Below are 71,634 nucleotides of genomic sequence, written 5' to 3' on the forward strand. Positions count from 1 at the left end.
AAGAGCGTCCTGAGCTGAAGTTGGTGTCGCACGGGAGGAAGGTGGCGTTAATTGGGAGGCCAGTGCCTACGATTGAAGGGCTGGTTGTCGCCACAAGATTAAGTCCATTGATCGAGTGTTCAGTTGTAACCGGCGATCCTGGACTTATATCCGCATTTGTGGAGAGGTGGCACAGGGAGACCAACACCTTCCACCTTCCAGTAGGAGAGTTGACGATCACACTAGATGATGTGTCATCACTCCTCCATCTCCCTATAAGTGGCGCCTTCCACAGCTTCAAGGCTCTTTCCGTGGACAAGGCGGTATTTTTGTTGATGGAGTTGCTCGAGGTGTCTGGTGAGGAGGCTAGAGCCGAGACAGTACGAGCGCGCGGGGCATATGTACGCCTCTCATGGGTTCGGGAGATCTATGAGATGAGATGCCGGACACGACGATGGATTGTAGCAGCTCGTGCTTATCTCCTGCACCTGGTCGGTTGGACTCTTTTTTCTAACAAGAGTGCAACAAATGTTCATGTGGTGCATCTAGAGGCTTTTCGCGACCTGGGTCAGAGTGGGGGCTATGCCTGGGGAGCTGCGGCCCTGGTTTATATGTATGACCAGGTAGATGAAGCTTCTAGGATCACGACACGACAGATTGGGGGGTACCTTACTTTATTACAGGTAAATTTATTTTTGTTAATATGTTACATTGGATTATGATGTAAACATGTTTTTATGTTATGTTAACCTAATTTTTTTTGTAGTGTTGGACCTATGAGCATTTTCCGAGTGTGCATTAGTGTGTCACCGATGATGCGTATAAGGAGACGTCCCCTCGTGCCTCCCAGTGGCTGATAACAAAGGCTCATATGAAGGGAATTATAGGAGCGTCGTACCGGGCACGTTTTGATGATTTGACGGTCATAGACGTGTGCTGGTTTCCTTACAGTGACCATCGAGGGGTTAGGGGGTTTGAGATGATTTCATCGTTCCAGGGTCATTTGAGATGGGGTCCTACGTTGGTCACAGTTCGACCGGAGAGGGTGCTACGCCAGTTTGGGTACATTCAAAGCATCTCTCCGCTGCCTGTTAGTGCTTCATTGTCATATGATGATATAGATGACAGGTGGATGCATTTCTCGGACCACGTAGTAGCTGCGGGTAACCTTTGTGTAGTGCTTGGGTAGATATCTGCGGATTACATGGAGTGGTTTTTCCAGATATCTCACCCATTCATGATACCGACCTAGGCATGTGACCAGCCCAGACATGCACCTGCCCCAGACCATGAGGACTACATGCAGCCGGACATCCCACAGGTTCCGGTGGCATTTGACCCCCCTCGGCATGTAGTGGTAAGATTGTTTGCATGTTTAATGTTTGATGAATTGTTATTTATTTTAAATTTTGTAATAAATATTTTTTTATGACTGTCACAGGATGATTACGAAGGCTATGAGGCGATTGCAGAAAGGTTGGAGCATGTGCTTAACCTTAGTATGGTCACTACAGGGACAAAGTTACATGATATCACGCAAGATTGCGATCGCCAGGGGGGGTGCCAGCGCAAATGGAAGTGTTAGGGCTCGACAAAGACGGCGCACAGAGCATTGATGATGTTTTTTATGTTTTGATGTTGACATCATTTTTTGTATTTGTTACACTTTTTTGTTTAATATAGTTTACTTTTTTTGCACTCTATATGACACACCGATTCTGATTCTGATTCCGGTTCCGATTTCGATTCCGATTCTGATTCCAAAAATGATGACTTTCCTTCATAAGAATGAGATTAAAATTATAAATTTTTAAAAATAAGATAGCTAAATGTTTATGTTTTAAAGTAACATAGCTAAATTTTTTTAAAAATAGGATTTGGAGCCTTCACACATGTTCAAGTATCCATGTTCGGGGTTTTTTTAAAATTATGCGCGAGTCTCCTAAGACATTCGAGGGGCACTATTTCTCATGTTTGGACGTCAAAGAGTCCAAAAATAATAATATCGTCAGTCGGTTCCACCAAATAACACCTCAAAAACCAAGCACGAAATTAAAAAAAAAAAGGATTTGGAGCCTTCACACATGTTCAAGTACCCATGTTTGGGGTTTTTTTAAAATTATTCTCGAGTCGCCTAAGACATTCGAGGGGTGCTATTTCTCATGTTTGGACGTCAAAGAAGCCAAAAAAAATAATATTGTCAGCCAGTTCCACTGAATAACACCTTAAAAAACAAGCATGAAATTAAAAAAAAAAAGGATTTGGAGCGTTCACACATGTTCAAGTACCCATGTTTGGGGTTTTTTAAAATTATGCGCGAGTCGCCTAAGACATTCGAGGGGCACTATTTATCATGTTTGGACATCAAAGAAGCAAAAAAAAATAATATCGTCAGTCGGTTCCACCGAATAACACCTCAAAAAACAAGCACGAAATTATTAAAAATAGGATTTCCACCCTTCAATTTTATTATGGAATTTATACACGCTGTAAACAAACAGATAAAAGTTACATTAAAAACAAAAAAAGCAATGTTGCATTCATTCGTTTTGTGACGTGGCATCCACACCGTCTTCGAATTCCATACCATGTTTAGTAAAAATAGCTAAAATTTCTATTGGCCCATATTTTTTCCAGTAGTTAGACTGTACTAACACCTTCAGCACTTCATCATTGGTTTTCAGCTCATTAATTTCATATTTTATAACTTTATCTGAATACTCAAAATATCCTGGTTGTCGAAAAAACAATCGTCTTACTGCTTGTGATTCGTGAATTCCGTGAGGGGGAATCCCTTTAGATGCAACTTGCTTTATCAAATCCTTCAGTTCATCGAGGGTACATTCTGAAGGAATTTCAAATTTCTTTGGATTTTTTCCTGTGAACGCGCATCCTACAAATTTATTCTGGGGTGGCATGTTCCATCTCCCATTGTAATACAAGAGCGCTTCATGAGTAGGGGTCGTAGTGCATTCAAGTAAGTTTATTACTTCATCTGGTGTTCTTCCAACGGTGCATAATAACTCAATCGGACCAACACATGAAAATTGATCATTACACATTAACATTGTGTTGACATCGTCATCATTTATCAATTGCATACATTGAAAGCGAATTTGGTTACCTGTATGGGTGAATGGCTGACAGTAGTGAATTTCATCCAAAAATTGTCTGTCAGTTAGCAGAAGAGTATTGTGTATTCTAGTTTTTAGGCTTGCAAAATCACAACTGTTTGGTACTCGAATGGGCACCGGAGTGGAAGTTTGGAAGTAAACCCCACTATCATTGTGAATAATCGATCCATTTGGAAAAATGAAACCTAACCTTGAGTTGACAATCGTCTGACTGTTAGTTTCTCCTAAAAATGCCATACTTTGTGTATCAATTGGGAGAGTATGTGAAAGCAAGATAATGTGTGATTTATTAGCGTTTGTCGTGTCTCATATATATGCATGGTTCTCATCGACAGATTGCTTCACTTTTTTTTACAAAAGAACACGCGTGAACATGTTTCGTGTTTATGTTTCCTACTAAGTCAACGTCGTGTCACGCTCAAACTTTAATACGCATGCATATCATTATGTGTTGTCAATTATGACAACGATGTACCGTACATGCGTAATTGATTTTGGTTGCACCAACTAATTTTTTTCTTAACGCAACGAGTACTTAATAATTATCCTTTAATGGCTTACAACAAATTATATCGCATAATGAATACAATTAGATAAACAATGCATGTTCAGTCTTCATTTAGGTCGACATAGTCTCTTTTGAATGACATCAAGCTTGTGTACTGCTGCATTCTACTAATATATGGAGTTGGCCACTACTTTGCCTGAGAATAACAATTGGTTGACCACAACAACGCTAGAGGCGGTAAAGGACAACGGTATTTCAAATAAACATGTTGTGCGTGAACAAACATTATTAACTCAAATGAACCAGAGAAGTGATTGCATAATTCTTAGACTAACTACCTTCAATGTACCTGAACAAAATGATTTCCAAACACGTGACCGACACATATCATGCGGTGCACAGAAGAATCGGGTGGTGGTTGACTTCTAAGAGAAAAAAATGTCATGTTTTGTTTTCGGGACAACGACTCAAGGATTACGTTATACCGTGATGCAATGACATATCTCATTTCCGTTATATCCATCCACTTGTCCACACTAACCTGAATCAAGCAAACATACACATCTAAGTTATTTAAAGTTTGTTCTTAAAAAAAAAACCTAAAAACATACCTTGGAAAACCCATCAACAAGTATGGACAACCTTAATTGTTCAAATCTCTCTGTGCCACCGAAGAGGTTGGTGTAGTCATGCGACCATCTGCCAAGTTCTTTAATCAATTCGTTGCGCACCAATGGCCAAGAATCTTCCCCCATACCTAATAAACCGGCAATGGACCAATATCCACAGTTACCGTTCGCTTTCACATCCATAACATTGTGAATGAAATCCTGTATAAATGGCGCAAATTGATCCAACATCGGGATGATCCTTGTTGGCTTTGGCGATTTAGAAGATGATGCACTACGTTTCACTGAAGAGTTGCTGCTTTGAACAGAATGAAAAACATCAACATACTCTTAGTAAGACGGATCACGTTTTGTGGATCTTTGACTTCTTTTCATCGGTTTCTTCGATGCACCTTTAGTATTGACCTTTGAAGGAGGAGGGCACATAAAGTTATGATCAGGGTATGCAATATCTCGAAGTTTACTCTTGAGAGTTAGTTTGCCACACACATCAAGTTCCTCAAATCTTTTAGATATGGTTTCAATCTCTTCCTTGATGTTGACTTCGGCCTCACATAACCCTTGGTTTGAAAAGTAAAGTCTCCTCCAGAACATATGGACTGAATCCACTGGGATGCTGCCAACAGTATACCTAGAAAGCTCACATGCACAAGGAAGACCGAGCGTGCTTCTCATCACACAACCACAAGAAGAGGGATCGTTGTCGAGATAAGGTAGACGCTCAACCTCGCCAACAATCTCATTTAAAGCATTCCTTTAAACCATTCCAACAAGCATCTTGTATAAGGTTTTTTTAAATACATGTCCAGTCACATGCATACTGGTTTCAAAGGATGCTTTAATTTCAACGTGTTGTAGCGTGACCATGTTGTTCATAGCATCCCAAACACTACACAAGTCTCCAAGGCTATTTTGTAATACTTTTTTTAGAGCCCAATGAACTGATTCAACCCTACATTTAAAATACACAACAAACATGAAAAATATACAACAATTAAATACCATTTATTAATAATCCTTACTAGAAAAAAATAAGATTTTAATACCTGTTTGTTGTTGTGTTGCCTAGGTGCATGACCTTATTCGTCCAGGCTGTAATAAATTTTTCCTTGTGGGGGATAATCCATGTGTCGTTAACATAGTCAACGAACATTGGCCAAGGTGAACAAGCAATTTGAAACTTCTGAAGGGACTCATCGAATTCTTGTTTGGACGGATAATCAACCAAAGTACCCCAGTTATCCATCACATAGTCCCAGACATTTTTTTGACCGATTAAAGATTTGCACTTCGCCTTGACATTCTTATCAATGTGAAACCTACACAACAAGTTTTTACACTCTGGGAACACAATTTTCACTGCATTCATCAGTTCTAGGTCTCTGTCAATGACAATAACAACATGGAGACGATCGTTTCTTAAAAATAGACCTCGAAACCGTTCCAAAGCCCATACAATATTATTAACACGCTCACCCTTCAGAGATGCAAACCCAACAGAGAATGTCATCGCCGTTGGTGTCACCCCAACAAAGTCAAGTAGTGGGAGTTTGTACCTGTTGTTTTTGTAGGTACTATCTATAAAAAAAACACCAGATGACATGCATTGCATAACTTTACTGCATTTGGGTGACACCAAATCAGATCATGCACCACAAATTCATCCTTCAATCTATGCCAATGAATGTATTGATCACGTTCGAGAAACTTTATCAGATGTTGCATTTCAGTATCAACTCGTCTTATTGAAGAACGATATGCACTTCTTGCATTGTAAATTTGCTTGATCGTGGTGCAACTGTTGGCATTGTGTTCCTTCAACGTTAGCAAGATGTTTTTTGGTTTCACCATCGACTTTGTCATATCAACAATAATTTTCTTTTCATCCTTAGTCAATCGCCCAGCGTATGGATGTACAACTAAGGACTTGGCCAATTCATGATTATGAATCCCACATATCAACTTCACCATCCAACCTTCCCCTCCATGCACTGGTTTCCCACGAAGCCTGAAAGGACAACCACATTTTCTACTCTCAGTGTCTCTTCTAACGAATTCTTTATTCCTACACTTGTACAGACCACTCCTTTCACACCCAATTAACACAAATGAACTTCTTCCTCTGCTACCAGTATCTATGTCAGACCTCATAATCACTGCAACAAATCCGTTTTCATGGGCAACTGTTCGAGCCCACTGCAAAACATCATCTCAAGTACCAAAGACCTACAATGCAACTCCGACATATTAATTTTTATACGAAACATACATTCAACCAAATGACTCAAACTAATGAACATGATTACCTGACAGGTATTAAAAACATTGGAACAATCAACATGTGGTTCATTCACACCACATTCTTCTTCATTATCATAATTCATATGAACTTTTTGTGACATCGTATAATCATACGTCCATTGATCTTCGTCCATCTTAACGACATATTATTAAATTATGCATCATACACAAGTAATACAAAAGTTAAAACTAAATTATTTACTTAAACTAAAGTTAACACTATAACTAACAACTAATAAAATATTTCACTACTACAACAAAATACAATTATTTTATCTAAATCATTTAACAATATACCTAAATTATTATACCTAATTAAACCAATTATCCATAATTTAAAAATATCAAATACAAATATTATAAATTATAATATTCATATATATTAATTTTTTCACAAATTTAAAAACACAATTCCAAAAAAATTAAAAAAATATAGTTTTCGGAAGAACTTCTTCCGGAAGAAACAGTGTGAACTACCGGAAGAAGTTCGTCCGGAGACTTCTTTCGGAAGAAGCTCTTCTGGAAGTTGACACATCTTATTATGAAAGACTTTCTTCCGGAATAAGTAACATCAACTTCCGGAAGTGCTTCTTCCGGTAGAACGAACTTCTTTCGGAAAAAGTTTTTACTAAATAACCTTCCTCGCCATTTTACTGCTTATTCTGTAACATATGAACACAAAAAAAAACCATAAAATCCGTACCTCCAAGGGAATAAGAAGAGCAACTATGATAGAAACCACCAATATTTAACCTTCACCGAACAACTACTTCCAACAAACTTGCAAAAAGCACCAAAACTTGTAAAAACCACCCAGCACACAGGACGAGAGTGAAAGTGAAACACAAAGAAAGCATAAAACCGGAAGGCACAGTAAATTTAAAGAAAAACAAGATAGGGGCAAAATTATCATTAAAATTTTAAGAAAAGCAACGCTTGCATTAAATATTTTTTTAATTCGAATTATTATTATAAAATTTAATGCATATTTAATTCACGTTGTTATAAAATAAATAATATTTATTTAATATATATTAAATTTTGTAATACAAATAAAATGTTGTCATAAAAAATATTTTTTATTTTTAAAAAATATACAAATTACATAAGTAAATATTTATTATTCAAATTTACATGTGCATTAAATATGCATTAGAAATGTTAGTGATAATTATGAATAGTAATAATTTATGTATACTAATATTATTGATTTTATAATGTAATTGATTCATTAGTTTAGTTGGTTAGAGCATTGTCATAATAACCCCAGAATCTTGGGTTCGAGTCTTGGTCATTAATTTTTTTTAAAAGTATTTTCCAATAAAAACCTTCTTCTGAAAGAAAAACTTTGTATTCCATTGCCACAAGGGCATTTTTGTCCATTCAAAAAATTGCTGGTGCACCAGCAGTGTTGCTGGGTGCACCTAGCATGTCCCATTGTTGTTTCACGAAGCAGGAGACAAACTTTCATGACGAAGCCCATTAAGAAAGTATCCAAAGACCAATTATTCTCAACATTATTAGTTATCGAGTTTTTGTGTTCTCATTTTATTTAGGTCTTGTGAGTTGTGTCCTTCATAAAGTTTAATAAATGTTGTTAACGTTCGTTAATTCACGGAGTCTACGGTGTGAAAACGGAACTCTACTTTCGCTACCTGTATCGGCCCACTATTATAAGATAGAAGCGAGAATGAATTTCACATCGTAGACTTGGTCTTGTTAAATAACTAACGATCATGTTCTTCTAAAAAAATGTCATGTTTTGATTTTGTTAAATATTTTTTTATGGTCAACCGTGCATATAAATAGGTTTTCTAAAACTTAAATTATGTTTATTATTTGCCATCTTCATTCTAAATTTTATACTTTATAAATCTTAAATAATATAAAGTAAATAAAAACTAAAATAAAAATTTCACATATTTAAAACATAATATAATCAAATGTACGTGGACAATAGTAGAAATGTAGTACATGTACAATACTACTCCGTATCTGTTAAATATAAGAAAAAATATTACCCTAATTAAAAAAATGTTAATTATATTTAATTACATCAATTTTAATTAAAAATATATATTTTTTAATTTATTCTTAATTAGAATTTGATATAAAAATAAAAAATATTAAAACTGATACTTCAATTAAATTGAATAAAATATATTTTAAAGATAGAAACATTAAATATGATAAAATTAATAATATTTTTTTATATTTGGGAAAAAATGTATTTTTTTCTTCTTATATACAAAATTAGTCAGTGACCCATGCATTCGTACGGATAAGCTGAAAAATACAATTTACAATACAGATGTGGACTATATCGTTACAATATTATACAATATTGTAATTTTCCTTTTTAGCTCACATATCAATGATTTCATATACGATATGGAACAATACTCTAATTTCCCTCAGCGGACACCTTTCGAAGTTCACATTTAGAGTTATACAAAAAGGCAAGGTTTCAATCCAAATATCGGATTGTGCCATACCAACTTCAGGATAAGATTGATCAGTAGATTTGATTGAAGATGCATCCTGTTCTTGGAATTGAAAACTAAATGTCTAGCTCTTGTGGCATTGTTGTGGAAGAACATCCACTTTCAAGCTTAAACTTCTGGACATAGATGATCGTTAGACTTCAAATTCAAAAGTCGCCCATGATGGGCATCTAAGAACATAGGGAGCCGTTGAATGAGAAGAAAATAGACAAGAGTCTTTCTCGCATAAGCAATTCTTTGTTTCCCACTTTGGCTCAATATTATTGAAAATAGAAAAAAGTATAGCCGACCTTGAGTGTTTGTATGCAAAGTAAAGAAAAAGATAAAAGTATTTGGTTGTAAATTTGTAACATTGTGAGATCTTGATTTCTTGACTTAGTATCAACTTATTGTTTCTTGATTGTTTGGTTTCAACCTCAAGAAAAATTCAGCATTTGTGATTTAAGCAAATGAGAGAGTCAACAAATCAAAATGTTTTAATACTAGGATAGTGAACAAATACATTTCTTGGATATTAACACACTATCCATTGATTCTTTAATTTTTTTTTTCAAGTTCTTTTCTAGTTGTTATTTAATTTATTATAGAAAGCTAGGCAACCCAGTAGTTCAACATAGCATATAAGACATGATGTTGATTAAGATTTACCCAATAAGAAAACTGACATGCAACAATTTCTTATTCCTAAAATTAAATTTGTCTCAAAGTGAAAAATATAAATTAAGAGTTAATAATATGAAGAACTTAAAAAAGCAACAACAACGACAACGATTTTGAATACAATACTGTTGAAAAGAATATTAATATAGCAATCAAACAGAAAAGAAAAGTAATAGTTACATTGGTAGCAAAAACAAAGTATAAAAACAAAAATATTACCTCTCATTGTGTGACTTCTTCCTAAAGAAGAAACATTCTTTTGAGCTCATATTATTTGCCACATGAAAAAAAAAGGTGAACATGGAGGAGAATCATAAAATGATGGAGATATTTAATAATCCCAGAGCTTCAGACAATAAGCCATGCTGTGCTGAGGAACTCTGATCTCAACTCATTTGTAGTGGTTTCCTGATGGAAGTTCGAACAACATGAACAACAATCCAATCATGTCCATTATTTTTTCCTCGCCAGGCAGTGTTGCCTTTGCCACAAATTCCTAGATGGTAAAAAACATAAAGTACAATAAATGAAATAACATGTGCTCAAGAGAATTTCATATACACAAACTATCACAACTTTATAAATAAAATTGAAGAAAACAGGCATGCACCAAGAATTAATGTCCAGCCAAAAAATTTTAAAAATCTCAAAGAACTACAAAACTAATCAATACAAACAAACATGGATTTAGACCCTTCACTCTATCCTCAAAGCACATCCTTTACTTTCCTGCATCTTTCATTGTTTGTTGGCTGTGCAAAAGAAATAACGTGCTCGAGAGAATTTCATATACAAAAACTACCACAACTTTATAAAATAAAATTGAAGAAAATAGGTATGCATCAAGAATTAATGTCCAACCAAAAAAATGCAATGCGGCAGATATATCAAGAATCAACTACTACCTTATCAAAAGCTTAATTGTAGTTGTTTCATCCAATACATCATTTGTTGTCACTTAGAAAAGCATGAAACTTTTTAATAATTGATTGGTCCTTTCAACTGCTATTCTTCGATGCAGAGTCATCTTCCAAGAGCATTCGATTTATCCAAAAGATCTAGATAGGAAACCCAATTTAATTTGCATGCAAAAAATATTTATAAACTCATATGGATCTTCATTGACAATCTTATTAACTTTTAAGTAGTCAAACATGCTCAAGAGAATTTCATATGCACAAACTACCATAACTTTATAAGTAAATTGAAGAAAGCAGTTATGCACCAAGAATTAATGTCCAACCAAAAAACATGCAGGAAGCATATCAAGAATCAACTACTACCTTTCTAAAAGCTTCATGACAGTCGTTTCATCCAATACATCCTTGTTGTCAATGAGAAAATAATGAAACTCTTTATTAATTGATTGGTACTCAAAATTTCTATTCTTTGATGAAGAGTCATCATCCAAGAGTGGTTGAATTATCTAAAAGACCAAGATAAGAAATCCAAATTAATTTGCATGCAAAAAATATCTATAAACTCACATGAATATACATTGACAATCTTTATTGACTTTTAAGTAATCAAATGTGCTTGAGAGAATTTCATATACACAAACGACCAGGAAGAACTTTATAAATAAAATTGAAGAAAACATGTATGTAGCAACAATTAATGTCTAACAAAAAAACATGCATTAGTCATATCAAGAATCAACTACTACCTTTCAAAAAACTTCATTGTAGTCATTTCATCCAATACATTCTTGTTGTCACTAAGGAAAACACGAAAAACTAAAGATTAAGAATACAACTGAAGTAGTGATTTAATTGCCTAAAGCCATAGAAGAGTATCAGAAATTACTCCCAAGCTCTAGATGAGTATCAACATTATTGATTTGATTTACTATCGTGTGTTTGGTTGGATTAACATTTGTTAGACAAGTGGCCTCAGATATCTTAAGAAGGGGGGGTTGAATTAAGATATTCCAAACTATTTCCCCTAATTAAAAATCTATTTCACTTTTTACTCAAGTTATGAATTCCCTTAATGACAATCTTCTTAAATATTAATTCAAATGAAACAATTTGAATATGAATATAAAGCAATAATAAATAAAGGAGATTGAGGGAAGAGAAAATGCAAACTCAGTTTTATACTGGTTCGGCCACACCCTTGTGCCTACGTCCAGTCCCCAAGCAACCCGCTTGAGAGTTCCACTATCTTGTAAATTCCTTTTACAAGTTCTAAACACACAAGGACAATCCTTCCTTTGTGTTTAGAGATCCTTTACAACAAGAGACTCACAGTCTCTTAATCCCTTAGAGAATGAGAAGAAGAAGAAGAACAAATCTCTCTAGAAAGAGATGGATTTTACAGATTGAGCACTCAAATAATTTCTTAATGAATTTCAATTGAATTGGCCAAGGAATTCTTAAGAGGATAAAATTAATTTGCTCTTTGAGAGGATAAACACTTGTTGTTCTGAAAATCTCTCAGCAATTTCGTGTTTAAGTCACATATATATAGACCATTGGTGGTCATGAATAAAGCCTTTGAAAAGTTGTGACTCTTAGAAATATTTTCTGAAAATCCTGTCTGGTAATCGATTACAGGAATTGTGTAATCGATTACAGCTTTTAAAATTTTGAATTAAAACGTTTATTAACTGCTGGTAATCGATTACCAAAATTGTGTAATCGATTACACAGTCTAAAATTTCGAATTCAAATTTTTGTAGCTGTTATAAAACGTATTTGGCCACTGGTAATCGATTACATCCTCTGGTAATCGATTACCAGAGAGTAAAACCTTTGAGAAACACTTTTTTTTTAATTTAAATCACTTGGCCAAACCTTTGCTAATTCAATTAGGAATTCCCTTCCTAATATTCTAGTGATCATCTTGATGTTGTGACTTGTAATCTTGAAGTATTGTCTTGAATTTAATCTTGAAAAGCCCATTTGCATCAATTGCAACACATCATCATGATCATCATCAAAACATCAAAGACAATTGCATCTACAATCTCCCCCTTTTTGATGATGACAATACAATACCTGAAATCAAGATTCAAGCAAGCAACAAACAATTGTATATAGATAAAATGTGCATGCGTTTACTCCCCCTATGTTTCGGAATTCATGATCACTTGATTTCTAAGTTTGTTAAGCTTTTTCTTAAGCTTTTTCTACAACCTTTTCTCCCCCTTTGGCAACATCAAAAAGCCAAAGAACTCGGAAATCAACATAGATATAACAATGGAGTAGAAAGATATAGATATCAGAGTATAAAACACAATAAGCCAAACTCACAAAGAAGAAGTAATCAAACCAGAATCCAAATAACTTAAAATGTCAACAACCACAAAACATCCAAGACTAAAATTTAAACAAACCACAAGATAAATAAGCAAAGTACTTAGCAAAATAGTGTAAATTCTAAGAAACTAAAAGCCAAAATACACGGCTTATAAAAGACATATAATCAGAAACTAAAATCTAAGAAGACGGAGGTGGTGGTGGAAGATCGAAACTCTGACGAATGTATCCGACATCCTCTTCAAGCTGTGTAAGGCGAATGTCCATACCGGCAAAGCGTGAATCTAACGAGTCGAAGCGGTCACCAACATAAGAACGAAGACCCTGTAATTCGGAGAGGACTTCATTCATGAGTGCGAAATCTTCACGTTGAGGGGGAGGTGAAGGAGTACGTTCATCTTGAGGAGGGAGTGCATCCTTCTTCAGCCATTGTCCATTCTGATCTTTACGATACCCAAAGGAGGTCACTGCACCAGCACCAATTGCAAAAGAACACTTGACTTGAACAAAGGGTTCATCATCAAGCGGAATTTGAAAATGACGCAAAAACAGAGTAATCAATTGTGGATAAGGAAGAGGTGCATTGGCCCGTAATGCCTTATGCATTCGGTACCGAACCAAATGGGCCCAGTCGATCTAACGACCGGTAAGAAAAGCCCACATAAGAATCAAATCCTCCTCAGAGGCTTGTGCTAAATTTAAAGACCGAGGAAGCAAAATTCTAACAATGATATAATGCATGATGCGATTATCAAATGTTAATGACCTGGCCAGCAATCTACCGGTCATTTGAGCTTGATCATTGCAGACCATGCGACGAGCATCATGACTCGAATAATCGAATTTCCAGTCATCAACAATGGTGCCCTCAAAAGGTGCACCTTGACTGGGTAAATGAGTCAAAGAAAAGAATAGTGACTGATCAATGACCATAGAAGTACCATGCACCTCAGACATAATGATACCATCCTGAATTTTTAAATTGCAGTAGAAGACTTTTACAAGTTCAGGATAATATGGCAATTTTAATGACATGAAATCAACAAGACCAGAATTTTGAAACACTTGATAGCAATCAAACGTTTCATCATTAAAGAACTCTACGTCTAGGTACTTAGGGTCTAAGATTATTCTAGAAGAAAACTGAGAAAGGTACTGTAGACGCTGATCATCAGATGAAAACAGTGTTGATGATCTTGGAGATGACAAAGAAGGAGGAATAGGTGCTGTGGGTGCTCCGGATGGGCCGTGGCGACGATGGACAGCAGCGGTAGCGGTGGAGGATGATCCCTTACTCTTCTTTGATGGCTCTGCCATTTGATGAAGTTTTTCTGGATTTTGATCGGTGGAAGTGAAAGAGGAGTGAAAAAGAGGAAGATTGGGCTTTACGGGACGTGATTTGGTGAAGAATTGAGTGAGAATCGAAGGTTTGAAGTTCTAGGTATGGAGGAAAACGTGGAGGATGCTTTGGCTGTGCAGCAGCTCTAATTTCGTGAGTATTTATAGAAGATGACGCATTGTAATCAATTACAGGTATTGGTAATCGATTACAAGCCCAATAAGCCTTCTGGTAATCGATTACAGGATGTTGTAATCGATTACAGGCTGCCTGTTCATGTGTAATCAATTACACTGGATGGTAATCGATTACCAGAGCCTATCCTAGGCTAGTTTCTTAAGAGAATATCCATGTTTATGCTCAAATACATCCTATATGACTAATTTTCACTACTAATACACTAAATTCAATCATTCAATTATTATATACACAAGAAATCATAAATTCTATCATAAAAACAAGAATTCAAACAAGATCAATACAAAATAATCTACAATCAAAAGGTAAGAGTAAATCAACCAATCAATCAACCAATCAATCCCTATTTTTCTAAATCTCTTACATCTAAGAGACCTAATTCTCTTCTAATAGAGAAGAACACTTCCTTGGGGAGAGGTTTAGTGAAAATATCAACAAGTTGATTCTTAGTATCAACAAATTCTAATACACAATCTCCCTTTAGGACATGATCTCTAAGAAAGTGGTGTCTAATCTCTATATGTTTAGTTCTAGAGTGTTGAACTGGGTTTTTGGATAGATTTATGGCACTAGTATTATCACACTTAATAGGTATGCGATCAAGAATGATGCCATAGTCAGATAATTGTTGCTTCATCCATAAAATCTGTGCACAACAACTACCGGCAGAGATATACTCCGCTTCAGCAGTGGATAAAGCAACACTATTTTGTTTCTTACTATGCCATGAGACAAGAGCCGATCCAATAAATTGACAAGTTCCACTTGTACTTTTTCTATCAGTTTTAGATCCGGCAAAATCAGAATCAGAATATCCTATTAAGTTACATGTTGAATTCTTAGGATACCATAATCCTAAATTGATTGTTCCTAATAGGTATCTCATGATTCTCTTTACTGCACTTAAATGTGATTGTTTGGGGTTGGATTGAAACCTAGCACACATGCATACACTAAACATAATATCAGGTCTACTAGCAGATAAATAAAGAAGAGATCCGATCATACCTCGATATTGTTTTATGTCTATAGACTGACCAGATTCATCTTTATCTAAGTAACAATTAGTGTTCATCGGTGTAGACATGTGTTTTGCACAATCCATCCCAAATCTTTTGATCAATTCCTTGCAGTACTTGGATTGATTGATGAATATACCTTCTTGAGTTTGCTTGATTTGTAATCCCAGAAAGTACTTTAGTTCTCCCATCATTGACATTTCAAATTCACTTTGCATATCAAGGGAAAACTCCTTGCACAATGAATCATTAGTGGATCCAAAAATTATATCATCAACATATATTTGAACCAACAAAATATCATTATGCTTTCTCTTTATGAACAATGTGGTATCCACTTTACCTTTGGAGAAATCTTTTTCTAGAAGAAAATTGCTTAAGCGTTCATACCACGCCCTAGGGGCTTGTTTCAAACCATAAAGAGCCTTTTGTAATTTATAAACATGGTTTGGTTTATCAGGAATTTCAAAACCAGGGGGTTGTTCAACATATACCTCTTCTTGAATTAAACCATTTAGAAAGGCACTCTTAACATCCATTTGATAAAGTTTAAAGTCCATTATGGATGCATATGCCAAAAGCATTCTAATGGCTTCTAATCTTGCAACAGGAGCATATGTTTCTTCATAGTCTATTCCCTCTTCTTGATTATACCCTTTTGCTACTAACCTTGCTTTATTTCTAATAATTATACCATGTTCATCTAATTTATTTCTAAAAACCCATTTTGTTCCTATGACAGGATAATTTTCAGGTTTTTCTACTAATTTCCACACATTGTTTCTTTCAAATTGGTTTAGTTCTTCTTGCATGGCAATGATCCAATTATCATCTATTATGGCTTCTTTTATATTTTTAGGTTCAATCATGGATACAAAAGCCATATTATTGCATAAATCTTTAAGAGAGTGTCTAGTTGTTACCCCTTTTGAGATATCACCAATAATGTTGTCGAGGGGATGATCTCTTGAAGCTTTCCATTCTCTTGGAAGTTCATCATTGGATTTGACTTCTTCTGGAGGATCTTCATTGTTTCCTTTATCATTTCCTTTGGAATTTTGTTCATGAATGTTCATATGTTCTAAAGAATCTGCAATGTCATCTAGCATATTCTTTCTTGACAATATAGCATTAGATTCATCAAAGGTAACATGAATGGATTCCTCGATATTCATAGTTCTCTTATTATATATCCTATATGCTTTGCTTTGTAATGAATATCCAAGAAAAATGCCTTCATCAAATTTTGCATCGAATTTTCCTAGATTATCTTTACCATTATTAAGTACAAAGCACTTGCAACCAAAAACATGTAGATGAGAGATATTAGGTTTTCTACCATTAAATAACTCATATGGGGTTTTCTTTAAAATAGGTCTTATCAAGGCCCTATTCATGATGTAACATGCAGTATTAACAGCTTCAGCTCAAAAATACTTTGGAAGAGAAGTATCATTTAATAAAGTTCTTGCAATTTCTTCCAATGACCTATTTTTCCTCTCAACAACTCCATTTTGTTGAGGGGTTCTTGGTGCAGAAAAATTATGTTCAATACCATGTTCATCACAAAATAATTCAAAATCTTTATTTTCAAATTCACCCCATGATCACTTCTAATGGATGCAATCTTGAGATTTTTCTTGTTTTGTATGACTTTAACAAGTTTCCTAAATGCTTGGAATGAATCACTTTTATGTGTAATAAATAATGTCCAAGTATATCTAGAGAAATCATCAACTATAACTAGAGCATAGTAATTTCCTCCAAAACTCATGGTTCTAGATGGACCAAATAGATCCATATGCAATAACTGTAATGGTCGAGTGGTTGAAACAACATTTTTAGGTTTGAATGAGACTCTTGTTTGTTTGCCCTTTTGACATGCATCACATAGTTTATCTTTTTCAAATTAGGCAAACCAACTACTAAATCTTTTGAAATTAATTTATTTAAGTGATCCATGTTTATGTGAGCAATTCTTTTATGCCATAACCATGGATCATCATCTTTACTAAGAAAGCAATGATTGTTTTCTTGTTTTATGCTTAAGTCTATCATGTAAACATTATTGACTCTATGTCCTACATGCTTTATATTAATGTCATGCTTATGTTCTATAAGACATTTCTGAGAATCAAATGATACTAGATAGCCTTTGTCACATAGTTGACTAACGCTAAGCAGGCTGTGCTTAAGGCCTTCAACAAGTAGAACATTTTCAATGGAGTTTGAAGAATTTGTACCTATTTTACCCACTCCAAGAATTCTACCTTTGTTGTTGTCACCATATGTTACATGCCCGCTTTTCTTTGGAGATATATGTGTAAAATTTGATGCATCTCCAGTCATATGTTTTGAGCATCCGCTATCTATGTACCACTTCTTTCTCAAAGATACCTGCATAATCAAGTTTTTGACTTAGGTACCCAAATTTTATTGGGTCCTTGCATGTTAGTATAAACTGAGGATCCTTTTGGGACCCATATCATTTTAATGTTACTGTAATTTTTCTTGAAGTAGCAAGTTGATATGCCATGTCCTCTTCTTCCATAGTAAAAACAAGTGATAGAATTAGAATTACATTTTTGTGTGGAAGTGGAAAAGTTTTTATGAATCTTTTGTTGTTTTTCAGATTTATACCCTAGTCCATTTTTATTAGACACATATCTTTGTTTACTTAATATAACATCTAAATTATTTCTACTATATGAAAATTTTGCAAGTGAATTTTTCAACTCTTTAATTTCTTTTACATATTTATCACAATAACTACAAGAATCTGTTATTTTCTTGTCATTAATAGTGGAGATATTAACTTTTTCATTTGTTTTAGAGATTGAGACTTCATTTCTAAGAAGATCTAATTCTTTGTTTAATTTCGAAATTTCATTTTCTAAATTTGAAATTGTTTTCTTTGATGATGAAACTAATTTTGCAAGTTTAATTGATTCTTTATGCAAATCAGCAAATGCATCTTGCAATTCATCAAAAGAAATAGATAAGTTGTTTGAAGATGTTACCTCTTCATCACTTTCGTAACTTTTGGCCATAAGGCAGAGATTTATCTCTTCATTTTCAGAATCTTCAGAGGATTCCAAATCATTTTCATCCCATGTGATGTATGCTTTCTTCAGTTTCTTTTCACTATGATTTTTCTTTTCAGATTTTTCCATCTTTTTCTTGAAGATGGGACAATCAACCCTCAGATGTCCAGGTTGATTGCATTCAAAGCATTTTAGAGTAGAGGATGAATTTTCTGTCCTTCTCTTTGATTTAAAATTTGGTCGCCTCTGATTTCCTCTTACTTTAAGAAACTTGTTGAATCTTTTTACAAAAAGACTTAGATCATCATCATCATCTGGATCATTATCCTGATCACTTTCTTCTTGAATTGAGGATGATGCTTTAAGAGCAATTCCTTTCTTTTTCTTGTCATTTTCTTCATTTTGGTGCAATCTCAATAGTTCCATCTCGTGTTCCTGCAACTTTCCAAATAAAGTGGCAAGAGACATGTTAGACAAATATCTTGATTTAGAAATGGCCGTTACTTTAGGTTGCCATTCTCTACTTAAACATCTTAACACTTTGTTTATAAGATCCTCATTTTGAAATTCTTTGCCTAAGGCTGCTAGGTGATTTACTATATGTGTAAATCTCTTTTGCATACTCTAAATATTTTCATTAGCATTCATTCTAAATAATTCATACTCATGAGTTAGTGCATTTATCCTAGATCTTTTAACATCTGTAGTTCCTTCATGTGTTAATCGAAGAGTGTCCCACATTTCCTTAGCACTCTTACAATTTGAAACCCTGAAATATTCATCCATTCCTAGGGCAGATGTTATTATGTTTTTGGCTTTTAAGTTGTATTGTACTCGTTTTCTATCCTCTTCAGACCATCTATCTCTAGGTTTTTCTATGGTTATGCTTTCACTTGATGAACTACCATCTATTGAAACTCTTTCTACTGTGGTGGGTATATAAGGCCCTATTTCTATGGCTTCCCAGATATTTAGATCTATTGCCTCGATAAAAATTTGCATTCGGGTTTTCCAGTAGTGGTAACCCTCTCCATTAAAGATTGGAGGTCTATTGATAGAATTCCCTTCTGGAAATAAGGAATTTGCTGAGGCCATCTTTTTCTTGAAGCTTCTAAACTTTATACAAGAATGAAGCTCTGATACCACTTGTTAGACAAGTGGCCTCAGATATCTTAAGAAGGGGGGGGGGTTGAATTAAGATATTCCAAACTATTTCCCCTAATTAAAAATCTATTTCACTTTTTACTCAAGTTATGAATTCCCTTAATGACAATCTTCTTAAATATTAATTCAAATGAAACAATTTGAATATGAATATAAAGCAATAATAAATAAAGGAGATTGAGGGAAGAGAAAATGCAAACTCAGTTTTATACTGGTTCGGCCACACCCTTGTGCCTACGTCCAGTCCCCAAGCAACCCGCTTGAGAGTTCCACTATCTTGTAAATTCCTTTTACAAGTTCTAAACACACAAGGACAATCCTTCCTTTGTGTTTAGAGATCCTTTACAACAAGAGACTCACAATCTCTTAATCCCTTAGAGAATGAGAAGAAGAAGAAGAAGAACAAATCTCTCTAGAAAGAGATGGATTTTACAGATTGAACACTCAAATAATTCCTTAATGAATTTCAATTGAATTGGCCAAGGAATTCTTAAGAGGATAAAATGAATTTGCTCTTTGAGAGGATAAACACTTGTTGTTCTGAAAATCTCTCAGCAATTTCGTGTTTAAGTCACATATATATAGACCATTGGTGGTCATGAATAAAGCCTTTGAAAAGTTGTGACTCTTAGAAATATTTTCTGAAAATCCTGTCTGGTAATCGATTACAGGAATTGTGTAATCGATTACACAGTCTAAAATTTCGAATTCAAATTTTTGTAGCTGTTATAAAACGTATTTGGCCACTGGTAATCGATTACATCCTCTGGTAATCGATTACCAGAGGGTAAAACCTTTGAGAAACACTTTTTTTAATTTAAATCACTTGGCCAAACCTTTGCTAATTCAATTAGGAATTCCCTTCCTAATATTCTAGTGATCATCTTGATGTTGTGACTTGTAATCTTGAAGTATTGTCTTGAATTTAATCTTGAAAAGCCCATTTGCATCAATTGCAACACATCATCATGATCATCATCAAAACATCAAAGGCAATTGCATCTACAACATTGTGAACACAAGTTTTAGATGTAAGAGAAGAATGAAACAGAGAAGAGTACACACAAAAACATTTTCTTCTTGTACAACAAAATTACAATATAAACTCTTCAAGAAATTCACTCATTGAAAAACATTGTAGTAGTATAATTCTTATTTAAAGACCAACAACATGAAGAGTATCTATTCACCAACACTAATGAACTTCAAAGTGATCTCTTCAAATGATAAAGATTATTAATACAACTAAAGTAGTAATTTAATTGCCTAAAGCCATAGAAGAGTATAAAAAATTAGAACAGTATCAAAAAGTGCTCTCAAGCTTTACTCATTTTTTTAAACAAAAAAACTAACTCATAAATGAGTATCAACATTATTGAATTACTACAATGTGTGTTGTTGGATTAATTTTGTCAACACAAGTTTTAGATGCAAAAGAAGAATGAAATAGAGAACAAGATAAGCAAAAAAAAATTCTTCTGAAAAAACAAAATTACAATATAAACTCTTCAAAAAATCACTCATTGAAAAACATTGCAGTCATATAATTCTTATTTAAAGACCAACAACACAAAGAGTATCTATTACCAGCACTAATGAACTTCAAAGTGACCTCTTCAAATGACAAAATATAATTGATCTGCAAATCATATTCCTGTTAGATTTATTTTTTCTTTTGAATTATCAAAACAAACTCCTTCGACATCATGATACGCACATTGATTTAGTAAAAAGCAATCACAATTAACACCAAATTATCAGAATTGAGCATTGCATATAAAGATGATGCTATGAAAAAATTCTACACATCCAAAGTTCAATTCATAAACAAAACTCATCTAAAATATTCATTGGACTATCTTTAGGGAGTGATCTTTCTTAAATGAAAAAGTCATAATAGTTTTACATATGGATCTCTGTGTTTGAAGAAGATTCATTGGGAAAATATGTATAATGATATCTATACATTATGATTTGGGCAATTTTCAGTATAATTGGACCATGACTTGGTAGTGTTAAAAGTTTATAGGCATGAGAGTCCAACCCACCACTAAATATATATTAATCAAAATCACAAGGGGCAGCACAATTAATTTTAAGCAGTCAAATGTTAGTTTTCAAACTGTAAAATTGAAATATAATAAATAATAACTACCATCAAATTATCTTAACTTAGACACACTTGTATCTTAGAATTGCTTGAGCACTCATAGCATAATCTATGACGATTTTTTAGGCTCAATAACTGCAGACACACAGTAAAACAAATAATGTAAAAGACATTGAATTTCACCATCTTCTCGCTTAAAACATGGTAATCTCCTTACTTCAACAATATCATATCGAAGGGTTCAGTCCCAGGGGCCTAGGTCTACAATATTTTCCCTTAATAAGCAAGCATGCAATGATGCATTGTAAATGAAAGTCAATCATCTCTGAAAGGTTGAGAAAAAAATTATTTGATTGAGCTAACCATGTGCAATTTTCTTTTCAAAGTTCATGTTTTATAATAAACTTAGGCATTATATCAGCTAAAATATTTAAAGTTCATTTGGGCATTATATCAAACACATAACTTGCAACTCATAAATCAGTCCAAAACAAATAAAAAAAGCACAATATCATTCAAACAAAATGTAGAAATACTCATATAGCATTATCCATATAAAATAGAGCACTGGATAATGTTACACAAATACACAAACGACAGTTAATATAAACATAACCACTCCATTACAAAAAGGATAGAAAATAACATACTTTAAAATAGACCATAAGTTGTTAAATAGTCTTTAAAAATCCATTAATATAAATATAAAATAGACCATGAGTCCATAGATAGATTAAAAATATGTTTTTATTTGTGTAACATGCCTGAAATTCATAGATTAAAAATATTTCATATTCCAAAATTTTAAAGGAGCTAAATTTAATAGAAACTTTGAAACAAGAAAAATACCTATTTCCCTTCAATCCTCCCAATAATGCTTCAGCAAGCAACTTTCTTACCTTGTTTGGTCTGAATGATTAATTGCAAATCCAAGCTCAAAAGCTTATACATGGCAAACTCAACTTACATGAATAGATTCAAATACAATGATTTAAAATATTAATGACAAATAAAAAAGTAAACCAAACGGATTCATAGACTTAAATAAAAATAATATTTATAATATTATCCTAACCTTCCAAATCAAAGCTATGAATCAGATAAAATTTTCATTTCTTTTTTTCTACACACTTTTATGGCAAAAACCTCTTCTACCAAGATAAAATTAAAAACATGACTTCTTACATTTAGTCAAGAATATACCTCAATTAAAACACTTGTATCCTATGCATCTTTTGTACTAGAGATAGTGCAACACAAGCATCCTGCATTCTAATAGTAGAGTTATTACAATATTGGTAAATTGTTAAATGCTTTTCTAGCCCAAAAAAAGAAAAAAATGAAAATCTCTTAATATTTTTGCAACTCAGTTAATAACAGAGTGAATATTAAGTTCCATTCCAAATAGAAGTTATATTTGCTGCACACAAAAAAAATCCAAGAATGCATCAGAGTGGTGAAAGCAAACAAATTTAGTGTAAAGCAACCTATTTTTTTCAATAAAAGAGAAACTCAAATGCGGAAACCTTGCAATGATGAACACATACCCACAAGTCATAACAGTCGATTTGAATCTGAATCCTAAAATGCAAAACATAAAAATGGTTCTTTTTTGTGAGTTGTGAAAGAAGATGAAAACCACAAAAAGGAAAAGAGATGAGAGGCAAAGAATAGTATTGAATGACGCATCCAGAATCAACATAGCAGGCCTAGGTCACCTCATAGGTATGGAAGCTAGTGAAACGAAAGCTTCTATTTTTGAAATTGAAATTTGAAATAAGCCATGAAATGGTAGTAGAACAAAGAAGATGAGAAAGCTCAGCGCGGGTCTTTGAAGATAAGCTTCGGCGACGTGACCTCTGAGGCCTGCAACTTAGCGTCGCCGTAGCCTAGCCTATTGAATTTGAAAATGAAATTTGGAGAAAACCGTGAAATTGTGGAACAAAGAAGTAGAGGAAGTGAGACGCTATTGAATGAAGCCAAAACAGGAAGCAAACGGGACAAATAAAATATTGCCAAAAATAGGAGGAGATGACACATGTGTAAGTTGGTTGTTCTTGTATTACTAACTAGTTGGCGACTCGTGCGTACACATGGGTCAGTTGATTGTTTTATTTTTTATTACATAATAGGAATAAAATGAAATATAGTGTGTAACAATAAAAAAAACTTACTATTTATAATAATATTGTGTTTGAAACTATAAAATATTGACGGTAAATGCTAATTTCTATAATCCATTTTCATATCATTTTCTTTCCCTTTCACTTTACTGTCAAATATACATATGTCAACCTAGCTACTTCTATAAAGTAAACATGTAAAACAAAGGAATAATTCTTAACATCATTAATCCGAATAAACTTTTGATGACTCTTCGGATCATCCAAAAATGGCTACTACCAGTGTCAAATAAAAAGTCCACAGAAAAATCCTTCATATTTAAATGATTCTTTTACTTAAAGCAACAAAGACATCATGCCTGGGATCAAGCAAAATGTCCTTAAACATAACAATAACCATTTTTTGTCTGTAAGAAAAAGCATTGTTAACGGTACATAATTTGGATCCACTGGTCAATGAAAAGAGCTAAAAACAAATGCTGATATCAATTAACTACACCTTTCAATTGGTCCTTCAAGGATGAACTTGTCACTAAAATGTATGGCCAGCTTACAATAAATCATTCCTGCATATGTTATCCTTGCATATAAACTATATGCTATCGTTGTATATGAACTTATTTATAACGACATTGAACAAAGAGAGCAAGAAAAATCGGTAAAAGCTCAATTAATTAGGTACAACTCTTCAAGTTGCAATATAGGCTTAAAATTAAATTGAGAAGTGAATTATGAAGAAAGTTAATATTTATAATTAACTAATTGTTCAAAATACATCATTCAAAAACATTTCTAAAAAATTGTAAACTACAAAAGGTAGTTTAATCAGTATTACTTTTGTCTTCTAATTATCAATTTATTTTCTTGTCTAATCCTTTTTATTTATTATCTGATTAGAAAATAAACCAAGAAACTATAGAAGAACAAAGCCTACATAATAATAATAATAATAACAATAATAATAATAATAATAATATAAATGTTTTCTTGGCTCTTTCTCTCTCTAGGAATTGCCACTACCTCTTTCAAAACCAAAGAATTGAACAAATAATAAAGATAATTTTAACATTTATAATATAAATGTTTACAACAAACAAAAATCAGACAATTACAAATAAATATGCAGCGAGTATAACAAAGCATGAAATTATTTTTTTAAAAAAAATTAAATTGAAAAAGTGAAAGAAACACTAACGTCTTCAAATCCCGTGGGTTGCCCTGACCTACTCATGGTGGATAGAAGAGATCATGAAAGCGAATAAAGAATCAAGAAATATGAGAATAACATGATTGCAATTTTAAAGAAGAAAATGAAACACGAATTAATAAGAATGAAGAAAGAAGACATAAATCTATAGTAGAAAGCATGAAATTTGAAGTTGAAGTACCTCTCAAATAGCTTGAACCTTCCATCAAAATAATAATAATCATAATAATAATAAACATGCATAAAACAAAGCATAAAGAAAGAAACTTGTCGGCGGGACGTTTTTTCGTGGATCACCTTGCAAGCGGAAAAATCTGAAGGGAAAAAAACGAGAAATATCAATAAGGAAGGAAAAACATGAAACAAACAACTATAACTAAATAATAATAATAATAATAATAATAATAATAATAATAATAATAATAATAATAATAATAATAATAATATTGTCTTTTGTTGATGTTGCGACTCAAGTTGCACATCCACTCAACAAAGCAACAATTTATTTTCTTCCCTAATCCTTTTTATTTATTCTATGATTAGAAAATAAACTAAGAAACTATAGAAGAATAGAGCCTAAATAGTAATAATAATAATAATGACAACAATAATAATAATAATATAAATGTTTTTTTAGCAGAGCTTGTTATCTTGTTCTCCAATTTCTTTTTCTTGACTCTTTTTTCTCTCTAGGAATTGTTGCTACCTATTTCAAAATCAAAGAATTGAACAAATAATAAAAATAATTTTAACATTTATAATATAAATGTTTACAACAAACAGAAATCAGGCAATTGCAGATTAATACACACCGAGTGTAATAGAGCACGAAATTTTTTTTATAAAAAAATTCAAAAAATGAAAGGAACACTGACGTCTTCAAATCTCGTGGTTGCCCTGACCTACTGATAGTGGAGAGCAGAGATCACGAATAACGAACAAAGAAATATAAGGATAAAGAAGGACAATTTATCAAGATGGTGTCCACAATATAATGAATATCATCAGGAATGAAAACATTATTATAGATGTATATTGTTACTCCCTACCTTGTCAAGTATAAAAAAAATATATATACTATCTACTATACTTTCCATCCCTTACACCCCTTATTATTCTATCCAGATATAAATGTGATTAATTTTTTTAAAATAATTAGACCAGTTCAAATTAAGCTTTCATAACTTTCCTTAATTATCATTATTTATATCTTACTTAATCTTAAAACATTTCTTTTTATCTTTTTTTATCTTTTCAGTTAACAAGTGATAAGAAGGATAATTCTATTATCCATTAAACTGAAATACATGTCTACGTATTTATCTCCAAATTAAATGATTAATTGACTGAAATCAATTTTTTATAATTGTAATTATAATTAAAGTAATTAATTTTTATAAATCCTATTTTATAATTAATGAATGTAAATCATTTTTTTATTTTATCTTCTAATTTTAAAAAAATTCACAATCATATTTATATTCAGTATCAGTATTTAATTAAAAAAATTAGTATGGAAAATATTTTTGTAAATAATTTAATTGAAATTAAAATAATTATATTGGAATAAAATATCAAATTAACTATTTAATGGTCAATTGATAAATTAAATTATTGAATACATAAATTAAATATTGAATTATTGAAATTGAACGGCCAATTAATAATGCATAAAATATAATAATTTGAAAAAAAATAATTTTAATTATTAATTGATATAAGTTCAATATATTTCAAATATTATTATTGCTCAATTTCAATCACGTAATATAAAATTATTATATTTCCTTAAATACTAACCTAATGAATGACGATGATAATAACACATTACTAAATATTGATTTAGATTAATTGAAAAATTTAATTATTAATTTATATTACTAAATATTCAAATTAAGATAATTCGTAATATTCTTGATTTTAACATTCAAATTATTCCATTTTCAAAATATTCGATTGTTGTTATAAATATACTGAGTAAACAACCAATTCCTTCTTTACATGAGAAGTTCAAATTGATTGTTTAATTTTTAATCATTCCATTTTTTAATTTTTAATTTTAACTTCATAGCAAAATTTAAGAGTGTCATTATCTATGTAATCTTTAAAATTTTACGGTTTTTCTTTTCATTTTTTTCTCATGTAATAGGTTGACCGTAGAGTTTAAGAGTGTAATTTGAAACTTTTGAGATTTTTTTTTTTTCATTTTACTTTCCTGATCCTTTTATTGTATCTGTAACTTTTAATTTAGTTTGTATTTTAACATTATTTTATATTATTTGCCATTTCAATTATTAAGGTGAATTAAAGACTTAAAAAAAAAAAAGAAGGAAATGGTGGTGCACTATTCTCTTGAGATACAATGTTTTGATGAGTTTGTCTCAGCCTCCCAGGTGCACGCAACATGCGTTGATGATACTTTAGAACATTTCTAGGAAAAACCAACTTAGACATAAGAAAAACACCGTGTAACATTATCTCCTTAAATCATCTACAGATTTGGCAACAAAATCATACAATTCCTTTCAACCCAGCCACATAATTTAATTCAACCTGGCCTGCATGGATGCGAAGTACAAAAATAGACCTGAGTAGCAATGAAATCAAGCTCATCAAAGAAGAGGACACATGGAGCTGATTGTTTGGCCTTGTCAAAAATTTCTCGAACATTGGCTTCACTTTCACCAACCCACATAGTGAGCAATTCTGGGCCCCAACAAAGTTTTTCATCAAGCTTGACATTCATTAGCAATTGCTTTGGCCAACAAAGTTTTTCCACATCCTGGAGGACCATAGAAGAGAACCCCTTTTAATGGTGACATACCAAACTTCTCAAATTTTTCTAGGTGCTCCACAGGATATTGAACAGTACATACAGAAATGCAAAATCCTTTCAGATTAAATTGATATAAAACTAAGTAAAAACGTTTAACCAATAATAGCAGACCTCTTGCAGCTCACACTTGACATTCTCAAGGCCTCCAATATCCTCCCAGCTGACATTAGGCACCTCAACAACCTGTCAACAAAGATTGCCTTAGGGGAAAGAGCAACAAAGACAGAAAGCCTCACCAGCTAAATAATAATTTAAATTTAAAAGAATTAAAAAGAATAAAAAAAAACTACTAACAATTTCTCGTAAAGCAGATGGATTGCTTGTTCCCAGAGCAGTATGGAAATGCTCATTTGAAACTGCCATAGAATTCAGTACTTCAGCATCAATACTCTCATCTTCCAAATCAATGACATCCATCTTCTCCCTGATGCATTGAAGAGTAGCTTCAGTGCAAAGGGCAGCAAGGTCAGCACCAACATATCCATAGTAAGTCAGACATACCAAAAAATGATAAAGAAAAAATCACAAAAATCCACCAACAGAAATGGAAGTTAAGCATGCTGAATTTACAGCATCTGAAAGCTTCATGTTTTTGGTATGTACGCGAAGGACTTCAAGTCTTCCAACTTCATCAGGAACACCAATATCAATTTCACTATCAAATCTACCAGACCTTTTCAATGCAGGGTCAATGCTATTTGGTCGATTTGTAGGCAGTGGCAATGAAATTAACCTCAACTATATACCAAAGGATATCCACCTCATATGCCGCTTGGGGCTATAATCTACACATAAAGGCACAACTAAATCTATCGAGGACCACGTAGAGAAACTAAAGCCACCAATAAGTGTAAAATGCTCAGATCAAAGATAGCCCACCAATAAAAATGAGATTTTTATTATATATGTATGCAAAATTATGAAAGGAAAGGTATATTTGTTTGATAATCCTAGCTGTCAAGGAATTACTTTTTATAACCATTAGATTAAAAAACTAAGAGGTGATATAAGGAGCAACAAATTTGTCTAGATATAAAAATATAAAATCAGTGAAATAAAGAGTAACAAATTTGTTTAGATGCCTGCAAGAATATTAATAAATTTATAGATTCCTGTAATTTAAATATGTATAGATATAAAAATATAAAATCAGTGAAATATTATTAAACTATATACTGATCTGGGAGAATAAGTTTTCCTGCATTTCCTCTTAGCCCTCCAAGCTATTCCCTCATAGGACTGAAGCAAAATACATAGGGACAAATAATTAAAGAAACATGCAATGAAAGTGTTAATGTTACTACAAAAGAATGCACGGGAAAAGTTGGGAATGAAGTGTCAAATTTTTTTAACAATGAAATGGGAACCATTCTTCAAAACTTTCAGTCTGAAACTCAAAATATGTTCCCAACGGGGGCTTAAGATCTTCCTTTTCAAGCATTTTGAAGCAACATGTGCAATGAAAGTGAGCCAAAAGTTTACAACTACCAAACCAAAGTCAAAACAGAATCATCTGAACATGATTGAATGAAGGTAGTAGTTGAACAAAGGTCATATTGTTTTTTTTCAAATGATCAAATCCAACAATCCAGTATATAAGTTGCATCTGAAGTATTGAAGTAGATGATGCGAGACTCTACAACATAATAAAAAATTTCAGTTGTGGAAGATATTTTAGAAAAATAGAAACAGATATACTATGTTCCCTTAACAAAAATTTCAATGTAATGATATCATTTCACCACAAATTAGATACTGTCCCAAGAAATTAGTTATCCACCATTATTAAGTCCTAACATGTGCAAGTGCTGATAATAATAAAAGTAGTATTACTATTATCACAAACCTACAAACTGCAGGAAATTCTTCAGCTTCGGGTGGATGAGGTGCCAAGGAAAATGCAAGTGTATCCCTCCAATCAGCAGAAGGGTCTTCAAAAAGAGTATAATTGGAAAGATAAGCAACTTTTTGGCTTACTTTGTGAGTGTAGTACTCTTTCCTCACCTTTGCATCTTGTTGGTGAAACCTGCAAGTTCCTTTGATCATCTCATCCAAAACCTGAGTTGGAATTCCATGATTTATAACCTGAAAGAAGCCCCACTTCTCACATGCATATCTAACTTTTCCCACAACATGATCTCTCAAAATAGGATCATCATGGATGCCTGTGAGGTCAATTATGGGGATGCTGATCTTTGAATTTGATGCATTGGTTACACCATCATTGAGATTAGAGTTTTCACAATAGAACATAAGTGGAACTTTTGTTACACCATTTTCTACCAGTCCTTGGACACCAGTCTTTGAATCATCAAATGCCTTGATTTCACTTTTCCTGCCTCCAACTTATCCGTGCTTGTGGCTGCCATATTTAGAGGCTTTCTATGCACCAAATCATAATAATGGAAGTAAGTATGAAGTGTTCAAAACACAAGGATTGAAGAGTGAGTATATTGAACAGAGAATGAAGAATTTTTTCATTGGAGTTTTCCTAGACAGTGAATAGATTGGAGGCATGCTTGTTTGTTTCTCAGGATGCCCTACGTATAATTATAGGGAAACTAAATCATTGAAACTACTATTCAATAAAGTGACTTGATAAGGATCATTTTTTGTTTTTATTTAGTTGAAGCATATCTCACTTTTTCCTAAAAAGAAAAATTCTATAGCTCACACATAAAGCTAAAACATGGTTCCTTACCTGTCACTGGTGTATTTTAAAAACTGAGGAACATAGAACTACAAATAACTACATGATGTGTCTGCAAACCTGAAAGGGGTTGAAACAATCGAATCCAAATGTGACAATTGAAACAATTGAATCCAGCGCAGCAGCAACAATAACACGAAGAGAAAATGAAGAGAAAAAATAAATTTGAGTGAGTTGCATGAAGAGAAAAAAACCATCACTTTTTTTTACTGGTGTCTCTTCAAAAAGGAATAGAGAACAATAAATCGCTTGGCACAGGGAACCACAAGATAACCCTGAAGCAATCAATCATTTGTGACTTGCATTCATGAAGGGGTAATGATAACAATAACTATGATGGAAAAAATGCAGATATTATGATAAAGTGGGGAGACATCACCTTGGTTCTCCCATCATCTACATCAATATAGATAGGAGTTTTCTGAAATTGCAAACGGGCAAGATCCTCAACCTGTATCTTAAGAGAGAAATATTATTTGGAACCAAAAACAATAAGCAAGCGATACACTTACATTTCCTTATTCTTACTTTCAAGCATGGGGAAGGTGACCTTGAGTTCCTGAAATACAATCACGACCAGATAAAATAGCTTCACAGCAAGGACAATAGCATCTAAAACTCAGAGTGACCACTTTCCAGCAAACAACAACACAATTGATTCACGACTACACATTCCTTCAAATGATCACAGGAAACCAATATATGTCATTTTTCTCATTGTCATTCACTCCACCACCCTTCTTCCCAGCCTCCATTCTGGACAACATCATCTTTTACCCAAAAAAATAAAATTAAAAAAAAGTGAACTCAAATGAAACAGAACACTACCGAGAATTTTTTATTGAAAAAAAAAATCAAACACATAAAATTAAACTATATAGCAAAATTTCATAATTAAAAATAAAATGGTTGATAAGCACCTCAATAATGACCACACTATTTCCTCTAATTACCTGCAATAAGAAGGAAAAATTATCAATTTAAAATTCATGTTCATGCTCTATTAACTGCAATATCTTACTGGGCCCTTTTTTTTAAAATGTCAAAAGGCAGCCAAAACAGATCTAACATACAGGAAAAAAACATAAAATAAACACATAAACCACAGAAGATGCTTCTAACTTGTAGTTTTATAAGAGAAGAATAAATTATCACCTTAAGGGCGAGCAGAAGCAGAAACGTTTCAACCGAGTAAAACCCTCTATCAACAAAAATAAAACTTTTTGTTCCCCCATGACACTCTGAACACAGAACAAAGCACAAAACAACGAATTTTGTAAATAGGTACAAAACAGAATCAGAAACAAATATAGAACAAACCAATACTAACACCACCTCCCTCCTAAACACAAAGTGAAATCCAATCACAAGAACACAGTGAATACCATAGAGAAAGAAAAACAAAATCACAAAACTGTAGCAGGACCAAAAAAAAACCCTTGAGTTGGAGTAACTCGTGTGAGCAAAAAATCAGCAACGTGTGTCAAAACAAAAGTGAAAAAAAAAAATCAAATTCACTTTTAGAATGAGAACCCAACTCACGAAAAATGAGAGCACACCCCACCAAGCGAAGTGCTTCAAAGTCAAAGCAAAACACTTTTAGATGCCCAAATGGGAAAAAAATTATTAATTTAAAATTTAAAAAAAAAAACACCAGATCCAAGCTCAGCAAGATCAAATTTACAAAAAATCACCTAATAGTCCCAGTTGCACTAAAACCCACCATGAACATAACGGCCCCAGTTGCACTAAAACCCACCATGAACATAACGGCCTTTACTCATGCAACATGAAACTATAGTAAAAGATGAAGCAAACCCACCTTGGAATTCTTATGATGATGCGCTATGATGGTGGTATTGTCCAACTTTCCGAGCGAAGAGAGAGAAAGAGAGATGAGAGAGATGAGAGAGAGAGGGACGCGGATGATGCTATAAAACATGACATAGATGATGCTATAAAACATGACATAGATTTTTTTTTAAAAAAAACACATCCTTAAGAAGGGAATTGCCAATTGATTTGTGGATAAGCCCATTACTGTTTAGACTAAATATACCTGTAAAGCATCCCACCCGCGGAGCTAACCAAAGTCGTCGCCATGATTTCGCGAAGAGGAGTGGAATTCGAATAGCTAAGGTTAGGGTAATAATAAGAAGAAGAAGAAAGGGAAAATCTAATTTGAACAATACGGGAAGCTATGACGCAATCACGTAGTTGAGGGATGGCTTTTTGCTTGCTCCGGCACCAACTGTTTTAGTGCTTTAAGAGAAAGAAGACACATACAGTACTACGTGGAGCAACCAAAAGAGATGAAAGTGTGACAGGAAAATATCTAAAAAACCAATAAATTAGATACAATAGCCTTTTCCATACACATCTCATCTATAAGACTTAGTATAGAAGATAGATTAAAAAAATACTAATTAATGTATGTTTGGATGAAGTTAAAAATATGGCCTGTTTCAATGTAAATCTAATCAATAAAAACAAAAGCAAGAATTTATGATTCATTTTTGACAAAATTAGTTTTATTTCAAAAAAATAATTTTTGACATGAAATTCAAACATGTCCTTAGTAGGTACTGTTTAAGAAAGAAAGGATTCGATATCCTTTTGTGTCGTTTTCTAGCGTATAATTTGAAATTCAAACGGCAACCGCGTAGACAGGGGACAAGGCAGATCTATAGACTATAGTAGTAGACCAGAAGGAAAGGGAAGGTTTCCTGCGCTGCGTGTGTTCCCTTCCCTAAGCACACCACATGGAACATTTGGAGCAATGGAAACAACAATTTCTCCGGTGGTGGCGCGTCGCAGTCCACACCGTCCCCCCAATTCAGCTCTACGCCGTCGCCGCCGTCCTTATCCTCACCACCGTTCTCCTTCTCTCAAGTTAGTCATCGCTTCCCTTTTCTTTTCAACATTTATTTATTCGTATAATCACATTTCGGTCGCTCTCTCTCTCTCTCTCTTTTTGCTCCCATCACAGTTCGCTTCTTGAAGCGCGCAAAGTCCAACACCATTGTTCTCACTGGCCTCTCCGGCGCCGGCAAAACTGTCCTCTTCTACCAAGTAAGCTTATCAATTCCTTCCATTCTCATTTTCCACTTCTCTCACTCTCACCATCAACAAGTCGTTGCTCCCAGTGAAACTAGACTCGATTTCTTTAAAGCAAGGTCTCTAAAAAAACGTAAAGGTGAACAGTTAGTAAAGATTAGTTATCGGTAAAACTGGTGGATACTCCGTACGAATGTGATGATGATAAAAAATTTTGCAGTTAACTTTAAATTTAAATTCATACTTTACTTTTTTTTGTAGCTTAGGGATGGTTCTATCCACGAGGGTACCGTTACGTCCATGGAACCTAACGAGGACACTTTCCTTCTTCATTCTGAAACAGTCCCGGTAACGTTTATGCTTCTTCTTACTTACCTGAGTTGCCTCTTAGTAGAGTGTGAAATTCGTTGGAATTGGCTGGGTGGTTGTTTTTCTTGTTATTGTTTGTTGAACTGGAAATGATACTAATGTCTGGTGTTTGCTTTGGCAGAAGCGCAAGGTGAAACCTGTTTGTGTTGTTGATGTTCCGGGACATTCGCGGCTTCGGCCCAAGCTGGATGAGTACTTGCCCAAGGCTGCTGCCATTGTGTTTGTTGTTGATGCTGTGGACTTCTTACCGAATTGTCGTGCTGCTTCAGAGTAATTCCTTCTGTGCTTCAAGTGTTTTGTTGAATTGTGTGTGTAAATGTGTGTGAGCATTGAGTAACTAACCATTTCCTGTGTTGCTGAGGAAGAAGAGGTACTGAATTCTTGCATATCTCGGTTTAATTTTGTTATCAGGTATCTGTATGATATATTGACCAAGGGAAGTGTCGTGAGGAAGAAGATTCCGTTACTTATTCTCTGCAACAAAACGGACAAAGTCACTGCTCATTCCAAGGAGTTCATCGGCAAACAGATGGGGAAGGAAATGTATTGCTTTGAGACTCAATCTTTTATCTCTGCTTGTTTGATTGTTCATTGATTTCTTTGTTGTTGCATAGTATTGTTGGGTGTTGTTGGATTATCTGAGGGTGAGCCTAGGTGTTATGGTAAGGTTGTTTGCTTTGTAAGTGAACATCTGATTCGCCATACTCCCTAGACCTCACAGTAGTGTGAATACTTAATTTATGATCGTAAAGTGCCTATCGTTTCTACTAACAGCTATTAGACTATTAATGGTTGTTTAGGAGTCAATGTTTGCCAATTGCCACTAATGACCCAATGAGACCAAAAAGAGCATAGCTCAGATGAGAATGTTAAAGTAAATGAGTGAACATATTAAAGGTTCAATTAGGGTATTAATGAGAAAGTTGGAGTAGTGCCTATTTAGGAGAGAAGATGATAGAAACTCGTTTTTAGGTGCTGACTTGAGATTCTACTGTACTTGCCAACTCACTTTTAAAGTATCATTTCCAAACACAAATCAATTTTTTCAACCGTAGTTCTTTCAACATCAATTATTTTAAAATCAATTTTACTAAACTTTGAAACAAATGGACCCTAAATGGATTGGCAATTTGGTTTCTAATAGCCCTACAGCAAAGTTTAACAAATGTAACTAGTCTCACCTAGGTGGATAAGGTTTGGTTATTGTTGTTCTTTGTGTGTTTAATACCTATATATACTATTATACATTCGTATGTTCATGTTATTATTGTTGCTCGGGTCATGTATAAGAAGTACTTTCTAGTTTCTATTATTAACACTAGTCCTTGTATCATCTTCCTCACTGAACTTGACTCTTATTATCCTTACACCTGATCGGTTGTTAGTATCTTAAAACTGTATGTATTGTTCAATCTGACTGTTTATTCTTTTTATCTTGCAACAATGTTCTGACTTTTATTATCCTTTTACAGTGACAAATTACGGGAATCAAGAAGTGCAATATCACCAGCTGACATTGCAAATGAGTTCAACCTTGGGGTACCTGGAGAACCATTTTCTTTCACCCAGTGCCCTAACAAAGTTAGACTTCAAGATGCTTCTGGTCTTACAGGGGAGATCTCTCAGTTGGAACAGTTTATCAGAGAATATGTGAAGCCTTAGCTAGATATTCTGTAAGGAAAATAAAGTTCTTTTAGATGATTGAACACTGGATTATATTGATTCAACTAAATTGCATAGGTACTTGCATTTACTTGATTGGTTCTCAAACTTCCCCAGGAGCTCATTTACCCCCCTAAGTTGTTATTCACTTTGCTTTCTGATCTTTTTGGCTAACTGTTTCCTTTTTATCCGCCTTCATTTTTCGATTGGTTATTTTTGAGTCTCCATGAACATAATTTATGAAAATCACAAGGTTACTAGCAAGATGTGGAAAAGGATCCGTTGCCCTGTGATGCAAGCAAGCATCTAGCTGCTGCTCATCCTTTTTACAGTGATATTCACAGATTGGTGTGATTCTAAAGCCTCACGGATAATACCAGCTTGCTTGCTGTATGCCTAAGCTAGTATAGTAATTAATACGTGTTTGAATCGCGTAAAAGATGTGTGTATGATCATGTTTTTGCATCAATTCAAATAAAGACGAAAGGCTTGTTTGGTTTGGCATTAGTTTATAAAATTCATGTCAATCTTGAAGCAACGAATAGTAGTAGCTTTTACATAAAATTCCAATTTGACATGAAAAAAAAACTGAGACAAGAGAAGCTATATAAAGCTGCTTCTAATTTGACATGGTACAGAATTCAAATCAAACATGCACATAATATGTTTTAAGTGGGGAAGGGATGAATTTACATAACAACTGGAGTTATCTAATTCTGATCTTCAAAATCACTTTTTGCTAAGTTAAGTAAAAGGTGGATTTTGGTGGAAAGTGTTGTCACCGTACAAAACGGGAAGAACCAGGAAACGATTTTGATAACCACAAGTGTTTCATCCTTACTATTAAAGCAAAGACGCCGTAGCATGGAAAGTGCATCAAAGCCACAGCCAAGTACCTGAAAGCCCAATAGGGAAAATTATACGTATAATAATTATTTGAAAGTAGACCTTATGCAATAAATTAGTTTCATATCCAGTTGCTGCATTTGTATCCAGTAACACATTAAATAAAACATGCAATGTTACACCGTAATGATTTCTTGTTCCAAAGTTTATTTTAAAATTGTCATATTTGAAAACCTTGACCAAAATTTCATAAAAAAATTCTCATTTTGCCTTATTATACTTGAACCAACTACTTTTGTAAATGTAATGTGTTTAGATTGATTTATTTGAACTAAAATAATTTTTAATAACTTTTTAAAAAAAATATAAAACAAGATCATAGTCTTATAAATTCTTTTGAAATATAAAATCAATCTGTCAGTGTCTTGAATATATAATATAATATGCTGACTTCCAAAAGGATATGCACGTGCCAATCATTGATAAAGTTGATTTTTAGTTTAGATGGGTCTATATATCAAGGAAAAATATTAAATATGTTCAACTTTATGAAGCAATGAGAATACAATCATTTCAGCAATCGTGACAATGTGACACATAGGGTTTAAGAACATACCATAAGGGTGCATACGAGGATGATAAATCAAGGAAAGGATAAGGCCACCTGTAACAAAGGTTATCAAATTATAAAAGGCACCACTCTGTTGTATAAAAAAATTATAAAACAAGGGATACACAGTTTTACCAAAGTGAAACACAAACATGGATGATCCACTGAAAAATGACAAAAGTAGACGTCCACAAGACAAAATATGCAAATCGAAACATTGGAAATCTCTGCACGTGTTAAGAATAAAAAAATGTCAATTTGAATTTTTGAACTTATTGCAAGGTCAAAAGATTAAAAAAAAAGAACTTAATGATATAATACAAATTAAAACCATATATACAAACCATAAACTGCTAAAACCCAAACTCACCATGCAATTCAATGATGTGTCACCGAGGAGGAAAAGAGCATTAATTGAGTGCATACAAAAAATCAACTGCGAAATGAAAAAAAAAAGCAAATATTTTCAGGTGAAAGAAGAACATCTTATGGATTGCAAAAGAACCAACCTACTACTTAAGAGCAGCGTTTTAAATTTGCAGTCATCTTAGAAATTTTGTGGCGATTTTGATATTGTAGAAAATTAATTGTGAAACATATAATAACTGAAAGCAAATTTTTAATAAAAGACATAATTTTGAGAACTTTTTTTTCCTCAAATTTATGGAAAAATGATACAGTTGGTTTCAAGGATATGAGTTGCATGCAACATGAAACACTGAATCTGTTGGTAACAATGGTATTCAATACAAATCTCAAATTATTTTATTTTTTTTCTACAAATATGAAACTAGGTGGAAAGGTCAAATACTCTGCAACATTTTTATGATATTTTATATGCTGAGTATAATTTCCTAGTCAAAAGGATAAATGTTGATGATACTTACAAAATCGACACTGTAATCTTTGGACATCAGAAATGGATAAAGGATGAACCAGAACACAGAGTCAGTTAGCACTACAGCACCTGCACAAGTCTATATATTTAAAAGAAAATAAAAAAATAAATTATATTGATAGATTACCTCGTGAGATTGATAGAAAACACCCTACACTTGTTAAAACAAGTTAATCACACAATGAAACCCAAAATATAAATTAATTACAGCATTTCATTAATATTAAGAAAAAGAGCAAGATGCATATTATTACACAAGCAGACATCTTAAAGTCGAGGAATTCTTATGTAGAGTTCGTCTATATAAGTTGTGTAAACTTTGCTAACTTGACCCAAAGATTTATATAATTATATTTTTTTGATATAAAGTAATAACGAACTTCTTGTTAGTGTAATTATTTAATCACAGCATTTTACAAACTACCAATGGCTGTGGATACATTCATCAGACAATTAATTTTTTTTATAAAATTTAATATCATTAATGCTAAATTCTCTTATAATATATTTTTACCATTCGTCATCAAGTTTAAAATATCCATGAAAAAAAAAAGAAAAATCTACAGCGATGAAATAACAAAAAGAATTCAAGTAAAAAAAAAAAATAACAACAAGAATTACCTGAAAAATTATTTGAAAAATGTAACCCCATAAACCAGCTGTTTTCCGAGCATCAACTATATAAGTGCCTAGTTCTGGATCTAAAGAAGTGCCATTGACCGTGCTGCTCCCATATTTATTTTGTTTTAGGGAACATCCATATAAAGAGAAATATGATCCAAACTGAAAGTGAAATCGAGATTAAAAAAAACAAGACAATCACATAAGATATTATAAAAAAAAGAAAAAATGATATAGTGCATTTTCATATTTTCATACTAATTTTTTTACTACAATGTATAAGAGTTGGAAATGTAAAGCCTTACCCCAAAGTAAATAGTGACCAATGTAAAGGTCCATCTGTTAAGCACAATAAAAAAAGAAACAATATTACGATTAGAATTTTTACAAAGACAATGGTTTATTGAAACAATCAATCATTTCCTTAAAAAAACAATAATTTGACCCTTTTCTGCCTTATTCATCTTTTATGCCACGAGTATTAAAAAATAATACCCCAATAAATGCAAGATATCATGAAACTGTTCTTTAAAAATCCTAAAACTATATCTAAAAATAATATTAAAAAAATTATACAAAGTCTTTAGCTTAAGAATTGAGGTGGCAATGAAACACCTAACAAAGAAATTAATACAATTTTTCTAATCCATTTTTTCAAAAAGGATGACAGTTATTGTTATTTTCAACAATATATATATATATATTCTTAATGCATTTTATCATTGAACATGCAAAGAATAATAGAGCATTCATATACGCTTTATTAATGTATAGCTTACTGAGTATAGAAGTAAAATATGCCTGCTCCATCTGCAGCCACACTTGCAATGATCAAAGCCAAAAGCACAACAAAACAAATTATTCTATAAATAAGGAGCCATGAAGGATCAATTCCTTTAAGACAGGTGTTCCATGCTTCATCCTCATATAGCAATCCAGCTTCTTCCTCCCCCTGATTTTCTCCACTATTCGATCTTGATTTGTTGAATCCTTCATATTTGAATATTAAAAAAGATGCTAGAGCCATGGAGGCTAAAATCCATAGTGCACAGAAGAAGAACCTCCAATTCAACCAATAACTTAGGGTAGTAGAGTCTGAAGTTATGGTTGGTTGCCATGTATGGCTAGAGGACTCTGTGAAGAAACTCATGAGTTATGTGTGCTAGCTTTAGAATTTTATGTTTCTTCTTGATGTGTTTCTTGAAACACTATGCACAATGGTGGGAGAATCATGCATTGGACTACCCTTTTCAATGATAGCCCTCAGTTCCAATAACAATACTACAACAAAAGGATAAAATGGATAGAAACTTGAAAAAATTCTATAAACACATCACAAAGATCAGCAAAAATTGCAAATGTATCAATGAAGATACAAGATATGCATCCAGAAAATTGGAACTAAGAAGCCAGGATTGTAAAAAGGAAATTAGTCACCACTAGCACATGCTTGAAAAAGAATGTACTATTAGCTACATCACAAATTAATGCAATTATAACCGAAGTAGAATTTTGATATGATTGTTGAGAAATTTGAAACTCAAGTGGGAGGAGAGAATGAGCATACACCAAGTTCGGATACATAACAACAAGCTTGCAGATCAATTTTTTGAAGCCAATGAAATCTAGATTCCTTACTTGAGATTGCTTCACCCCAAAGTCCAAAAAGTTCATTGCTTCATCCAAATGAAGAAAGAAAAAAATAAAATAAAATAGGGGTGATTCCGGATGGGAAGAAAGAAAGGTGTAGCACTCACTATTGACAAGTAAAATTTAGAGGGCAGAAGATGCTTTGCTTTATGCTTTTATGTGAGTGAAAGAGAGAGAAAGAAGAATCAAGTTGTGTGAACAATATAACCCCAGGCACAAGGAATTTGATAATAATATTAAAAAGAGCATATGTTTTTTTGGGTTTGTTGGCTGATCAGGGTTACTTAACAGAGGAAGAGAAATAGACAAGACAAAAACAATATACGCTTTTGTTTTCAATATTCACATAACTATTATTTCCTACTTCTTTTTAAAACCAAATTCAGTTTCACGCTTCAGCTTTGTATTGTATCTTTTTTTGCCATTGCGTGTTAGTTGTTATGTGTCAAATTCTTGTTTTCTATTTTTCTATTCATTTATTTGAGTTTTGTTAACCTTTCACTCGGGGGTCTGTAAACGTGCAAGTCCTAGTGAAAAGAATAAAGTGCTTAGATGAAATTAAAGTTGAGTTTGGTTCCTTCAGAACATCAATTTTGAATTAAGTTTGTTTATCGCGTGCATAGTTTTTATTTACTTTTATTAACTTTGTTTGGAAACACAAGTTTTTTATAAAATAGAATTATAATGTATTAAGTAATAGTATATATTAGTAAATAAGTTTTTATTATCCATACAATATCTTATCTAAATTTTTATTTTTTACGATTGGATTCTTATACACACATACATGGTCAAATCACTAATGTATTAAATCTAAATTCAAATTTGAACATATTTCTTTAGTTAAGAATTCAATCAACTATTTAACAAATAAAATTTAAATAATTCACAATATGCTAATTCATTTACATTTGTATTTTCACATTTAAATCAACATGTGTGCTAAAAATTATAATTAAAACATTTTTCGTTTGAGTTTAGCTTAGTTTTTTGCAAATAAGATTAAACAAACAAAAATATTAAAAATAAATAAATAAGCCGAAACAGACAATGTCATTGGTGAGGGATGGACTTAAGAGTGGGAAAACTAGAGAAGCAGTTAATCACTGGATACTCCGTGATGTGAATATATTATTTGAAGGAGTGCAGCATCAGGTAACAAAGTTGGCTTGGCTCTAATTCACCATTTTCAGAAACCATGATTCTCTTTCAGCACGAGTGGGCCACCACATGTTGTAAACGTAGTCGTTGTCGCACAAATACGTGTCATTCATGAAACCAAGGCATATAGTGCATGAGAAAATGTCCAATTCGTAATTTACAGATAACTAATTTATTTCTTTTATTGGTAATTTTACATTTCATGCCTGCTATTTTGGTCAATACAAAAGCTCTTCAAGTTGTCATTTTTATTTTTAAATAGTTTTTACTCCAATGGTCTTTGTTTTAGCTTTTTGACAATCATATCAACAGGTAATGATCCGGGTTGAGCCGATGTGTCCACCGCATACAAGTCATCGTCTTCATCATCATAGTAGTCCTCATCCTCATCCTCATCCTCTTCCTCTTCCTCTTCAGTTTGTAAGGCATCACTAGAATAACTATCTTCGAACTTTGCATAATCCTCTTCAGTATGTATGCCATCACTAGAATAACTATTTTCAAAGTTTGCAGATGAACCTTCAGCATCATTTTCTTTACTTGACAAACTAAATGCTGGATGGGAGTGCTCCAAGGCCTGTGAAACAGTGTCAAATTCCTCTACCTTCTCCAAGAGAGCATCAGGACCGAGATTAAACTCATCCAGCAACAAAGCTTTGCTTGACTGGATTGCACGCTTCCACAGAGACAACATTTTTGGGCTCGTGTTCACCATGTTGCCATCATGCTTGTATTGATTGTCGTCAGTCTCACCTGATTGACATTGTGAAAACATTACATTACAATGTTGCATGGCCAATGTTATCAACTGATATATTTTACCATATGGCCTGGTCATGATATCGAACAAACACAAAAATATCATATATAATTCATCTATGGCACAGGAAAGACAATGCCTAATTCTTGGAGGCTGATATTTTAAATATATATATAAAAAGTTAAAGGAATATGCACATTAGAAAACTGTGAAGTAGTATAACAGACAGCAGTTGAATAATCAATGAGTGGTAAGGAAAAGACCACAAAAATAGTATGTTTGTTGTTTATCATCAAAGCTTCCCTAGGAAAATATTTTTTGCAGTCATCATATTTATAACTTAGCAGATAAAGAGAAAGAAAACTCAATCTCAATGCAATGAAAATCATCCGGGTAAAATGAGTCACCTCATATAAAAGAACATAATTAAGTTATTATAGAAGAAAATTCAATGAAACTTCATTAGCTGCATCTCCCCATGTGGAACTGAACTTGTCTTCATTTTACAAACAAAAAGTAACTGTAAGACTTTCCATTTTTTTTTCTGGATCGGCAGTAAAACTTCTTTCCTTAATTTCTCCCCAATATCACTATACAAAGGTGTCCAAACAATTGTACAAGCTTCCCCAAAACATCAAATTTACTGAACACGAAGCTAATTCAACTATTCCTCAAACATCCAATTAGCTCGAAAAAATTCATGAAACCACGATGAAATGCCTTTCTAAAATGTGTCTTTCAGTCCATGGCCATTCCTTAAAATTTGTATAATAAACTCCAACATTGAAATCCATAGAGAGAAATTTGAGCACTTATCATAGTATTATCAGCTGGGGAATTGCATCAAACATGTCCTAAACTCCAAACCTGTTTTAAGAAAAAACCATTTCTTTTCTAGAGCCATGATTGCTTACTATCACCTTACTTTGAACATAAAATACTCATTGATTGTGTATCTAAATTTTAATTTTTTAGTTTTAAACTTTTGTTTTCCATTTTAGGATATATATTGGGAACCCTCATTCTTGAATGTTCCTTCCTCTTCACTAAGAATATTTCATAATTTATATACACACACGTATATGTATGCACACTGTACACGAATTCAATTGGGACAGGATATTAAAAAAAAATGGTTCGACCGAATTTATTTTCTCAAACACATACCTGAATTTTCCAAATTCCCAACAATGTTAGCTTTTGAAGGCGTAAAAACTGGCAGAGGTTGTGGGTACCTTGATTTCCAGTCTTTGCCCCTCCACATCAATATCTGTTCATCATCAAAAGACAACAGCACACAAGGAACCAAATCCTGCCAAAACAAGACTATCAAAATGGATGCAGCACAATATTCCTATTTCAATTGATTGAGGCTAAACTTAAACTGAACATGATCTTGTATTATCATGAACAAATATATATTAAAGACTATAAACAAATTCCAATGCATATTATGTTGCAGTGATCAATTGTAACAAGTCCCTCATTTTCCCCAGAGCCGACACATAATGAAGTTCGATAACAAAAGCATTGAGCTTTGTCACAAGTATAGAAGATGAACTATTTTTATTTTGGTAGTTGAGTGCAGAAAATTCTATTTTGAAATAATAATTCCCTGGTTAACTACCATAAGGGTGCCTTCAAATTCAATGATAGACCAGTCCTGAAGCTCACTTTTAGCATATAGCCTGAGACAGATAATAATACGAAAAATCAAATTGATGAATACTCAATCACGCACTTCATGTGAATTTGGCACTTACCAACTGAGAAGTTATAATCATTAATTAATTCACCTGTATTATTTAAGGATTTGCTTTCCTAGTCGAACCATGTTCTTGCTTTCTTTCCTAAATCTTTCTTGGAAGAATAAAAGGGGAGTCAAGGTACTTAGGAACAGGTTAGATAAACAGAAGAATTTCAGGAAATTGTAATTTGTGAGAACTAAGCAAGTGTTCAGTTATAAGGGAAACCCTTTGAAGGGTAATTTCTCTCCTTATTCTATTCAATTATCCTTAGTTATTAGAATCTTACGATTAACAATTCAAACCCCATTATTTGATAGATATGGCTACGTATCACTTAGTTCATATCATAAGATGAATCATATATAACTTTGTATCTTATGGTACATAAATGAATTAGTGCAATTAATACCTAGAACAGATATCAAAATTGTTTGTTTCAGGCATAACTAATAAGGTGCAAAAAGAATGACGCGAGGCGTAACTAACAAGGTGCAAAAGGAATAAATCGATATACAAAGCCTGTTATGTAGATACCTTAAGCTTGGCACCTATTTTCTTGTAATCACTAGGATCCAATCCCTTGCAGTTAATTTTCACCAAAATACTTCCTTCAAAAGCATCTCTGACATCCTTTACAAGGGATGTATATACTCCATTTTTGGCTGCAACAGGAAAGAAGTAAATTAGAGGTAGAAATTTAGAAATAAGAACCTTAATTCATGTCTCAAATGAATGTTAATCATCTAAAAAGAAGAATGTAATATCAATAATAATTTATACTATGGGTTCTATTTGAATTATCTATATTCTTACTCTACTAACCAGGAACAAGTATTTTATTTGGACAGAGTGATAACCCATGAAAGAAAAAAGAGAACTTGATAGAAACAAAGGAAACAAACAATTTTATTGATAGAGAACTTGATAGAATTCACCTGTAAAGATTTCCCCTTCACAAAGAGTTGTCCTTTTCATACAAACTTTTAAATTTTCTGAATAAATCCCTTCCATCCTTAATCTAACCCCTCTGATTTATCTAACTGATTCCCACTAACTACTCTAACTATCTCTATCTACTTTTTCTTCCCTTCTTTCCTAACAATACCACCTCCCCTGGAATTCAACATTGTACCCCCAAGGTTGAAATCCTGAAAGCTGGAAATGAATAATAAAAATTTCATGGTAAGGAGATGGTGCCTCAGTCTAAGCCAGAGGAAGTTCTTAGGCTCTGAGCACTTTAGAGAACTCACATTTACCTCACTCCAAGAAGACGGATGAGGGCTCAAACCTGCAACTAGTCAGATGTTCTATTTTCAAATGGCAACTTCTTTGCCCAAAGACTTGGGATTGGCCCATTAGTTCAAAATATGGCCTCAGTGGACAGATTTCCAATGCCCATAGCCTTTTTCATGAACCTAAATAATGCCAAGACAAGGTTGGGCTTGGCCAATTAAGCAGAAAAAAAACCCTCCATAATCGTCATGATCAGTGCCACTATCCCGGTCCATGTTTTGTTCCAAAGCACATGTGGGTGAGTAAACCACACCACCAAAAATTCACCCAACACAACATCCCCATTGTCTTGAATAAGCTTTGGAAGAAATCATTATATTTGCTTAAGAACAAAAATTTTATCAATATTTTTTGCCTTAACGAAATACTGGAATTGGAGGAGGGAATAAGAATCTAAACAAAATTCTGTCTACATTCTGGCAATGATTCCCATCAGATTTATAGAACTCTGACAACATATTTCTTAATCCTGACAGCTTTTCCTTGTCTGAAGCATTTCTGGATTTCTGATGCAGCCTGAGTTCTGAAGCACAATCATATGTCCCACTTGCATTCTACTTAAGTCTGCTCCAGAAGATTCTTCCTGTCACTTTTCTTTGAGATGCCACCACCCAAATCAACAACATGCATCCAAAGGAAGGATTTCCTCAGAAGAACATTTTTTGTTTGTTTATTCAAAATGGGTTGGTCAGTCCATGCCCTAGTTTCTACTAGAACAAAATTGCAGCATGCAAGGCATGGTTTTGTTCCCTCAGCTACCATACAAATCCCAATGAGGTGGTTCCGACAGCAGCAATAGGCTGACTGGACTGCTCAAAACCCAAAATTTTCTAGCCATAATAAGGGGGTGCATCCACTTATGCTCGACCACCGTACACAGATGTTCATCTTTGCCCCTACATTGAGACCAAAACCTAGCCATGACAGCAGTGGTTTCTCCATCTTGACCTGTATGTTAACACCATGACAGTGTCATGATTCCAGTTATTTCCATTTCATTGTAACAAGTTCTTTCTAGAGTTCTTTTATTGTCACCAAATCTGAGATTTGGAAATCGTGATCAATTCTTGTATCTGCATCTTTGACTTCTGCCTCTATCACCTCTGCCACTGGGTCATCCCTGTTACTGTCACTTTATCTGGTTCTGCTTTTGTTTCTTGTTTTACCAGCACCTTATTGAATGGCCAATCTTGTAATGCATTTGTTTCTTCCTGTTCCAACATCCAACCCAATGCACCACTTCCATTGAAACTACGACTGTCTTGCACCAAGAACAAGATTCATCACTGGCAAACTCTGAACATCCTCCTTCCACATTTTCCTTGTTCTTGCTCAATTGTGATGAAGCAGGTCCTCACCATGTTTGTGCTTTTGCCTTTTCCTCCTCGGGATCAATTCCCTACTTCCTCAGCAACTTATGAAGTATCTACTTAAGCTCTTCAATTCTATGATTCTATCAAAACTCTAATCTCAAAAATTCAGGAATCCAATGAGGCTGTAGCCCCTGATCTCTGGTCATTTCTTCAAGAACACCATCAAATTCTCCACTTCTTCCCCAATAAGATCCAGAAGGTTGGACCAATTGTTATGAACCCATGGAAGAAAATTGAATGATAGATAGATAGATACAACAACAACAACAACAACAACAACGCCTTATCCCACTAGGTGGGGTCGGCTACATGGATCAACTTCCGCCATAATGTTCTATCAAGTACCATACTTCTATCCAAATCATTAAGTTCGAGATCCTTCTTGATAACCTCTCTTATAGTCTTTTTGGGTCTTCCTCTGCCTCGAATTGTTTGCCTTCTCTCCATCTGGTCTACTCTCCTCACTACAGAGTCTACCGGTCTTCTCTCTACATGCCCAAATCACCTAAGTCTATTTTCCACCATCTTCTCTACAATAGGCGCTACTCCAACCCTCTCTCTAATAGCTCCATTTCTAATTTTATCCTGTCGAGTCTTACCACACATCCACCGCAACATCCTCATCTCCGCTACACCTACTTTAGTCTCATGTTGGCTCTTGACCGCCCAACATTCTGTTCCGTACAAAATCGCCGGTCTTACCGCAGTCCGATAAAACTTTCCCTTTAGCTTGATCGGTACCTTTGCATCACATAACACCCCCGATGCTTTTCTCCATTTCATCCATCCTGCTTGAATGCGATGATTCACATCCCCTTCAATTTCTCCATCATCCTGTATTACAGACCCAAGATATTTAAACCGTGTGACTTGAGGGATAATATGGTCTTCTATTTTCACCTCTGAGTTAGATACCCTCCTACTTTTGTTGAACTTACATTCCATATACTCTGATTTGCTTCTGCTTAGGCGAAAGCCATGTGTTTCTAGAGCTCGTCTCCAAGTTTCCAACCTCTCATTCAACTCCTCCCTCGACTCTCCAAGGAGGACTATGTCATCTGCAAAAAGCATGCTCTAATTCTCTGAATGAATCTTTTCATCTTTATTCTCCTATATTTGTTTAACTGATTCCCTTAACTTAGTTGCAGTAACTGGCTAACTGCCCCTAACTATGTTTCCTTCTTTTCAGACCCAACAGGCAGTGATACTTCAATATTATTGATAGATACCCATTAGTAGTTAGTTAGGTGCCTGTTAGTGAGGGAGGTAGTTAGTTGGGCAGAAGAAATAAGGCATATTGCCCATAAATAAAGAGGGGAGGTTGATAGAGAAATCATCTTATCATTTGAGAAAGGTAGACTCATAGAGAGTGAGGAGAATAATATTGAGGGAAATCATTTATTTTGTATCTTCTAACCCTAGCCTAAGGCAGGTACCACATTGGCACAACAATTGAAATTTAGGGTTCAACAATAAGAAATCATTCTTTCCTTTGTATTCTGAACCAATTCTATCGATTATTAATCCTAATGACTTGTTAATAGTGTTATAGAACTCAGATAGCTATTAATGGCACCAAAATGTATTTCAGACAGATTAAAAATATTTAAGCCTAAAGAGTTTGAGTTTAGAAAAAAGTCTTGGCTCAACTTCTGTGACTTCAGTTACTCAAGGCAAGACAAAAAAAAAAAGACAAAGGGTACAATAAATTGTCAAATTTCTTCATGCTACATACGTGTGTGTGCATTAGAAAGACAGATATGAAACCCCAATAGATGGTTACCTAATTTACATATTGGTAACAGGCTTTTCCCCTTCATCCGTAATTCATCAGCTTCATCTTTTGTTAATCCTCCTGGAGCATCCTGTATAAGTTTTGGGTAAACAGGAGCAGCTGGCTTCCAGAGCATCACTGGATACTGTGGACGAGTACTATAGTTGTAATTTCTGCCACGGAAAAGATAAACTACACCACCAACCCGATGAATTATTTTCCCCCCTGTTTTCTCCTGTTATAACATACATAGTTTGACTTCAAAGTAAACAAATAATGTTAAGCAACAACCAACTTTCATGCATGGCTCATAATAATCTATTGCTTTTGTCAACATTGTGTGCTGTAATTGATTAAACGGAAGAGGAACTAAAAAAAAGTAAAAGCATCAACAAAATCTATTCTCAATCTAACTATGAATTAAAGACAGTATTGAAGACAAAAAAAAAATGCCTCAACTAGGAAACAGAACCCGCCAGAACAATTCAACTGAATATTGCCTCAACTAATAATATTGTCCCAAAATCAGCATTCAATGCCTTTTGACCACCCAGCTAGAGCATCACTCATCGTATACATTTTAACAACTCAAATGGGAACTACCAAGAGCTCAAAGTAACTTTTGATCCCTTACTCAGTCAAGTACAGCCAAACCTTATTACGTTCATCACTGCTAAAAAATGTTATATGCTATTGGTGAATTTTAAAACACTAGACTACAACTTTAAAATTTGCTGAAAAACAGTTTCAGCTAAAAGTTCTCTAACTAACATATTTTCATTTCCAGGTCATAATCCATGTTGAGCAATATATGCCCAGGAATGATCTTGTGCAATTGTAGATATAAATATGCTCACAGATTAAATGAAAAGAGATTTTGAGGTAAGAAATATGCAACCGCAAACTACACAAGATTACAAATAAATTTTGAAAAAATGAAAAGGGGTGCCATACCTCAATATGGTGGCAAACATTATCCATATCTACAGTTGGAACACCTAAACAACGAATTTTACAGACTCGGCGACGCTTCCAATGTGAATGTATCAACTCCAGCATGTTATGCGTTAATCCATCCCTTCCTAGACCATCAGAACTAAACATCATCAAATCTTAACTCATAATAATAAATTCAGGATTTTAAATTGCAAACTGCATCACATGAAGGCGATGCCAGTATCTAAATTGCATTGGCCACAACAACTGCATCATACCATGATTGTGAACCACTTAAAAACTTGATTTAATTCATTATCATCGTAAAGCCTCGCAAGAAATAAAAAAACACAGTTCAGATAACACTTAACCAATGATCAAAGCCACTCATCATCAGAGACAAGGTTTTAAAATACGATCCACAAATGCAACTTTGGCTGCAAAATCAGGGTCATTATTTTAAAAAACGGTCTCAAACCACAATTGCAGTCCCAATGTCAAGGTTTTTTTTACTCACTGCAACTGCATTGCTATTACAATTGTGGTCACATTTTCCCACTGCAATTTAAAACATTGGTCCAGTTTTTTGGAGTCACTGCAACCCCATCACCATTCACAACCGCAATTGCAGTCTCACCAACCACATTTGTACACAACATATCGCAATGGAACCACAATTCAAGACCTTGATCATAAACAACAAATAAAGCAAACACACTCAAAGGAGTTGCATGAGTGAGTGGTTACTGGTTCCTACCACTTGGACTCATCCAACAACTAACTAACTACCTACCCACCCTTGAATCATTTCCATACAGTGTGAAAAAACTATAAAGCTTAAATACATTTTTGGTCCCTACAATTTAGCGTTTTTTTTTTTCCTTTTCGTACCTGCAATTTTTTTTTTTCGTTTAGTCCTTCCAAAATTAGATTGTTTTGTTTTTCGTCCTTAAAGTTTTTTGGATAGCGCTTTGACCAGTAAAAAAAAAAACTTTGAACAGTGGAAAAAAGTGCTATCTAAGGCACTTCAAGGATGAAAAACAAACTCACATTTTGCAAGCACTAAAACGGTTTCTTTTGTTAGGGGCGAAAATGAAAAAAAAAAGTGGCAGGGTAAAGAAAATGTATTTAAGCCTTTGAACTAACCAAGATTAACTACGACTAGGGTTTTCAAAGTACAGGAACTAACACCATTATTGACGGAACCACATTTTGCACAATAAAAGATGATGCGAAAGAACTAACCAAGATTAACCTGGCGATTGTAAGACATCATGGGCTTAACCAGCATATGTATCTCCCACTTCTTCAGAGGCTCTCCGAGAATCTCCTCCCTGCTCTTCCCCTCTAGCGGAAACTGCCCCATGGGAAACGGCCCGGGCATCTCCACGAGCTTCACGCCCTTGGTGCCGGCCGGCGGGGGATTGAACGAGTCGAAGAGCGGAACCTTCTTGCTCTTCTTGCCCTTCAGCGGCGCCTTCCCGGTCCACGGCCGCGGCATCGTGGGAGGCGCGAAGGGAAGGAAAGCCGGCTCGCGGATGGCGATCGGCTTCGCCTTGGGCGTCTCGGAGTAGCTGAACTGGAACTCGAACGGCGCGCCGGGGAGCAGGTACGACACGCCGGACTCCCCGATTACGACGGCGCGGTCCGCGCCGTCGGAGGCGATGACGCCGCCGTCACGGGGAACTGGCCGGTGGTACTTGGAGCGGCGGTGGTGTTTGAGGGCGGGGTTCTGTGGTGGGGGTGGTTGGGGTTTTTTGCGGGGAGGGGGGTATTTGGGGATTGGGATTGGTGGTTGTGGGGTGGCGGAGACGGTGGTGGGGGGTGGCGGCGTTGGTGGAATGGAGGAGAAGAGGTTTCTTCCGGCGGGAAGGGAGGAGGATAATGCTACTATTACCATTTGGAAACTGTTTTGCTGGTGGGGATTAAAGAGTGAAAGGGAGGGAACTCATAACGTCTCTCGTTTCAGCTGCACTGATATTTTTCTGTCGTCCACGCATAGTGTAACACATGTCACATGTGCAACGTTATGGGCTTGGTTTTAACAGCAATGGACCATGCTTCAAGGCCCGTGATTTTTTTGGGGCATAAAATAAAACTTCTTCTAGTCAATATAATTTCTTTTTTATCGGTAGAAAACAAAAATATATATCAAAATTTATAATATCTTATATATCTTATTTAACTACAGTTTTAACTTTATGCTAATCAATCTAATTTTTCTACTTTTTATATTAGAATTATTTAGGCTAGCACAATTACTCAATAACCCTTTTATTTAAATTGAATGATAAATTTGTATAAATACTTATTACTTAATAATTTCTATAATTCGCCTAAGAAAATAATTTCTATAATTTAATTTTATTGTTGTAGAATTTATCTTTCTCACTTTCTTTTTTTGTTTATCTAATGTATACATTTTACTTCTTACATGAAAATTTAATGTTGTTTAATATTTATATGATAGTGTAATTTTTCTTACATGAATATATAATAAATATTTTTTTATGGGCGACAACTTTTTCTCTCTAAAGTATGTAACATATTTGCATACTTAAACTCAATAATATTTATTTTTACTCTGAAATCCTATAAATCATATAAAATAAATGTAAATAAGTTCATATATGAATATTTTGTTGAATAATATTTATATTTGGTGTTGAAATTTTTATATTAAATATTATTTTTAATTTAATTAGTTAATATATTTATTACATAATATTATTTTGACACCATGTTTAATAACTTAATAGATAGAAACTTTATAGATTAATATCTATATATTAATTTTATTTTTTTATAGAAATATATCACAACCTCAAATTATTTTATCAATAATAATATAAATTAAATATTTTTAAATTTTTTATGATAGATGCCACATGTATGTTCCAAAATATTTTTCCCAAAAAAAAAGTGTAATAACATCAATTAGTTTTTTTAATAAGGACTTCACTAAGAAGTCTTTTTATGTTTATGTTAATTACTATAATTGTCAATCAAATCTCAATCTAAATAGAAATGTATAAACACTTTCATTGAGTGGAGGAGTTCTTCAAGGCGACTTTCGTGCGCTTTGATTTCCTCAACTATGGGCAATTCTCTTTTTGCACCAGTAGAGATGAATATGTTTGTCAGCACGAAATGTTTTATATTTAATGATTTTAATTTTTTGTTTATACATATTTAAAAAAAGAGTAAAGTGAAAAATAAAATGAAACGAAAATTTTCTATATATTGAAATTTTCTTAATGAAATGCTAAAATTTTGAAAACAAATACCCACTAAGTATTTTCATAACATGGATCAATTAATGTATTAGTATTTTAAAAATGTACTTGTAAAAGATTTTTTTTCTTAATCATTCAATTCATTAGAGAAAATGAATCTGACTAATTCAGAATTTGATTAGAAGTAAGTAAAGTTATAAAGTTGATTAAGAAATATACTCGTAAAAGTTTTAACATCTGTTGTTTTCAAATAATACATTTTATTGATGTTATATATCATGCTATATAATTTAAATTAAATATATCATATGGGTATGAGTATAATCTTTGTTTAATGTATTAATTTTAAAAAAAAATGATAAAAAATATTTATTTTAATTTATATATGTTTAGGATTTTCTTAAAATTTATTTGAATGTTGTCATTGTTGTGACTTCCATGTGGCAAGTGGGAAGTATAATGTAGTAATATCTATCATAGTGGGTAGTACTCACCGTGCTTATCTTTATATAGAGAAGAACAAGATAAATGTAACTATATTTTTCTGTCCACTATATTTTTACAAACCAATTATATCTATTAAGATGATATTGTTTCTATTTTTAAGAAACAAGTTATAATATAAAATGTAATATTGCTTATTTCTTATGAAAATGAACATAGATAGTATTAGTTTAGAGATATTTTACATTTATTTTATATTCAAAATATTATATTGATGATTTATTGTTGTTGTATGGCCTCTTACTCTTGTAGATAATTTTGTCTAGTGTTTAAACTCGCTACCATAGTCTAAAAATCTGTTAGTGAACGTTTGTACGGTGTTTAATTTAGTCTCGTTTTAAGTATTTTTAAAATTTAATTATATTTATTTAATGTATTTTTTAGCTCTCCTATGAAGTTCTTACGATTAACTTGTGGATCCGTCCTAGGGGATAATATATGTCACGGGATAATTTCTATTTTTGGATTTTAAATCAATAGTTATTATTTTTTATTTCCAATCTATTTTTTGGATTTTGCCCGTAACTTATAAGTCCAAATTTTGGTTCTTATGTGGTTTTCCAAAAATAAGATTAGTTAATTTAAAATAATACAAACTAAAATGTGATTTTCCAAAATTCAATTAACTATTTGTAAATTTAATTATAATTTATATTTTCATACAACTTAGTTGTTATCTTAATGGATATATAATAAAACAGTTAACATTTTAGTTTCGCAAATGACATTTACTTATGAAAATAAAGTAACTAAAGAAATAAGAGAACTCTTGACAACATTAAACCAACCAATAAAAGCAATATAAGAAATATTATTCTATTCATATAAATCATAATTTATTAAAAATAATAATAGTATAAATTAACTTCATATCTCGATAACTAAATAAAAATGTATAAAAATTTTGAAAATAAATTCCCACTATGAGTATTTAATGGGAATTGTAGATATAGTTGACGGCGCGTGCTCCAGTAGACTAGTAAATTCTTTTTGTTTGGTGCACAAAGAAATCTAACTTGATATTGTAAGTTTGTCTAGGTTTTTTAATTTTTTAATATTATAAATTTTATAATATTTTAATAGACAAAGACAAATTTGTCATTAATGAGATAATAAGATATTATTGTCCTCCGACAACCTTAATGGCTTTTTTGCCCATTAAAATTGAAAGAGAATTGTTAAAAAATATCAACAAACATTAAACAGATTCTGCCATTAAACCACTATCATCAACTATACCGCAGCAACAAAAATTAATAAATCAATCACAATACTACAACTTTCTAATCATGCAACCTTGAGGTTTCATAAACAACCTCACCCCCACCAAACATTAACCTCTGACAATAGACATTGCCTTCAAATTAACAAAAATGGAGAATTTAGTTTGTTATAGCAACAATGTTCCTTCTGCCATAGACAAAAAGGGAATAAGTACCAAACACTCTCCAAAACAACTTTCTCACCTAAGACCTTCTTATGACAACCACTATTTTCCAAAATATTCCAATTAATGAAAGGGCAAATGGGTAAAACACATCAACATTAATAATTTTCATTTAAACAAAAGAAGTGATACAAAAGTCATAATACATTTGTCTTTAAAATATTATTTAACTACTACAATAGGTTAGACGGAACAAATCTACTTGTTGAATATTATATTATAAAATCCAACGTCCAGGAAAAATTAGTGCATGAAACACAAATTTCATTCTTTGACCACTGTAGCCTGCATCATAGTTGACTTGTTGAACTTTTTAAGTTTAGGAAATTTAAGCTTTAATACAACTTAGGTGTTAGTCAAAAGTATATAATAAAGAACAAAAAAATGTTTTAATAGTTTTATAAATTATTTTTGAAATTTAGGGTTTATTTTAAAACATAAGAACAAAACCAACTATAGATAAGGAATTTGGAGAAGTATTTAAAATAATATAAATGGAAATAAGGAAAAAAAATCATTAAATTTATCAAATACAATATTATTTGCATAACATGGATTATTTAATGTGTTAGTATTTTAGAAATGTACTCGTAAAAGTTTTAACTTTTGTTGTTATCAAATAACAAATTTTATTGGTGGTATATATTATACTATATAATTTGAATATTTAAATTAAACATATCATATGGAGGTATGAGTATGATCTATGTTTCAATGTATTATTTTTTTAAATGCCAAAAAATATTTATTTTAATTGATATATGCTTAGAATTTTCTTAAAATGATGTGAATGTTGTTAACTACTAGGTAGGTATCAGGGAATCAAACATTTTTACTTAGAAGTAAAAAATGACAAGTGGAGATAGTATATGTCATGGGGTAACTTCTATTTTTTGATTTTAAATCAATAGTTATAATTTTTTGTTTTATTAATCTATTTTTGGATTTTGCCCATAATTTCTATGTACAAAGTTTTCTTATTTTAATGTTTTAGCCTTCTAATTTTTTCCAAAAACAATTAATGTTTTAAAATTTCAAAGTTTAATTAAGATTTTTCTCTCTCAAGTGTACCTTTATTTAATATCCACTTCTAGTAATATAAACATCAAAGATCAAGGTATTAAATAAGGATATTTTAGTCAAATATAAAAATGTTTAATTTTATTAAATATTTCTTAATTAATCGTTGTGCAATAAACATTCACATAAAAAGCAATGAGAATATTATTTTGTTCCTAAATATAAGAAACATATGACCACTTCTAAGTGCATTAATTGTTAATTTTGTTATATATCCTTATTTGTTGAAAAAATTATTACTGAGATAAGTCATACTCATTGGTGAAAAAAGTTATCCCTTGAAAAATGAATAGTGTCATTAAATAGAACCACCACTTAAACCAATCAATTCAATGGGTATTTTTGGAATGAAATTTAAAGTTATGATATCATTAATAAAATAACCAACTTAACCATTTTTACTGGTTTTGATAAATTAGTTATTTGTTTCTTATAAATAGGAACAAAAATAGTATTATTTAACACGGTAAATAAATAAAGTCCATGAGAAATCTCTACAAAATAAAGGTAAAAATATTTGATTATAAGAAACATATATAAATATTTCCAATATTTTTTTACCAACCAAACATAGTCATTCTTAAGACCCATGATTCCATGAACCATGATTCATGGGTATGAAAATAAATGTGTGGACTGACAAATGGGTATTAGATGTGTGACATAATTGAATTCATGGTCAACAACCACATGGGAGTGATAGTGAAATGAAAGTCTGAGGTTAAGAATCCTAATGCAAGTAATTGGGATGAAGAAAAAACTAGAAACTTAGTCCCAGGCCCGATGGTGGATAAGGTGTTGACTATTCCTTTGAGGATCAATCTTGTGAGTGATGCAGTGATTTGGAAGCACACAACAGATGGGATTTACTCTGTGAAATTTGGATATCATATAGCTTTGTCTTTAATAAATGATGTTGAAGCTTCTTCCTACACTTATAATGAAGCCTTATGGAGAAATATATCGAAGAAACAAGTTACACCAAAGTGTATAAATTTGGTGTGGAAAACATGTAGAAATATACTACCTGTAAGAGAAAATATGATAAGGAAGATGCCACAAATGGACCCAATCTGTCCCTACTATGGAGAAATGGAGGAAACACTGAAGCGTCTCTTCTTACCATGCTTGGAGGCCAAATCTGTTTGGTTCGCTAGTCAGCTGAGTGGGAAGATAACAACTGAATCAAATTTGCAATTTATTGCATGGCTAAATGGTTGTTTATCTACAAATGATATGTCTTTTTTTGGAGAAATTATTTGGCCTGTTGTGGTCTATATGGCAAAGGAGAAGTGAATGGTTTTTTTTTTTTTGAAAAATGGACCCTTTTGGAGATTGTTCTTAACAGATCATTTTGGGTCATTTTCCCAGAAAAAAATTTCACACTTGGGCTTACCCTACCGACTAGACATGGCAATGGGGCGGGGCGGGGACGGGTATTGTTTCCCCAATCCCCGACCCCGACTCCCCGACCTGTCCCCATACCCGTACCCGATACCCGACGAGTTTAAAAATTTCATCCCATCCCCGTACCCATCGGGTATCCCCGACCCCGACCCGTACCCGACTCCAATTAAATTTTTTTAAAAAAATATTAAAAATTTGATTTTAAAAAAATAAATTGATTGTTAAACATTTATTTTCAACTACTTATATATCACTAAATTTATTATAACATATGTGACTACAAAATTCGTTAAGAAATGAATATTAAATTATGTAAAAATTCTAAAATAAAATTAACTACTAATAAATAAAATAAAGACTAACACATTTGTCTAGCATGATTCCATAATTTTTTTAAGGTAAATAAAATGCGTCAAATATAAAACAACATAATTCAAATGTTCATTAGTTCAAATTACACCAAATTAGAAATAAATAGAAAATGAAAACAATGTCCATCATCAAAATAACCACCAACTTCACCAAAGATGTCATCAACATTTCTTCTTCAGCGCTCAACCTGATATTTATATAATCAAACATCATATTTTAGATGTTTCAAATCTTAAAATCACACATCACATTAGTAAATAAGTATAGTTATTACTTTACCGATCAACAATAATGTCTACTAATCTTGCAAACATTGAGTAATGTTATTGACCAAAGATCCACCTATATTTTAAAAAATTTGAAAAATTAGATATGTATAATGATATTAAAAAAAAATTAGAACAACTAAAAGTGAATATACCTTCATCATCGGATTCAATCTCATCAGTAAAAGTTGATTCTTCAATTGATCTAGAACCTATAAATAATAATTATAAAATAATAAATAACAAGTTATAAGTTTTAAAAATATAAGCAATTCATAAAGTATCACATAAGCATTCAGAATTTTACCTGCATTCTCTGAATTCCATAACCAACTTTTAGAACACATCAAAGCTTCTAAAGTAGTATAATGAAGTCGGCTACGATGAGGAGTTAATATCTAACCTCCAATACTAAATGCCGATTCATAAGCTACAATGGAGATCGGAATAGCTAACACATCCCTTGCAATTGCTTGTAGTGTTGGATACTTTAACTCATTCAATTTCCACCACATTAAGATATCAAAATCTGAACTTCTTGGTAAAACTTCCTCCTCTAAGTAATGATCTAACTCCGTTTTCATAGTTGAGGTTCTTGCCCTTTTCTTTCTTATAATGTATCTATCATAATCACACAATTTATTCTTTCCATCACTAACCACATCTTGTGATTCAAAAGAACTAGTAGAATCTTGATGCTTTTTGGCTTGATATTCTAAAACCAAATCATAACACAAGTTTCGGATCCTATTAACTTGTGAAAAAAAATCAATGGGATAAATTGATTCAAAGTAAAACTCAAGCAACTCCATTTTGTATCTTGGATCTAAAACAATAGCAACTCTCATGATCACATGAATAACACTCCAATAAGAATCAAATTTTTGTAACATCTTTTTTGCCATATTTTGAATCACTTCATTAGGGGAATTGACCCATTCAGATAAAGCCATCTTGATCTCACAAATTTGAGGAAAATAAATGTTGGCAGTTGGATATTTTGTACCATAAATCATTTCTGTAATATCATTAAATACACACTTCCTTTGCAAATTCCCATTGTGAATCACTTGGAAAACAAGAGTATTGAGTTTCACGCTGCTTTAATCAGGAAAACACATCCTTATATGATATTGCAACATCAAGCATCTTGTAAGTTGAATTCCATCTAGTTGGACAATCTAAACTCAACTTTTTGGTGCAAGGGATTCGCAATTATTTAGCAGTATCTTGAAATTTTTTCAGCCTTTTAGGTGTTGCAATCCAATATGCTACACTATCTTGAATTTTTTCCACTCCATCCTTCACAACTCCTAAACCATCTTTTACTATCAAATTTAAGATATGTGCACAACAACGCATGTGAAGAAACGCTCCTTCCTTAATTAAAGTGCCTAATTGCAACTTATTCTTAATTTTTTCAATCATGCAATCATTTGTACTACAATTATCCAAAGTGATAGTGGACAATTTTGTATCAATGTTCCAATCCAGCAAACATTCAACTAGTGCATTGCAAAGTCTTTCACTTGTGTGAGGTGAAGGAACATAAATGAACCTAGTATATTAGCACAAAAATAGCTTAATCACACTATCATAGAAAAAGATCTAACACAATATATCAACACAAAAATATCTAACACAAAAAATTATAAAAAATATCCAACACAATATATTGGGAAGCTATAAAATTAAGGATGTTGCTAGTACCTCAAAATGTGACTTTGCAAAGTCCATGAGCTATCAATGTAATGAGTTGTGACAGCCATATACCCTTTCTTTTGGTTGCTTGCAGTCCACATATCTAATGTAATTGCCACCCTTCCTTCATTTGTATCCAACAGCTTCATAACAATTGATTTTTCAAAGTCATAAACATTAAATATCTCTTTCTTTATAGTGTTTCGTGAAGGACATTGAAATTGTGGTTGGAGTGTAGCTAAAAATCTTCTAAACCCAACATGATTCACTATTGAAAGTGGACATTCATGCATGATAATAGCACATGCAAGATCCTTCCTTGCATTTTCTTCATTATAACCTCTAGCAGTCAATTCTTGTCTACCTTGTGTAACCTTAGGAATAAGAAATGTTTGTCCCTTCCCTTTGTCATGTAACCTTTTGTGAATGCATTTCTCCATATGGGCATGCAAATGCTTTGTTCCATTCTTTGATGCTCCCCTGAGAAGCTTTTTGCAGTATTTACATTGGGCCTTGTCTTGCCCATCAACAATTTTAATCTTATCAAAATGGTTCCACACAATACTTTTGAGCCTCCCTCCTCTAGTTTTTGTTGATGATACACCATGGTCATCCACCTCCATGCTAGGTGGTTGTTGCATAGGTTCATTATTAGGACCTTCAGCTGTACCGGTAGAACTTTCTACTGGAGTTGGTTGGTGTGAAGATAGCGGAGTAGGATGGTTTGAAGATTGTGAAGTTGGTTGGTGTGAACTAGGTTCTTCAATTTGCATATTTTCAGCCATGGACTTCAACAACAAGCTATTATTTTAAAAACCAAAGCAATTAATACAATACAAATTAAAAAACATGAATAAAATAGTAATCCATGGCAACTAGTGTAGAGAATAATACTTCAAAACCCTATACAGCAGTAAAAATGTGACAAGAAATAAATCTGATTGAGCTGTCATGTATGTTGTCATGTATTTCTATCGATCTGAATGAGCTACTATTAGTAATTATTACAATGGTTAATGGACTAGACTATTACATGCTATAATTAGATTAAACCAGAAATACCAGATAAAAAAGGGAAAAAAGAAGCATTTGACATCTACTACTCCTTTTCCTTCTCTATTTCAAATTCCAAAATTCAAGAACACATTACCCAAGGAATTTCAACTTAAAAGTAACTTTTAAGTTTTAAAAATTATAAAATTACCAAACAACTTTAACTTTAAATTTAAAGCTCCATTCCACATTTTGTTCTTACACCCTTCAGCTGCTATTTCTCTAAGGAATTCCTTGTTTTGCCTTCTTATAAATTTTGGACATGTCCTAAGTCCCTGGACCAATATTTGAGGATTAGATTTCATGATTTTGGTAGATGTAAGGAGAAGCTAAGTCTAAATGTTTTTCGCTAATATGAAATCTGTGCTACTATTTGGTGCACAACTCTCTAAATTTTAAAGGTGGGTTTATAACGGACAACAGTTGATTTGGGATAAGACTAGGCATTAAATGGCTTTTGTTTGGAGTAAAGCACATAGTCATGTCAATGGGTTTCTCCAATAGTCTGCTGAGGGATTGGAAAGCTTTGCAACATTATTTTTTTCTTTTTCTTTATTGCTTACTAGTTTTGTACTTTCTCTTACATTATGGAGGATTCCTTATCCTCAGAACTCCCTAATTTGTTGTTTCACTTTATCTTCGTGGATTTCTCCTTTATTAAAAGGAAAAAAAAACAATTTCCTTAAAATCTTGAGAGCTCCTTAGTCCTAGCCAAGGATATTTTCCATGATTGAACCAGTAAAATAATCCAGTTGTCTGTCCATTACTCGTTGGCAACAAAAAAATATAATTCGTTTAATCCATCCTTTGTAAAGTTAGTATCAGTCCCTACAAATAAACCTTTAGCAGTTTTTCTTGTTGCTTAATTACATCACCAATGGCCAACATAAAACACCGCCAATACGTTGGCAACTCCAACATATCCCACAAGATTTATCATAAAGCCCTTTCCTAATGGAATCTGTTCAATCCAAAATATAAGATACAAATTTCTGGTACTTTTTTTAGGGCTGCAATGGATTTCCTAGCTGCATATAAAATTCTACTATACCCCTCCCCTCAAAATCCTCTTCTTGAAGGGGAACAAATAGTTCAGGAAAAGAGGTATGGGCATCCTCCTTCCCAATACAAACAGTATTTTCAGCAAGATTAGCACTCAAGCTTTCAAATGCTAAGTCTTCTGGATCCCATAAACTTTCAGAGATCAAATAACACATCTATGTTTACCTTCTACACATAAGCAAGCAATGATAATTAAAAAAAAAACTGAGCTACGAAAAAGTCCACCTTCTTTCAATGTTTGTCTTAGCAAATTACCCATTTTATTTTTAAAAAAAAGCAATCTCCTTCAAACTTGAGAGCTCCTGGACCTCCCTTAGCCTAGGCAATTTCCCGTGATTAAGCCATCAAAATAGATTCAAAGATTCATGTAATCTCCTCAACATACAAAGTATAAAATTCTACTAAAAATGACAAAAACTTACTTATATAATACTCCCTAAAGATTTTGTAATAAATACAACATTTGCTTTAGTTATGTGATTTATACTAGTATTATTCTTAACCCTGGATAGAAATTTCTCCAGTATTTTAAAACTCTCGTTTACCAACATGAACTGATATTAATACATTAATTATAACAACCAAAATCTACATATATATAATATATGTAGGAGAAAACGTGGAAAAGCATACACAAAGTGTTGGATTGAATAGTAGTATTATTAGATTTAGAAGAAAAGTTGCAGTGGGTAGAGAAATATGTAAGGAAAGTGATGGGTAAAGTAATCCAAAAAGGTAGTCTGTCCTGCAGTTTGTTTCTTCAAGCAACTCAAGTCCCTCTGTTTTTAATGTTAACGAATCTGGTCCCTCTCATCAATATTCTCATACCTAAAACCCTCAAAATCATATTTTCTATTCAAATAGTTGGGGATATATGATGAAATTGAAACATGAAATACTTTTAAAAACTCGTGTTAGAAATTTAGTGAAAACTTGATAAAATTTGAAGGAAGTTGTGAGATTGGGGTTTGAAGAGGGAAATTTCTAACTTTTATTCTGAGTTAGGTTTGATATTTTGGTTGGTAAAATTTAAGTGAGACCAGGTTTAAGACGATGTAATTGGTTCAATTGTGATGGTTTTGAGTAGAAAAAGAAAATTAGAGTTTCATGTAGAAAGAAAATGCCAAAGAGGTAACGGTTGTTAAGGAGACAATTTCATACTAACGACTTGAGACATTAATTGGTAACTAGAACAAACTGAATAGAGTAGAAAAAACAAAGCAAGCAACTTAAGGATAAATTGTGTAATCAGAATTAAATAAAACTCTAAATTGACAAACAATGCACAACTGCCCATTACCAACCTACATAACAAATAAGATGCATTTGTTTTCCCTTCCTTGTCACACCCACCAACCCATCAATCACAAATTTGCATGATTTAATACTGTCAAGAAAATGGTACAAAAATCTTAGCTTATTGGACAACTTAGATTTGGATTAACCAGGAATTCTCAAGTTCATAACTTGACAAGGTAGTCTTTCCAGGTGAAACTAAAAAAAGTAATAAGCACACTTTCATTATTTCTAGTGGAAGAAAGAACACTACAGTGAGAGATACCCTAACATAGCAACCACCTCAATCAATCTTTGAGCCCATTTAAAACTGAGGAACATATTGATACTATATTTCATCAAACTCTCTTTAAAATGCATGAAAGATGTTTAACTTTATTACAAATTGAGGGCATGTAGATCACATATTCAAAGGTGCGGAAAATGAAAAGAACTATTAACATGAGGGAGAGAGAGAGAATGTAATATTTTTCACAAACATTACCTTTCATATAAAACAAAAACAGACTGAAAAAGCATACAACGAGATAAATATATACCAGACCACAAAAAGCATAAAAGTAAACATTTTAAGAAGAAAAAGCTTTAGATGGAAAACCTGTGGTGATGCGGTTGGGCAACTACACAAAGCACAACGTCGTGTTCAGCTCTTAGGGGAAATCCTCCTATATCCAAGAGACCACTAATGAAAATCCACATTCAATCCAAAGCAAGGAACATAAAATAAAACCAATGAAGAGGAAGAGGAAGCCATAACAGCGCAAGAGCATAACAGCACAAGATCACCGATTTCCTTTCGGCTTGTTCGCATGAAATGTAAAGAAAACCATTAAAAGAAGAAGAGGAAGGAAGCCATACCTGATTACCTGAAGGAAGAAGAAGAGAAAGATTCAAGGTCTGAAGTTAGGGTTAGGGTTGGGGGTAGGAGGTAGGATGTTGTTTGGTGATATAATGTAGCTAATTAGCTTTTCTCTCTGAAATCTGAACGTGGCTTTAGCTTTTTTAATGTGCGGACCCTATTTATTTATTTTTATTTATGTTATTTTCAGGGTCGGGGTCGGGGTGGATACAGGAATCCCATACCCGTACCCGTACCCGACTTTTGGTTATCGGGGAAAACCCGAACCCGAACCCATACCCGGTCAACTTGGGTATTACCCGTCAAAGTCGGGACGGGTTCGGACGGGTACCCACGGGTACAGATTTTCTTGCCATGTCTACTACCGACTAGAAACCGCCAATGGAGAATGATAGGGTAAAAATTAACTTTGATGTTGCTCTGACACAGTGTAGAGGCACTAAAATGGGATTCATTTGTACAGACTCCAATGGATATACTTTGGCAGCAACTATGAAACTTATCCCTTGTTGCTACCACGCAATAGTGGCTAAGTCTTTATGCTTGAGATGTGCTTTAATGTTGGTACCGAAATTATCCTTTACCATTATCCTCATGGAAACTCTTTGTTTACCTTTGAACCATGCCTAATTTTGAACAACAAAAGGAAAGTCATCTTATTTTGATAGTGTTGTATAATTGGTCTAATATTTTGTCTAGTTTCAATAATTGTGTTAAGGGTCAGATTTTGTTAGTTGGGACTAGCTTTATATAGTGGGTACTTGACAATTTTGACAGTTAGTTTTTTTTCTTTTTAGTTTGACATATAAAAAATACAATTCATATTTTTCTCTTCTTCTCCTATACTAGTTTTTCTTTGGTTATGCACAAAAAGTGGTATCACGAGCCTAAGGTTGTGAGATTGGGAGAATAACATGGTGATGGAAAAGATGAAAATCGAGAGGTTCACAAGATCAAATGATTTTAGTCTTTGGCGAGTAAAGGTGAATTCATTGTTGGTTCATCAAGGCTTAGACGCTGCATTATTGGAAGAAGCAATCATGAAGGCCGAAGAAAAAAAGGTGTGATGATGTGTTAAAGAAAGCCCACAGTGTGATCTTGCTTATCCTTGGAGATGAAGTCTTTTGCAAGGTGGCAAAGGAGAAGACCGCCATGAAAATTTGGGAGAAGTTGGAGACTCTGTATTTGAAGAAGTCTCTGGCCCACAAGTTATATCTCAAGAAAAAATTGTATACATTGTAGATGGAGGAAGAAAAATCTTTGAAGAAGCATGTGGATGATTTTAATAAAATCATCATGGATTTGAAGAGTGTTAACATGAAAACAGATGATGAAGACCATGCAATCATCTTGTTGAGTTCTTTGCCAAATAGATTTGAGCATTTTTTTACACAATGTTGTATGGGAAAACATCTCTTACGATGACAGAAGTTAAGGTATCAATAAACTTGAAGGAAATCCAAAGAAACGGTGACTCAAAGAGAGACAAGATTGATGAAGGTCTATTCACACGAGGTAGACAAGAGAATAAGGATTTCAAGCCCAAGAAATCATTAAGATCGAAGTCCAGAGGCAAGAAAATTAGGTGCTTCTTCATTTGTGATAAGGAAGGAAACTTCAAGAAGGATTGTCCAAACAACAAAGATCGCTCAAATGAGCAAAACAAGCACATGGGAAATGTAGTGTTAAAGCTTTGCCAATTACAAATCAAAACTCTCATAAAGAATGGATCTTGGACTCTGGATGTTCATTCCATATGAGCCCAAACAAGGAATGGTTTGAGACATACAAGCAAATTGATGGAGGATCAATGTTGTTAGGCAACAACAAAGCTTGTAAGGTGGTTGGAATTGGTTCTATAAGGCAGAGAATGTATGATGGAGTCAAGGCAGTCTTAGGGTGTGCAAAAGGTCACTAGCTATCATGAAAGGGATAAGGAAGAATGAGTTATACTCTCTTGTTGGTCAAACAATAGTTGGCGGGTCTACAAATGTAACCATTACATTTGGTGTTGCAACCAAACTCTGAAACCACAAATTGGGACATGTCAGTCAGAAGGGGATGGATGAATTAGCAAAACAAGACATGTTTGGACATGACAAGATCAAGCCATTAGAGTTTTGTGAGCATTGTGTGATGGGAAAAACAACTAGGTTAAAGTTTTCCACTAATGTGCATTTTAGTGGAGGAGCTTTTGGCTATGTGCATTCAGATTTGTGGGGGCCATCAAGGATTGAATCTCACAGTGGAGCAAGGTATTTTCTATCCATAGTTGATGATTATTGTAGAAAAGTTTGGATTTATTTTCTTAAACAGAAAAATGAGGTTTTCAAGAAGTTTAAGGAATGGAAAGTTTTGGTTGAGACTCAAACAGGGAATAAGGTGAAGAAACTTACACTACAAGAAAAATCATGATTTCTGAAGGAATAATTTTCGTCGAAAAAGTATTAGTTACCAACGGAATTTTTTGACGGATTATCTTCCATCGGAAATGTTGACCTTACCGACGGAATTTACCAAAGGAATTCAGAATTAAAGGTTTTTGGCTGAATTGCTTATGCTCATATTAAGCAAGACATGCTAGAACCAAGAGCATTAAAATGCATCTTCATTGGTTACCTCAAAGGAGTTAAAGACTACAAATTATGGTGTTTAGAGCTTGGGCAAAGGAAATGTTTGTCAATAGGGATGTGATGTTTAATGAACATGAAATGGAAAATTTGGTGAAGCCACAGAGGCTAGAAACTCATGAGAAGTTTGGAAATCAAGTGATTCAAATTGAAGTTAAGCCTGCAGTTACAACTGAACCTAAAATTACAACTCGTAAACAACAACAAACACTAGTACAAACAGTTTAGCATTACCATGATGTTGAACAAAGGTTTGTTTAGAATTATAGCTTTGCAAGGGACAAAGGAAGAAGGACACACCAAGCACCACAAAGATATGGACATGTTGATCTCATTTCATTTGCTTTTAAAGTAGGATTAGAGCTTTATTACCATGGATAACCCGAGTCTTATGTTGAAGCCATGAAGAGTGAAGATAAGCATAGATGGTTGGAAGCTATGAAGGAGGAAATGGCTTAAATGGAGAATAATCAGACCTGGATTTTGGTGGACAACCCAAAGAACAAAAGACTGTTGGAAGCAAATGGATTTTCAAGAGGAAAAAAGGCATTCCTAGTATTGAGAAGGCATGGTTCAAGGCTAGACTGGTAGCATGTGGTTTTACCCAAATATAAGGGGTAAATTTCACAAAAATCTTTTCACTCATGGTCAAGGAAATCTCTATAAGGGTGTTACTTGTAATGGTGGCACATTTTAACATGAAACATGAACAAATGGATGTCAAAATATACTTCCTTCATAGAGAGTTGGATGAAGCAATTTATATGAAACAACCAGATGGTTTTATCAAAGAAGGAACTGAGAATCAAATCTGTTTGTTGAAGAGATCATTGCGTGGTCTTAAACAATCACTAAGGATGTGGTATACACGTTTTGAGAAACCAATTTACTTGTGGCTATATGCTGATGATATGTTGTTGGCCAATTAAAGTATGGAAGAAATTGCAAAGTTAAAAGAGTTGCTAAATTATGAATTTGAAATAAAGGATCTCGGGCAAGCTAAGAAGATACTTGGCATGTAGATTACATGAAAAAGAGATAGAAAGAAGTTGTACCCATCTTAGGAAATTTATATCAGAAAGTTTCTAAATAAATTTGAGATGATCGTTGCAAAGTCAGTTGCAACTCCACTTGCTCAGCATTTCAAGTTGTCCAAGAAGCAAGAGCCACCAACTGATGAAGAGTAAGTTTACATGCAAAAAATGCCTTATTCAAATGCAATTGGCAGTATCATGCATACAATGGTGTGTTGTAGACTCGATTTAGCTTATGCTATGAGTGTTATTAGTAGATTTATGACGAATCCAGGCAAACCACATTGGGTAGCTACAAAGTGGGTACTGAGATATCTTTGTGGGACTACTGGTATGGGACTAAAGTATGTTAGTCAAGGTGGAGTTCAAAAGATAGAAGGTTTTGTTGATTTGGATTTTCCAAGAAGCATTGATACAAGAAGGTCCTGGGAACACAATCAATTGGAAAGCTAACTTGTAGGCAGTGGTAGCTTTGTCATCCATTGAAGTTGAGTATATGACAACTTGTGAGGCAGTAAAGGAAGCTTTATGGTTGAGAGGATTAGTTTCAGAATTGCTTTTAGAAGAAAAGTCAAAAACTATCTTAGTATTCTGTGATAACTAAAATGCAATTTGTTTATCAAAGAATCCAATACATCATGAGAGAACAAAACATGTAGATATGAAGTTTCATTTCATCAAAGATGTGGTGGAAAATGAGTATGTGATCATATAGAAAGTGACAACTGAGGATAATGCAACTGATATGCTTACTAAAGCATTACCTTGTGAGAAGTTCAAATATTGTTTGAAAATTTTGAATGTTACAAATGTTGAATAAGAATCTATAATTGATGAATATATGACCAAGGTGGAAATTGTTGTATAATTGGTCTAATATTTTGTTTTGTTTCAATAATTCTGTTATAGGGTTAGATTTTGTTAGTTGGGATCGACTTTATATAGTGGGTACTTGACAGTTTTGATTTTTTGTTTTTTTTAGAAATACAATTCATATTTTCTCTTCTTCTTCTATACTAGTTTTTCTTTGGTTCTGTGCAACAGATAATATAGTTGATGATAGCAAAGTTATAGCTAGGGTTTTGGTTAGTTTGATTTATCCTTTGTAAAGTGTAGCGACAATAGGTTGTAGATACACTTACTGATTATACAAAGAATTGAATGTCTAGATTGAGGAGGCAACTCATTAGGTGAATTTACCCTTGCTATATGATGTACATGGCCATTTTTTGCAATGAAATTTAGTCTTTAACATAAAAAGTGCATATTTGAGTTCACGTTAGCTTTTCCATTATCACGTTGAAATACTAGATAACACATGATTTTAGGTATATTTTTGCATGTTTGATTTCATGTTGAGAAATCGATTTTAGGTCTAGATATTGATTTTGAATTAAAGTATTTTAGGTAGATTTTGCATTGGATGAAAAGTTTAGGCTTCAATACTTTTTTAGTCTTTACAATTTAACATTTTTTTTTGTCATTGTAATTTTTTTTTGTTTTTAGTCTTCCCAAATTATGTTTTTTTTTTTTTATAATGCTTTAGATAACACTTTTTTACTATTCAAAATGCTAGAGTGCTTTAAGACTAAAAATAAAACAAACATAATTTACAAAGATTAAAAACAAAAAAATAATAATTTTACAATGATGAAAAACAAAAAGAAATACAAAAATACAATGAATAAAAAAATATTTAAATAAATAATTTATATTGAGATTCACTACTAACTCTTATAATAAAAATATTTAATATAAATCACGTTATTTTATGTTTGATTAATCATCGAAATCTCTATTCTAAATTCAAGTCAATTATGAAAAAAGACAAATAAGCTAATGTAATTAACTTCTGCATCTCCACATTCAAACATACAGATAATCAATTTGACTCGAAATTAATTTTGTCAATATTTAACCAACTCACAAAATTTGTAATTTTGTCAATGCTCACCAAATACACACTAAAATTTACAATAAAATTTTCAACACAATGTCAAACATCATGGTGGATAAAAATAAAATCATGTTTAAGAGATAAGACTCAAATGAAGGGAATACAGACATGCATAGATCATCCAATCATTCTTCAAGCATAATAATCAAACACGCGGTACATTGCTCTTCACATCTTTTACCTCCTTCATATATATTTTCTCAATATATGATTTTGCCTGAATTGTAGTAGCAGGTGTGGCCAGATAATGATGTTCCTCACACTTTTTCTTTTGTTTTTTTTTCCCTCTGACGTTGATTTGAATCTCATATTCATGTATTGTTTCACTAACACGGAAGCAAGTGATATTCTTGGCACTTTTTTCTTTTGTCTTTTCCCCCCACGACGTGGATTTGAATCTCTATTGTTTCACTAACACGGAAGCAAGTGGCATCTATGCATGAGGAGGACCACTCCAAAATTCAGGGTATTTCAAAAGAGTAGGACCCTTTTATTTATATGTTGCAATAAATGAGGTATTTATTTTTGCACTCTTAAAGCTCAGGGTCGTCGTTTAAGTGGCTATTGACATGTCCACATTTTTGTCGAAAATAGCACATAAATTCACTCATTAATAATAAAAAAGAAATAAAGAAAATGAGTGGGAGATGAGGGAACACCACTCCTCTTATCCCTTTAAAGATGAGGTGAATCTATCATTTGGATTTCTTGAGCTATTTTGGCCCTTCACTCTAGATATGTGTGGATAACACAATGTGACACTTATTTGTATATATGCTCTCTACTATATAAAACCCCTCCTAAAAAATATCTTCCACTCTCGAGTACTTTTTCCGTTTGTTTTCTTTCTTCTATTCCTTTTCTTTATTCTCTTTGTTTTTTCCACAACTAGCTACACCAACACAATGCATGATCACAGTCATCAATACCCTCTTCCTTGTTTGTATTGCCACCCTTATAGCTATATTAGGATGGTAATATATATGTTGGACACACTTAGTTTACTTGATATATTATTATTGCCTTGATTATTTTATAGTATAAGCTCCAAATTAGTATTAAACTTCAATTCGTGCATGGAAAATATTAATGCAGGTTCAAAATCTCATAGAGAGATGCATGCTCTTTCACATGAGCCAAGACCAGTGCATAAGGGCACTGGCAGAACATGCAGGGATTAAGCCACTTGTTACTGTTACAGGTCCTTATCATTTTCTCATCACTTGAGTTTTGTAGATAAGTGGCTCTCAAAATAAATGAAAGATAGCACACTTGGGTTGTGAAGTCTATGTTATATATGTTACACTTGGTGTTTATTCCGAAGCATGATTATGTGAGTTAATTTATTATTATGTTCCTTTGTGTGCAGTGTGGAAAGAGTTGCAAAAGGAGAACAAGGAGTTCTTTCGAGCATATTTGCAAGTTGTCACTCCCAGGCCATTATTCATGAGTAAGATCTAAACTTCCATGTCTTTTCTAGGATTAGCTATGTTAATTAAGCTGTTAAACTATAATGTTTAAATTTATAAACTAATTATAAGGATTTATTTGCAGCTCAACAGCAGTTTATGACCATTAATCTTTGTATAATTAGGCTTTTGTGTTGTGCATGCAATACCATAGATAGGTTATCAGCAGCAGAATGATATCAACTATTGTTTGTTTCCTTTTCAGGTAGATGTTTTCAAAGGAGACCAAATTTGGCAAGAAGGAAACACTGGAAATGATTAATAGTGGCTGAATAACCCTACAAGGGAAAAGTGAGCTGGATTACTCTGTCACCATATAGTTAAAGATGCATCAGGGAATATTAGTGATGACTAATTATAGCACAAGAAAGTTATTTGGTCAGTATCTCTCTAAGGATTTGTGGGTGCAGACCCTCGTTCCTAGCACATATATAGTGGCCAATGGTTGTAGTTCCTTAATACTATAGATGCTGTTCTCAAAGCCATTAAAGAAATAAAACTGTATCATTCTAGGCTTCTAGCCATTAGCTATAACTTTTGGTGTGTAAGGATGCAACATAAGTGATTGAAATGTTTTTGCATTTATTTTTGTGTAATTTTCCAAGTTTAATTGAGATTTTCTTGTGTGTGTGTGAGGATGCTTATTTCCAGCATTTTGATTGTAAAGGAAGCTGCCAAAGGTATCATTTCCCACTTGTATAAATTTGACAGCTGTAAAGTTGATTCAAATGAACCAAACTTAATATATGATAGAAGCTTGCTTTTGCCTCAATAA

General features: G+C 33.2%; 8 protein-coding genes across 16 annotated transcripts in view; 4 read left to right on the forward strand and 4 right to left on the reverse strand.

Moving 5' to 3' along the window:
• LOC114424173 (protein MAIN-LIKE 1-like) overlaps nt 1-1,168 on the forward strand; it is a 2,642-nt gene extending 1,474 nt beyond the window's left edge. Inside the window, exons 3-4 of the mRNA XM_028391026.1 lie at nt 6-662; nt 782-1,168. Of these exons, the coding sequence (XP_028246827.1) occupies nt 6-662; nt 782-1,168 (1,044 nt within the window). The remainder of the gene's footprint in view (nt 1-5; nt 663-781) is intronic.
• A 26,335-nt stretch (nt 1,169-27,503) lies between these two features.
• LOC114424174 (probable 2-oxoacid dependent dioxygenase) lies at nt 27,504-30,696 on the reverse strand. The gene is made up of 5 exons (XM_028391027.1): nt 30,693-30,696; nt 29,865-30,363; nt 28,313-28,442; nt 28,130-28,201; nt 27,504-28,052 (listed from the first exon to the last, which is right to left on the reverse strand). The coding sequence occupies exons 1-5, from the start codon at nt 30,694-30,696 to the stop codon at nt 27,912-27,914; spliced, it is 846 nt and encodes a 281-aa protein (XP_028246828.1). The 3' UTR covers nt 27,504-27,911.
• Nucleotides 30,263-33,284, reverse strand: LOC114423134. 9 transcript variants are annotated; one of them, XR_003668797.1, is made up of 7 exons: nt 32,788-33,284; nt 32,551-32,659; nt 31,884-31,969; nt 31,649-31,688; nt 31,257-31,287; nt 31,108-31,179; nt 30,263-31,003 (listed from the first exon to the last, which is right to left on the reverse strand). XR_003668797.1 is itself a non-coding variant. In XM_028389761.1 (7 exons), exons 1-6 carry the CDS (start codon nt 32,829-32,831, stop codon nt 31,125-31,127), a joined length of 351 nt encoding a protein of 116 aa, XP_028245562.1. In that variant the 5' UTR covers nt 32,832-33,284; the 3' UTR covers nt 30,263-31,003; nt 31,108-31,124. The 9 variants fall into 9 exon arrangements, 6 of the variants coding, with proteins under 6 accessions (XP_028245562.1, XP_028245563.1, XP_028245561.1 ...); XR_003668796.1 differs by having other exon boundaries at nt 30,263-31,027; XM_028389761.1 differs by having other exon boundaries at nt 31,108-31,149; nt 31,241-31,287.
• An 80-nt stretch (nt 33,285-33,364) lies between these two features.
• On the forward strand, nt 33,365-35,990 carry LOC114423133 (signal recognition particle receptor subunit beta-like). The gene is made up of 6 exons (XM_028389758.1): nt 33,365-33,620; nt 33,718-33,800; nt 34,047-34,133; nt 34,276-34,424; nt 34,566-34,697; nt 35,627-35,990. The coding sequence occupies exons 1-6, from the start codon at nt 33,491-33,493 to the stop codon at nt 35,814-35,816; spliced, it is 771 nt and encodes a 256-aa protein (XP_028245559.1). The 5' UTR covers nt 33,365-33,490; the 3' UTR covers nt 35,817-35,990.
• A 302-nt stretch (nt 35,991-36,292) lies between these two features.
• LOC114423132 lies at nt 36,293-40,606 on the reverse strand. Its single transcript, XM_028389757.1, has 9 exons — nt 40,430-40,606; nt 39,571-40,072; nt 39,097-39,130; nt 38,792-38,953; nt 38,160-38,249; nt 37,643-37,708; nt 37,408-37,499; nt 37,279-37,326; nt 36,293-36,712 (listed from the first exon to the last, which is right to left on the reverse strand). The coding sequence occupies exons 2-9, from the start codon at nt 39,939-39,941 to the stop codon at nt 36,595-36,597; spliced, it is 981 nt and encodes a 326-aa protein (XP_028245558.1). The 5' UTR covers nt 39,942-40,072; nt 40,430-40,606; the 3' UTR covers nt 36,293-36,594.
• Nucleotides 40,607-41,443: 837 nt separating this feature from the next.
• LOC114423135 (CRS2-associated factor 2, chloroplastic) lies at nt 41,444-51,471 on the reverse strand. Its single transcript, XM_028389766.1, has 6 exons — nt 50,732-51,471; nt 49,505-49,632; nt 48,560-48,785; nt 44,645-44,772; nt 43,530-43,674; nt 41,444-42,355 (listed from the first exon to the last, which is right to left on the reverse strand). Exons 1-6 carry the CDS (start codon nt 51,384-51,386, stop codon nt 41,868-41,870), a joined length of 1,770 nt encoding a protein of 589 aa, XP_028245567.1. The 5' UTR covers nt 51,387-51,471; the 3' UTR covers nt 41,444-41,867.
• Nucleotides 51,472-56,536: 5,065 nt separating this feature from the next.
• On the forward strand, nt 56,537-57,049 carry LOC114424175. Its single transcript, XM_028391028.1, has one exon. It carries the CDS (start codon nt 56,537-56,539, stop codon nt 57,047-57,049), a length of 513 nt encoding a protein of 170 aa, XP_028246829.1.
• A 13,162-nt stretch (nt 57,050-70,211) lies between these two features.
• LOC114423571 lies at nt 70,212-71,611 on the forward strand. The gene is made up of 4 exons (XM_028390385.1): nt 70,212-70,364; nt 70,486-70,591; nt 70,760-70,840; nt 71,065-71,611. The coding sequence occupies exons 1-4, from the start codon at nt 70,296-70,298 to the stop codon at nt 71,115-71,117; spliced, it is 309 nt and encodes a 102-aa protein (XP_028246186.1). The 5' UTR covers nt 70,212-70,295; the 3' UTR covers nt 71,118-71,611.
• Nucleotides 71,612-71,634: the final 23 nt, after the last annotated feature.

This window comes from Glycine soja, chromosome 8 (genome assembly GCF_004193775.1).
Source record: "Glycine soja cultivar W05 chromosome 8, ASM419377v2, whole genome shotgun sequence".
Classification (NCBI taxonomy): Eukaryota; Viridiplantae; Streptophyta; class Magnoliopsida; order Fabales; family Fabaceae; genus Glycine; species Glycine soja.

Coding starts and splice junctions, on each gene's coding strand:
- LOC114424174 (XM_028391027.1), bottom strand. Junction 28,202..28,312: donor CATCTGCTTTACGAGAAATT/GTTAGTAGTTTT, acceptor CTTTGTTGACAG/GTTGTTGAGGTGCCTAATGT. Junction 28,053..28,129: donor TCAAGTGTGAGCTGCAAGAG/GTCTGCTATTAT, acceptor ATTTCTGTATGT/ACTGTTCAATATCCTGTGGA.
- LOC114423134 (XM_028389761.1), bottom strand. CDS start 32,831: ATGGCGACGACTTTGGTTAGCTCCGCGGGTGGGATGCTTTACAG. Junction 32,660..32,787: donor GCGGGTGGGATGCTTTACAG/GTATATTTAGTC, acceptor CATGTTTTATAG/CATCATCCGCGTCCCTCTCT. Junction 31,288..31,648: donor ATAGTGTGGTCATTATTGAG/GTGCTTATCAAC, acceptor ATTGTATTTCAG/GAACTCAAGGTCACCTTCCC.
- LOC114423133 (XM_028389758.1), top strand. CDS start 33,491: ATGGAACATTTGGAGCAATGGAAACAACAATTTCTCCGGTGGTGGCGC. Junction 33,801..34,046: donor AAACTGTCCTCTTCTACCAA/GTAAGCTTATCA, acceptor TTTTTTTTGTAG/CTTAGGGATGGTTCTATCCA. Junction 34,425..34,565: donor AATTGTCGTGCTGCTTCAGA/GTAATTCCTTCT, acceptor TTTTGTTATCAG/GTATCTGTATGATATATTGA.
- LOC114423132 (XM_028389757.1), bottom strand. CDS start 39,941: ATGAGTTTCTTCACAGAGTCCTCTAGCCATACATGGCAACCAACCATA. Junction 38,954..39,096: donor TGGTCACTATTTACTTTGGG/GTAAGGCTTTAC, acceptor TTTCACTTTCAG/TTTGGATCATATTTCTCTTT. Junction 36,713..37,278: donor TCCTCGTATGCACCCTTATG/GTATGTTCTTAA, acceptor TTGGGCTTTCAG/GTACTTGGCTGTGGCTTTGA.
- LOC114423135 (XM_028389766.1), bottom strand. CDS start 51,386: ATGGTAATAGTAGCATTATCCTCCTCCCTTCCCGCCGGAAGAAACCTC. Junction 49,633..50,731: donor CAATCGCCAGGTTAATCTTG/GTTAGTTCTTTC, acceptor CTGATGGTCTAG/GAAGGGATGGATTAACGCAT. Junction 48,786..49,504: donor ATGTTTGCCACCATATTGAG/GTATGGCACCCC, acceptor ATGTTATAACAG/GAGAAAACAGGGGGGAAAAT.
- LOC114424175 (XM_028391028.1), top strand. CDS start 56,537: ATGGTGGATAAGGTGTTGACTATTCCTTTGAGGATCAATCTTGTGAGT.
- LOC114423571 (XM_028390385.1), top strand. CDS start 70,296: ATGCATGATCACAGTCATCAATACCCTCTTCCTTGTTTGTATTGCCAC. Junction 70,365..70,485: donor CTTATAGCTATATTAGGATG/GTAATATATATG, acceptor ATATTAATGCAG/GTTCAAAATCTCATAGAGAG. Junction 70,841..71,064: donor TCCCAGGCCATTATTCATGA/GTAAGATCTAAA, acceptor TTTCCTTTTCAG/GTAGATGTTTTCAAAGGAGA.